Source organism: Juglans microcarpa x Juglans regia, chromosome 3D, assembly GCF_004785595.1.
Source record: "Juglans microcarpa x Juglans regia isolate MS1-56 chromosome 3D, Jm3101_v1.0, whole genome shotgun sequence".
Lineage (NCBI taxonomy): Eukaryota > Viridiplantae > Streptophyta > Magnoliopsida > Fagales > Juglandaceae > Juglans > Juglans microcarpa x Juglans regia.
In genome coordinates, this window is record NC_054598.1 from 11,388,142 (window position 1) to 11,460,230 (window position 72,089).

Consider the following 72,089-nt stretch of genomic DNA (forward strand, 5'->3'; position numbering starts at 1 on the left):
GATAATCACTTTACGAGTGTCAATATTGCATCTAAATGATACGAAGATGATCTATTCGTACTGGCTTGTCAATCTACCCAAGTCTATTACTTGATTGATCCAATGAAAAATGCTGATGAAGATAGTGGAGAGATAATTTGGCGAGTTGTACAAAACTTTATCCCTCGAAATATATATGAAGCAGGAACGAGTGCAGATTATGAGAATAGTGGAGATGAAAATAACACTCCGATTATAGAGGCATACCAGCAAGATGGAGAGGGTATTAACTTGTTTGTTGACCTCGGTGCACTCGAGTTGCTCCCCTTGTGCAGAGATGATGTCCCACCCATCCATCTCGACCCGTCCGTATTAAATGATCATTCAATTCAAGTAAGTGAGGAGGAAGAAGATGAAGAGTCAGAAGATGAAGACGAACCAGAATCTGGCTAGGAGGTGGATAAGGAGGATGAAGAAGAGGTGCATGATGATGATGAGGATGTTATTGAGGGAGATTCTGAAACAAGCATGGAAAATACCTCCGAAGATAAAGAATAAAAGTACTAAATATTTTATTCATATAAGTGACTATAAAATATCTTGAATTTTCATAATTTCTTCTAATTAATTTTCTTTGATACAATTAATTATTTTCAAGAATGCAACCAAAACGACAACGAAGAAATGTGCCTCTGCCAAGTACAAGTCCCGAACCCATTGAGGACTCCCCACTCGAGGAATCCGCTCCTGAAAATCAAGTTAACACGCAAGAGAACAACAGCCAGTCAACACCTACTAGTAAGGAAATATTGTTGTTGATAATTAATTATATAGTTAATACTTTTGTCTCAATAACTATATAACTATAATTATACTATCTATTATCATGTAATTGATGCATCTGCACGTCGCGGTCATGGCTATACACGTGGCATCTCTCTTGAGAAAAACAGAAGGTACGAAAAACTCAAGATCACCATTCCTGATAATTTCACTAGAGGAGTGGATGATAGTGCAGTAGCGCTTTCCTCCTATATTGGCACAGTAGTTCGAGCTTATGCTCTATTTTATGTGCGCTCATGGCGAGATGTTTCAAATGAGATTAAGGGGCACATTTGAAGTCGTGTGCTGGTGAGTTTATTTTGATAGTATATTTTTTTCTCCTAGATTAATATATCATATTTTTACCTAATTCGCTTGTTAGGATAAATTCGACCTCGACTTTGGTCGTAGCGAGGATTTGAGAACCGTGAATGAGTTGATGGCTACACTATTCCGATGTCACAAGGGATGATGTCATGACCACTTCAAGAAATTTGAGACGTTGGAAGAGACTGCGCAGTCTCCTTTCCAGCAGATAAAGTTAGATGATTGGAGAAACTGTTGTGATCTTTTCGCATCTCCAGATTATCAAGTATTTTACATTTATATTTTTTAATTATTTACATTCATATTCGTTCTATATATTATATATATACATATTACAATTAACATTCTTAATATATTTTGTAGCACTTGAGTTCTACAAATGCACAGAATAGATCCGCTCTGACTGTCCACTATCGTGATGGTTCAAGGTCATTCCACCATCTTGCTAAAAAAATGGCAATTAAAAAATTATAGAATTCATTTATTTTTCTCATATTATTTTATTTAAGTACTAACATTATCTTTTTAAAATTGCTAATGTCGATTTGTTAGAAACGTGATGATCCTGAAAATTTTTCCCTCATTCATGTCTATGCTACTGCTCACACTAATGAGCATAGTGAGTGGATGGATCCTGTCGCTGCAGATAATTCTGTAAGCAATGTTAATTTTGTTAAATAAATTATGTAACATGTGAATAATTTATTTTTTATTTCTATTTCTTTTAATACGTTACTTATTAACAATCATTACATTTCAAATTGCAGGAAAAAATAATGGAGATGCAGTCGGCTTCTAGGGAATCCTCTCCTAGTGACATAGACATATTCACGCAAGTGCTCGAGCCGCAGTCTAGTATAGCAAGAGGTTTGGGACGATCTATCAAGCATAGATGTTCATCATCCTCAACCTAGTCGACTTTACAAATTAATAATCTTACCAAAAATTTAGAAGATGCACGACGTGAGAATGAGTATATGAGGTCGAGACAGCAAGAGTTAGAGTCTCTTAGAACGACAGTCTCATTTAGAGATACGTTTGCAGGACCAATAAAGAGTCCAGGAGGAAAGAATACTCAGTGAAGTCCAAGAGCAAGTGCAACAGGAGATGATGGTGCAAATGGAGCGTGTTATGTCGTTGCAACAGAATTGCGATAGGCCAGGAAAAAAGAAGAAATAAATTTTATCAATAGTGGTGGCTAGTTTTAATATCTAATTTTAAAATTTTATAAGACATTGTTATTTGTTAATTGATGTTATGTAATATGATACAATTGGTATACTTTTAAATTTTATGAAATTAGTATTTCTGATCTGTACGTTCGAATGTAAAGTAAAAACGTTCGAACGTTGGTTCCCATTCGAACCAACATTCGAACGTGAATACATAAAATTGTATAGTAACATTCGAACGTAGGCATCTGCGTTTGAACGTACTGACCCTCAAATAAACAAAACGTTCGAATGATTAAATGATTAACTTTCCAACAGACCTCTGAACGTACCACTTGCATTTAAACGCTACTTCGTTTACATTCGAAATAACGTCCGAACGTTAAACCCGTTACGTTTGAACATTGGTTCGTTAACGTTCGAACATTTATTATAATTAACGTTCGGACGCATAAACATTTGAACGTAAATATGATACGTTCGAACTATAATCAACGAACGTCAACTTCTCTCATTCGACCGCCAATCGGTTGGGTTTCTGTTCGAACGTTCAATTGGACGTTCGAACGTTACTTTCTGTGACAGTTCTCAGCCGTCACAAAAAAGTGAACGTTCGAACATTCAACCAAACAGAACACCTTCAACCGTCACTAAAAATATTTTTAGTGACGGTTCAATAGTAAACCGTCACTAATTGTTTTCTGTGATGCACATTAGGTGACGGTCGTGGTGACGGTTTCAAATCGTCACCAAATATCTTTAGTGACGTTTTGGCAATTTTTGGTGATGGTTTCCTCTATCACAAAAGATAAATTGTGTTATAGTGTGTGTGGGTCCACTTCCTTGTCCGAAGTTCATGGGATGTATTTAGTGAGATTCTGGAGAAAACTCATGTTGTTACCACCCTCGACAATGGTTTCGGAATTGTTAGTGAAGGATTTGTCAGGGTTAGTGCATTTGGTCACAGGAGCAATATTTTGGAAACTTGTAAAAGATTCAAGCAAAGGGGGGGGGGTCGAGAATCAAACCGGAGAAGAGAGAGACTGGGTTGGGCGAGAACAAGACCTTTGGATTCAGAGGAGAGAGAGAGAGAGAGAGAGAGAGAGAGAGAGAGAGAGAGAGAGAGAGAGAGAGAGAGGGTGGGAGAGGGGTGAAAGAGAGATTCATGCGTGAGAAGAGATGGGAGAAACACAGATTTCAGCAGGGGGAATGAGGTCGATTTGTCCCCTACAACCAATTCTGTTTTACATTTGCTAAAGTCCATGCATGTCACACATTAATGGGCGGTGTAAATATTCTATAGTCACTGCATCCGGCTCCTAGGCGCTCCCTATATCCAAACCAAATACGTAGCCCAGTCATCTCCAAAATGACCGTGTTACCCCTTTTGTTCCATATACTGCATGATCCCAAAAATGTAAAGTACGATTCATATACGTTTGTTTGGTGCTTTGTATACTGGATCACTAGGCAAAGAGAAGTGTTACATGCTATAACCACAAAGATATTTCATAATAGTAAACTCTAAAACTATGTGAATTCATGTGATACTCTATATCTACTTAATTTACAATAAAAATAACTTTACAATCTGACATACTATATTAATCTATGTAAGTTTGTGAGTTTATTTTTATAAAGTTCTTTTGGAGTTAAAGTATTTCTCCATGTCAAAACCAATTTGACTTCCATTCTATTCGATTTGTTTATTAAATATATAAGTAGTTTGTCTCTATATAAAATCATATAAAGATAAAAGAAAATCCTTGTTCATAGTATATATGATAACTATTATGAATTTAATAATTTACATAATGATATTCACGGAAACTTAAAGTTGGTTTTTTTGTTCAAAATTTGTAGATAATATGAACAATTTATTTTGTCAATTTTAAATAGCACATAAACAGTTTTGGATTCATTTAAAAAATAAACAAATTATTTATGAATTTAAAATAAAACTCGATAATAAGTTTGAACTCGACTCTTTTCGATCGAATTAAAATTAAACCAATAGAAATTGAACTTGTTCAAACTCTGACTTGTTTACACCTCATGTTTGCTCAGTGCATATTTAGAATTGTAGTAGAAAATATAACTTATAGCTTATATCTTAAGTCATAAGTTCTATTATTAAAAAATTTTGATAACCATGTGTGCTTTCAAACATGTTATATTTATTTAGAAACAAATTAAAAAAATAATTTATGATGTAGAAAAGATGATGATTTGATTTTTTAAAGATTATGACAATATTCTTGAAAATTTAAACGTTTTAATTATCTTAAAATTGTATGAGTATTTTTGCTCATTAACAGTCCTTTTAAAATTTAAATTATGTTCCTCATATATATTTTTTAACTTATTTAAAATTAAAAAATACTTTAATATGTAACACCCAAACAAATACCTTATGTTTCTATTAAAGAGCTTTTATGATTATTTAATCACTTTTTAAGACTCATAACGTAACCACAAACAGGCTGTTAAGAGTGATATTAATGCCAGCGTTGCATGTGGCTTTTGGTTAACTTGCATGCTTTATTTGTTTTCCCTAGCTTGTACATTATTATATGTTCATGAGATAATTACACAAAAAATAAAAGGTTGCTTATTCTATTATATATATATATATATATATATATGGCTAAATTTGATATTATATAAGAGAATTGTTATATATATACGTAAAGAGATTATATAAAAATTATAATTTTATAATCCGACGTATTTGATGTAATTAAAATATTTCTCAATTAAGTAATGTTCCTTAGGCCATGGCCCGTGTCTTGCGCTCCGTGCTCCAGACAATTACTTAACGCGCACCTACTCATGATTTCATCACACCAAAGCACCATCAAACTGCAAAAAGCAGAGAAAATTTATTACCTGATTAAAGACCTTTATATAAAGTCTCAACCTTTTGTTCTGCCTTTTGTTTTTCTTTTTCCTGGCAAGAAGCTGTCAAATCCTATATATATACATATATGTATAGCTTTGAATTTTAAAACAAAAATATCCCACCATCCAAACTATGCAGTACCCCCGCGTTCCCTGCATGTATCCCTGATCCCAATTTCTGTCTTCTGTTGTTCATAAAGCTGCTTCGTTTGTAACTATAACTTATTTTAATTTATTATTATAATTTTTTTAAATTTTAATATAAAATATAATAAATAATTTATTTTTTAATTTTAAAATAATAATAATATTAAAAAATAATATTTTAATAATATTTTATCATCTTAACTCAAATCATTTCAACATTTAAAAACAACATAAATCTTAGTTGCCCCACCTCATCATCGATCGTACGTTAAGTATTAATAATCGATCTGCTCTACCCAAATTACTCCAAAATAAAAACTGCTGCATGGAGACTATTGATATGTTGCAATCGGTCCAGCATGCATTGAAAGGGACGTTCCAGGAACCTGAAACAAATCATGACTTCCCTGTATGGAAAGTTGGAAAAGAATTTGCATGACTAATATAAATTAGACTACTATACAAGTCCATGCAATCATTTTCACCCGTAACAAAGAAAATGTTTTCCCTGTATCAATCACCGGAAAATTTATAAATAATTACCAGGCCGAAGGCAAATCTGGAAGGCTCATCAACTGCAGGTAGATCTTCTCGATCGAGTGTTTTGCCGGCTGCCGGCCTTGCATGTTGACATATATATATATATATATATATATATATATATATATATATATATATATATATATATATATTAGCATGGGAGTTATGTATAAATTTATTTTTGTAAAATCTTTTTGTGTATAGCTGAAACATTTTTCTGTTTATACATAGCTACTATTTTTCTTAAAATCCTATGTACATAGAAATTATTTATCCTCAAAGGAATTAAACTTAAGATTTATCTCTTTTTATTTTAGTAAACATAATTACACGTAGGAAATTACATTTTTAATTAGTAATCTTGCAAGATTACTAAAAAATGGGAGTATGAACGCGGTACGCCATCGGTAAAAGTTCTATCCCAAATGCAAGTCGGATCATAATTAATTTAATGGACAATTAATTGATTAATTCTTCCAGTTTGGTGGGTTTAAACCTGTGAATGCATGTACGTACGTAGTGAATACTCAAACTCAAGATGTTCGAGTTTCTATATACTAGGGCTAGTTACCACGATTATGGGGCTCACCATTAGGGTTAAAGCGTGTTTATTTTTTGTTAATCTTGCATAAGGAGACGTTGATAACGTAACGTCTGCTTGGCATGACTTGATGATGAGGTTGATCACAAAATCCTTTCTTCTCAGATTTTCATTAATTGGTCGTACGTCCTGATTGAAAAGAAAAGCTATCGTTGATCTGACATGTTTTACATTATGTCATTCTTATCACTACTTGTCGAATCAGGTCAGATCCAATGGATCAGAAGCAAAACGAATTCTACTAATTTGTCATATTTTAAGACCAATTATAACACAAAAATTTGATATTCATCAACGATCCGGGGTTTCTAGAGATTACTTTTGGAGAAAAATAAGTATAAAATGTGATTTCTATAATATTTATTGAGTTTTAGTACTATCAATCTAGAACATGCAAATGGACGGACAATAACAAAATTTAAGCTGACTAATACATTATGCCAACACACCATGTATTAGATGTTTAGAATACAGTGGATCTCTCAATCATCTATAAGTGTTAGGAACTTTTCATGGTATACTCTCTACCCTCAAGGTTGAACATTGCGCCGAGGGCCGATGAGGAGTAGTACTACGTAGGAGGACATTGGCCGTGGAGATCTCTTAATAACAAAATTAGTTTCGAGTGTTAAGATATGAAATAAATAATAAACTTTATGTCTTCCTTTAAGTTTTTTGGACAAGATGTGATTTCACATAGTATTAGAGCAGAGGTCCTGAGTTCAAATTCAGACTCTACACTCTACTCCATTTTAATTAAACATTCCATATGTTGGGTCACCCATTGAGAAAGAGTCTAGCCCACACATAAGGATGAATGTTAAGATATAAAATAAATAATAAAAATCTATCTCTTTCTATCAGCTTAAACTTTTGGAATAAGTGGTGATTTCACATCGAGCTCATCTCCTGATCATGAATACTACTACTACATCAAAACCTTTATTTTTCCCCTAGTTAGCAAACACTACAATATTGTTAACAAAAATGTTCAAACAATTGATCTAGATCTACAAGAAAATTACTTATTTTCCACCAGTTATTTCCTGCCAAAATGATTATTTCTTGTCAAAATGAGTCTATTCTCGTCAAGAATAGTCATTTTTGTTACAAATAATTAGTCAGAAATACTCATTTTTCTTGTAGTGGATCGATCTAGCATGATTAATTATCTAGCTCAATCATATTCTGATAAAGATATATAAAATCTCAAAGTCCAAGAGTCCACTTCATCTTAATTTATCTGATTAAGATTTATATTTTTTAGTCTTAATTAGCTTGTGCACACTAAACAATAGGCCGAAACCCTAAAGAAGCATTTATAAGCTGGTAGATCATCTACAAACTGAATTAGATTATAATGAACTGTCCTTCTGATCACTAAAGAGAAATTTGCAATTAATATCGAATTAAGCTGCAATCATTTTGGGTATGATAATTAGGATTACAGCCTCCTAATTAAACTAAAAAGTGAAATATAATTTCTTCAGATCGTGCTAAAGGATAAAGCATTTGATTATTATTGTTAGGGTTCCTCTATCCAGATGGGAACGGTACATGACGCTACAATATTATATATCCTAATTAATTAATTAGAGAAACTCATATCTTACTTATAAAATAAATATACAAAAGACTAGGAATACACACAATTATTATCAGCCAGTTGTTCCCTAATTAAGTTCTCAAGGTCAGAAAATCTGTCTCATTTATTTTCAGATATGAGATGAGATGAGATGAGATTAATAAAGTTAAAAAGTTGAATAAAATATTGTTAGAATATATTTTTTAATATGATTTTTGTTTTGATATTTGAAAAAATTAAATTATTTATTTTATTTTGTGTGAAAATTTAAAAAAATTATAATAAAAAAATAAGAAATTTTCAAAATTTTTAAAATTTTAAATTTCTGTCTTAAAAGCAGTCCATTAATTGTTTCTCTTTCACCCCTAAAGCATTAACATCAAATACCATCTACGTACATGCATGTTGGAAATGGTAAGCGATGTATCCGTGCGTGTGCCTCGCATTGATTGGCGTCTGATCATAACGGTACCACATATATGTACTGTCCCATAAATCAATAAATTTTACACTTTCGCGGTACCTACTCTCAGTAAATTTTCTCAATGAATATAGCATGGTCGAGAGTAAAATGATACAATTATTAATATTTTAATAATTATATTCGAAACATCTACATCACATACGTAGTATTTATACGATTAGAATGATCAATAAATGCATGCATGCATGCGAGGTTTACTGCAAACAAACTATTAGGTGGGGGAAATTAATTTACATGATCCGGAAAGAGGGGGAGTAACAGTAAGAGTGGCCATCTTCCATCATTAAATATGTGGACATGATGAGGGAGAGTTATATGCTAACATTAATACAGTACTGCAACTAAGGGATCAGCCTAACTACGTAATGAACTTGATTATTATATATAGTCGGTCTTAAATATATATATATATATATATATATATATATATATATAGTACATGCAAAAATTATATGACTCAAAATTAATGGAAGAGTTTTTTACTAACAAAACATGCATGGTAAAAGATCAATAAAAGATCATGTCTATTGAAAAATTTTAGTAAAAAAAATACTCAGAATGACATATATAACTGTTAGATTCTAAAAAAATAAGCCCCCTGTAAGAAAAACTACGAAAGATATAGTAGTTAAATAAACAAAAAATATATGATTGTTAGATAAAATAATAAAATATTCACCATTAGATCTGAAAAATATATATGTATTGAAAAAGTAGATAAAAAAAATAATATTTTATTATCATATATATATATATATATATATATAGTTAAATGTATAGCTAATTAATCCAATATATGGTTAAATTTTGAGTAGGATAGTCAAAATACAAAAAGTGTCATATTAATTAACTAAAAATTACTTAAAAGTTTTGCCTATACCAATGTGAATTAAAGATCTCTTCCAATTAAGGAAATGATAGAATTAAGTACTCTTGCCCTGCCATTCCTAATTAATTCTTGATACTTCTAGCCTTTTACAATTAATCTTTAGATTTCTTTATTGTACTGAGTTTATTTTTTTTATTTTTATGAATTAATAGATTCACTTGAATATGAGTTTGCAAAGATTTATCTGCTAACAATTAATTAATGGTTTCATTGAAGAAAAGAGGAACACACACATATATAATAATCAGTCTATCATATGATGAGAGGATGGTTAAACAAACAAGAAGAGGGTTTACTTAGACGAGCTACGTACGTACCAATTAATTAAATACAGTTGGCTTTTGGCCCAAACAAGTTTTAATTTGCACTCCATTTTCAGTTTGAAGTTCCTTTAAATTTTCTCCAGTACTACTCCTTCATGCACTCCATTTTCTGTTCACATTTTCACTTTTACTACCTCCATCTCAACTTGTACCTTTTTTTAAGAAAAAATTAATTATACAAAGGAAAAGAAAGCAATACTACCAAAGAAAGTCACGGCTAAACAAAAGATATTTGAAACTTAATCGCCGATCGCATAAAACCCAGCTTCTTGTTCAAGTAATAAGTCAATATCCAACTAGATATATGCACATCAAAGGTTAATGAACGATAAATGTTACGACACGTGGATGGTATGTGGCATGTGGTCAACGATAAATGTTATAAAATGTTTACATCAAATACCATTTACATGATATAATCTAATTTAAAAGATAAATTTTAAATTTTAAATTTTACAAAACTAAATTATATCACGTAGATGATATATATGCAGTGTAAAAATCTTAAAATAACATTTCTCAAGATCGAGCATATATGCATCAACATTTTTCATGTAAACTAATTGGTTGGCCTAGGGATTAACTGAGTTTTGATTTCTGAATATAAATGAATTAGTGGTCATGTTGAAATTCAGACGCTATAGAATTAGAAAATGTCGGCCAAAATTACTTTTGATCCTATTTGGATTGACATATCAAAAGTGGGGAAATCGACTTGAGAAGAAAAAGACAATGTACGGGTTTGTAACGTTCGAAATTGAAACTGATGTATCATGTGCCTCGCATTGGTTGGTGTCTCAAAACGGTAGTACATATATATATGTACAGTCCAGATCAAATCAAGTTTAACAGTACTCTGAATTAAAAGTACTTGAAGGAAAATACGGCCTAGTCCTGTCGAGAAAATTCTTTTACAAAGGTTACTTATTGTAGATTTTTTTACTTAATAGTTAAAAAAGTATTTTTTTTATTAGTTTATAATTTTTTTAAATGTTTAAAGAGATTTAAAAAATATTTCAAAAAATTTCATGTTCGGTATCCACTCTCAGTGGATTTTTTGTGTAGCATGGTCCATATAATTTAATATTTTAATAATATATTTGAAGACATTTACATCATATACTATAAATTAATAAAAAAACATTATATGCATAAAAATATTTTATAGAAGTAAAATCACAAATTGATATAACTTAATATGATAGATTAAATCTATTTTATAATAAAATTCATTTTAAAATTTAACATATTACATCAAATCATGTTATTTTATAAATTTATTTTTATAAAATTACTTCTTAACTAAAACATTTCTCAATTAATAATCACTACTATCGGATACTCTCTCCTCATCCTTTGAATAATTGGGAGGTATAACAATTACCAAGACACAATCTATATAAATATATATATATAATATTTTATTATCATAGATATATAGTTAAATATATAGCTAATGCAATATATGGTTAAATTTTGAGTGGGATAGTCAAAATACAAAAAGTGTCTTATTACTTAACTAAAAATTACTTGAAAATTTTGCCTACACCAATGTGAATGATCTCTCTCAAGGAAATGATAAGTTAAAGGAAAACATTATAGACACAAATGAATCTCACATACTGATGTGCCAGTGTGCCACATCTCTCCTTTTTTTTTTTTTCTTTATCCCCCTCTCCTGTGCCTCTTTAGGGCTGAACAAAAACCGACGGGATAGGCCGCCACCGACAAGAACCAACCGGCCGCGTCATGAAACGGCCGGAACCTGTGGAGAACCGACTGGCATGCGGTGGCAAACTGAAGGAACCAACGTTCAGCAGTTCCGCCCTAATTTGAAACTGGACCGGACCGCTAAACCTACCAAAGGGGTAAAACTATTTTTTTTTTTAATATACCCTAATCAAAACGATGTTAAGTGGAACAACGTCATTTTACACCTTAAGTATACAACACATAATGAAAATGACACCGTTTGGTATTTTTTATTACAAACGTATGAAAATAAAATGTATCAAACGACGCCATTCCACTTAAACTTCTTGAGTTTAAGTATGAAAATTAAGTGGAACGACGTCTTTTTGAGATGTGTCTTCTTCTTCCCCAACCTTCTTGCCGATTCAAATCTCAGCCTCTACAACTCTCTCTCTCTCTCTCTCTCTCTCTCTCTCTCTCTATTCTCTTAGAAGTAGATCACTGCCAGGGGAATCGAATGTTGACCAAGAACCGCCGGAGTCGATACGGCCAATTTTCCTCCTCCCAATCGACCGGTTGGTCCGTTGTTCCCCACACTTTTTAGTTGTCGGTTGACGTCAATTTTGCCCAAAAACCATGCTGAAGGGGTCGGTTTTCAGCCCTATGCTTCTCCCCTCCCCTCCTCCCCATTTCCCCCTCTTTCTCTCCCCTCCCCGTGCCAGCCATGGTGGTTGGGGACCACCTCAGTGTGGGCAGAAGCCACTGGCGGGGACATGGGAACTCACAACAGTGCCATGAGCTTGTTGTGCACGTTTTGTGCACTATGTCGTGGTCGGGGTGATCCCGGCTTGCTTGGCTGACAATAGGGGGCATACATCGCTAGCGAGGGAAAGGGGAGGAGGGGAGAGGCACGGAGAGAGGGGGAGGAAAAAAAAAAGAGACGTGGCACATTGGTAGTGCGCCACATCAATGTGTGTAATTTCTTTGTAGGATTCCTTTGTGTTTCTAGCATTACTTATGAAACAACTATTGACGAAATCCAATTTCTTGATGGAAATGTTGCAACTATATATATTGAATCATTGGCCGATACTCAACTATATATATATATATATCAGACAAGATCGTGCTACCACTATCTGTTTTCTTACCTCCTTCTGTACAGACTACATGACTCAAATAACATTCCTAAGTCTCCATTATCCTTCAAGAATATCATGTGATCTAAAACTATGGGAACATCAATGCATGCATGGCTCCAATACTTAACAGATCGACCCGGTCAAGTACATGCTACCTTTGAAATAATAATCCAAGTTTCTCTTGTAATGTGGAGATGATGATATTCTAATTACTATGACTGACTAGCAGGGATGGCCGTTTGAGTCACAGCAAGTACGGTGCATAATAAGATCATTCACGTGTTCAAGACATAAGAGACCGGAAAGTTTCTCTGAAGATTCCAAGCAAAAATTAATTACCGAACACGGTCTAGCAGATCATCGACCTGCCTATGAGAAGGTGTTCTACAGTTGAATAAATTTGATTTCAACACATGAAATTAAGTCGATCAGCTTGCAATATCTAATGTCACGAGCTTATAATATATTAGTTATTATTACAGGCTAAGAGAGCATCAAAACTCTGATCAACGGCTAAACAATGTTTTCATAGCAGTACTTAAAAAATCTTAATTTTCCAATGATCTTATATATCTTTGGTGATCCAATGTAACGGATACAATTTCAACCAGGTGATCTTCCCTGCATGCAATTCAATAATACGAACCATTGAATCCATGGGAAAGCTGGTTTTCAGTAATTTAGGGGATCTTAAAAGTTGCAACGTGAGTCCAGGTCAAAAATTTATCAGAAGGAAGATAGCCCCGAAATTTGTCGAAGTTTCTCATAAGAGACCCAAAACACAAATTGCCATGGACCAAGCCTTGCCCATGTTGGAAAGAACCCCTTCCATAGTGCTCTTAGTCCTTCAATTCTAACAGTCTTCACCAAACAATCGTAAGAGCTTGTATACATAATCTTCCCTTCCAAGCCTGCCGCCTGGTTCATCATTCTTGTCTTTACCACATCAGCTGGACAACTCAAAGCAGTTGCCGAAAGACCTGACATAATAGAGGCAAGAGTGTGGGCAAAGATATTGTCACGAGCTATCTGATTTTGAATAACAAAGCGTTTAGCATGATCATAGCATGCTAGTTCTCCCGTGTTCACCAAAAATGCTCTTTGTACGTTAGGGAAAACTCCTTTCCAAAGTCCTTTAAAGCCCTCGGTGCGCATAATCTTGTTTAAAGCATCAAAAGGCCCTGAGTATCTAGGTTGGAAACCTTGGCTCACCATACGACCATCTGCTTGCATCCTCACCTTAACAAGATCGGCAGGGCTTGCCACCACCTGCACTACTAATGGAAATAGAAAAGTGTCATCATGTATCAAACAAGATAAATAATATTTACAGTCATGAAATATACAAGCGCCGAACAATCTCTTTTAAAAAAATGAGTAAATACGGAACTACATGAAAAAAAAAAACTAATTTTTTAATAGTGGACCCCACTTTTTTTCAAAACGATTGCACAGCGCTTACGCATTCCCAACTGTATGTAACATATATGTAATGTATTAAACAAAAAGATCCACGAGACTTTTTTGTTAAGTTGTAATGACCCGATTCAATATTATTATGATATAATATGGATAATTTTATTGGTTCTAAATTAGGTTTAATCGGCCCTTTTGGATAATCTCACGAGCAATAATTATTAAGGTCAATCAGAGATTTTTTTTTTTATAAGGAAATCTCTGATTTTAGTTGAACCCACGTGGAAGGCCCAAGCCCAAGCCCAAGCCCAAACGAGATACCCAACCCACGTAGAAACCCGTGCACACAAGACTCTTCCTTCCTAATATAGCTAGGCTGCTATATACAATGGGCCTTGTCTTTTCTAGCCTTTGCACTTCTATCCGTTATGTGCGTTCATCCCCTTGCAAAACTGGGGCTGCCGTGTATGAACATAAATTCTCAAACTTTCTCTCTCTTCCAGCCACTATAGCCCTTTGGTTCCTCCACCAAAGCCCACAACCAGCCCCTCTGATGCACGTTGCCATCTTTCCCATGAACCTGGGTTGCCGCAAAACATATACTCTTCCCACGCAACACCTCTCATGGCAACAAGTGAACCGCACCACAACAAGCCACACGCAGCACCTCGCCTAGTTCACCACACGCCAACCTCGGTTTGGAGGAGAACTAGTCTAAGACCCACCGCGCCAGCAACCAAGCGAAAGATCATCGTAAGCCCAAAGCCCCTCCGTGCGCCACAACCATGCACGAACGCCCCCCGTTTTAGCCACCTGAAAACAGAGCAAGCCATCGAGTCCACGCACGAACCAACGACATGATCTTCTACCTTAAGTTGCAGCATACGCAACATGCTGCAACAAGCCCACGGTTACCGTGAGCCAACCAACCTCCACACCGCAACAATCATGAACAGCCACCTCTCTTCCACCCCATGCCAACTTGCATGCTAGAACGCCAACTGCGTGAAGACCAACTAGCCGCCCTTCCACACCACTACAACCACGCCAGCATCGCCAAAAGGAGGATCAACGCGACACCACCATAGGAGGTGAGATACCACTGTTTTACATCACTGAAATAGAGGAACCATGTTCAGATCAACACCGTATTCAGCTCCTCTGCCTAGGTTGCCCCCATGAACAACCTTCACCCAACTTAGGCCTCCCTCATATGACCAAAGGAGTGCACTGAAGAAACTAGTCGAAACCGACACATACTTTCTCTCTCTCTCTCTCTCTCCCTCCCTCGATTAATCTCCCTCTCCTATTTCTCTCTCTAGCCAGCGCCTAGCCTTTCCAGCCTTGAGCCACCATGAACCACCATCATGCCCTCACCTTCGGTCACCGCCCATCCTCGTTGGATGCACACGGCCAAAGCTCCACTACTCACTAGCTATATAGCACGTGATGTGTTTCAAGCGAGATGACAAAAATACTCTTGTCCAATTAGTGTTGACCTTAGGCTGAAAATATACATTTAGATATGGAAATATTGTTAGGGTTTATTCACACGACCATTTGAAGAAATTACTTGGATATCAACTACTTGGGGAGTGAAGATACTTTTAGAGTTAAAATGAGAATTTTAGGTTTTTAGGAAATATAGGTTATTTTAGGATTTTAGATTTTAATTACATAGTACGTGCTTAATTAGAGATTTACGTGCAATTGGAAATTGACGCAAGTGCCTATTTTTATAGGTGATTGTTTACGTGCTAAAAATATTGAATTAGCGCTCGAGATAAGTAGCTTCACCATAAAATTAGAATTAACATTCATTAACTAGTTAGATAGATTATTATTACAGACAGTTCTTTGGAAGCCAATTTTATGTACCACACATGTTATGATATCTATAAGCATGACATTCATCATAATATATGATCATGTTTAATTCCGCATTTTATAGTTATGTACGTATTATATATGTCATGCATCTCACATTGCATAAGACATATAAACTTTCATAAGATTAAGTGTAAGATAAAGATTAGATTAACAAGAAAGTCATCTAGATGCATGGTACCAATGCAGTCGGGGTGGATATGTAAGCTACGAACTCAAGCGTGGTCCACCACAGTATATTACTATCAGATCAGTGATTTGCTTTGTGATCACAAGATGTGGGACCAGTGCACAACGTTGCACACAATGTTAAGTGTGGTGGCTAGCTGAATCAGTTAGATAATTCAAATATATCAAGACAAATAATGCATGTCATAAACGTATGATAAGTCATGGTTTTAATTTTCTCAATCATGAAAAACCATATTTATTATGTTTACGTTATGATATGTTTTTTACTGAGTTTTCGATTCATTTTAGTTTTGTTTTATTTTTTAAATCACCCCAGGTGAGCATCTTTATGAATATGGAGCTGCAAGACGGACAGGACTTGGCTCAGGGAGGTATGACAGAGGCTTAGATTATATACACAATTTTTTAGTTATGATTTTTACAATACAAAGTTTGAAAAATTTAAAATCCGGCATAGTCTCTTTTATAATTTCAGCATTTTGAACGATTTTATTTATTATAAAGAATATTTTTACCTGACACTTCGTTAAGAAGAAAATTTTGAAGTCAAGGTCAATAGTAACACTCTGATCCCATAAATTTTTAAAAATGACCTTATTGAGGAAGAGGGTGTTACATGAGCCAAGATCTGTTGCTGGGATACTACCATTTGACAATTAGCACAATCATGTAACTAGACACATACATTGATCAACACAGGAATTAGCAGTAACGCTACAGTGGACTCTTACAACTTTTCTAGGCCTCGTTTGGTTTGAGAGACGAGACTCACATCTTATCTCATATAATCATTACAACTTTTTCAAACTCCCACATAAAATATAATAAACAATTTAACTTTTTCAAATCTCAAAACAAAAATCATATTAAACAATTATATTCTAATAATATTTTATTCAATTTTCTCATCTCATTTGTGTAACCAAACGAGGCTAAATGAATGTACTTTTTTAAACAATTAAAGAAGCCTAAAACCTTCTAGTCAACGTTAATTCAAGTTGCCTCAATAATGAGGATGACAATAATTTTTTAAAAGAAAAATTCAGAGCCAGTTTGTAACAGAAATACATTCATTTGGAGGGTCAAAGAAGTTTTATATCCTATAAAGAGGGAAAAAAACAGATGGCCGATGGCCGAGCTTGCTCCCCCTTAATCAGGCTAACTTTTTTTTAATATATAACTAAATTTAATCAGGCGAACTTTTTAGTTGGTTGACATCCTCCTTGGAACCAATGAAGGGAATCAGCTTTTCCTTTCACCCTCAAAAGGAATGCTGAGTAATACCTTATCATCTTAAAAAAAATGAACCCCAAATATATCAACTATACTCAAATGATGCCAGATTTTCCTTTTTCTTTTTTCTTTTTTCTTTTTTAATTTCTTGTAAGATGTAATATTTAATTGAAGCACCACAAAGATCACCATGCAACGTACAGAGAAACATATATAACAAGTAACAACCAACTTAGTCAATTGTATACAACCACAGGCAATGGTCAATAATCATGGTACATGCACTTAAAGTCACGTATTTCTTAGTAGTAAGTTGTGATTTATGTTGTTTTTCAACAATTATTGTGTGGATTAGCAATGGGTTAACTGTATTAAGTGGGTAGAAATCATCTGCTTCTGGGAAGTTATTATTAGTCAACTTACCTCGACCATGACATTAATTTGTTAATAAAAATGTTGAAAAGAGGATAAATTGTCAAAAGAAAGGGAGAATCCAGTAGGCCTGGATCCCACTTGACATGCATTTGAAACTAGTTGGGCTAATTATATGACCCTCAGAGTGATGACGTGAAACCTCACAAAGGCAAGGGCCGTCAAACTCACACCTTGGGAGTAAACCTACATACATGACCCCTCGCACCAAAACCGGGTACCGGCTAAATCCTAATAAACTTTTTGTGCGAAATCAAATTCATTTGATTTCCTGGACGGGTTAATGTTAACCTGAGTTTTCTGATTTCCCTCGAAGTAAACCAAAATTTCTTGAAATATTTCTAATAAGAAACAGATTCTTGTTGTCACAGTCCAGGAACGGTATACATGGGCCATGGGCCAGTTTGGGCCTATTACTTTACTTGTTGTTTTCCTTCATGTTATGTAAGGAAGTGGGCCATGGAGTAACTGGGCCGTTAGCTTGTTACTTCTTTTTACCCAATCCGTTAGTTATTAGTTTTGGGTCATGTTTTATCAAGACTGAGGCCTTTTCCAGAAAAGTTAATGCAAATGTTACTTCTCATTCTCTTATCATCTTATTTTCTTCAATGGAGGTGCTCCCCTCGAAGTGAGTAATTTTCTTATATTTTCTCGTATATTTTCTAGTCGCCCAAACACCTACTATCATGTGTGTTACAAGTGGTATCCAAAACTAGTATTTCCTTGGCATCAAGTTCATCAATCCGTGAAAATGGAAAATATTATCTCATCCTTACTCAATATCAAAGAGCTACTGGAACAAAATCTTCAACTCGTAAGACATTATACATCAACATTTGAATGATTTTCGGGAGTGCCACGACAAAATACACCAAGTATTTCAACAGTCTCTTGACGAATTTGCTAGCAAGTTTCAGGAAAGCTTCAACCAATTACGAGAGGAAGATGCAGTGACTGTGGAAGGTGACTTCGACATCTCCAGACCCGATTTCAAAACTGGCATTTCCAAAATCAGGGATAGAGTCAGAGAAGGGCGAGAGAGGAAGATGAGATGTGCGGTTTTGGGGATTTCTCCAAGCTGGAATACAGCATTACTGCAGCTACAACCTCAAATTTCATGCTCAGATTTTCAGATTAGGGAGTTTGATCCTGGTGGTAGCGATTTTCAGTGTCTCCATTCCGAAATTTTTCTGTCCTCACCCTCCTTTTTTCTTTCCCATGAGCACCATTTTTTTTTTCTGCCCCCATCTCTGGATTACACCTTCTCTCCAACATCCCCGAATATCTCAAACCCCCTCCTCAATCAGTCTCGTAGCTTAGAAAAAGAAAACCTGCCCCTACCATCTATCGCACCCAGTGAGCCCGGATTTCCCACTGTGTTCAAAAGAGGTGGTCAACTCTCCACGACAATCGGTTTGTTCGCTCACCCCCGGAAAAACATCCCTCTCCACCATTAGAAACCGAGATCTCTCTATGCCGGCCGAGCATCTTCAAAGGCCACGCTGAGCATGCCTGCGGGAACATCGATTTCCGAAGTTGCCCAAGGGTTGCGCCGTTTATAGCCTGCAGAGTTTATGTAGTGAAATACATAGCTGATCCTGAGCGCGATGAGGTTCCCGCGAAGATAAGGTTGGTTCCAGTGAAGGCTAATGAGTCGGACTTTGAAGATGATGGAACTGAAGGGATTAACGGTTCCAAAGCACAAGAGGCGTCTTTCGTGAAGAAACTGACTCAATCGGATGGAGAATCGAACAGGAAGCGGACCATATCACAGCTATTTACACGTCCAGAGACGAGTCATCAGCGGCACCAGTCCGAGTTGGCCGTTAACATGGAGGGTGAGAGCAAAGAAACCGAGAACATACGCATGATGCTCCAAGACTTTACAATTCTTCAATATGAGATTTCAATCGGATTTACAGAGGAGGAATTACTCTTGCATGACCTCCATGTATCGGTTGCTACAGTTAACTGAACTCGTTGGGGCTTCATCATCTGGTAAAATACAGCTAGAAGTCAATCTGAGATCTCAAATGCAAATAGGAGATTGTCAGGTGCGGCTGCTTATAGTTGATTCGATATCATCACTGGTTATGCCAATCCTTGGAGGAGGTGGTAATTACAGCCAACCAAAATGTGCAGAGCCTTGGGTGGAGGTGAAATTTGAAGATGAGAAACAGGGAAAAATCCAAGTAGTGGCTTCACCTTTGATACGCCTGACCAACAAACCCAAGGCATCAATTGAAGAAATTGGGAGCCCTGAGAAGTTGATTGCTATTCTTGGCCCCTTTGTTACTGGAAATACATATGACCCAGATGAACTCCTCAAAACATCAGTTGAAAAAGGTACTTCTCAGGGACATGCATTAATGACTTCTGTTGGATTTCTGCTGAAGAAATTAGCACATGAGCATAATCTTGTCTTCGTGCTCCACATGGAAGAGGCAATTCACCCTGCACCTCAATTGTTTGAGGTAATGCCGCTAAGAGATTTGCTCTCTTGAAGTGTCCTGATAACGGAATTGGCATATACTGTAGGCACTATGTGGTGGCTTTTGATTTCAATAAACATTCCTATGTTGGTGGAAACTGATTGTGTAATTAGTGTTGCCATATTTTCTGTCTTGGCCTCATGGGCTACACACCCTCCAACTAAGGAATTTAAGGTCATTGAATTGCTATTTGTTGCAATTACAAGAGTTAACGTGTCACCTTCTCTCATCTTGGAGCTTTTGCAAAGGATTGCCTGTGTTATTAAAGACTACCATGGAATTATTTAGGCAGAAAAATTTTGTGCTTTACACTGGAACAATTGTAACTGAAGATGGAAAGGAGAAGAAGGTCACAATTGATTTTGAGCCACTCAGGCCCATTAATGTGTCTCTTTATCTTTGTGACCAGATCAGGTTGTCTCTCCTTGGTCAATCGAATGCCAGTTTTCCCCAACATGCAGGTGGAGCACACATGTTTGGGTCCACTTCAGTGAGTGGTGTGGAAATACAGATGAGTGGCAATCATGAAAGAGCTAGAGTAGATGTTGCCCGAGAGATGTTCAATAAAATGCTTGGGATGGGTCTGGGGTATGTAGCAACACCCATTGATGGGGTTATTATTGTGAAATGGGATGTGGCTATTGGTATAAAGAAAATTTTTGTTTTTGAACCAGGTGGTGGGACAATCGCGACTGCACCTTGTAGACAAGGTGCTTCTATGGGAGATGGTTTGTCACAGTCCAGGAACAGCATACATGGGCCATGGGCCAGTTTGGGCCTATTACTTTACTTGTTGTTTTCCTTTATGTTATGTAAGGAAGTGGGCCACAGAGTAGCTGAGCCATTAGTTATTAGTTTTGGGTCATGTTTTATCAAGGCTGAGGCCTTTTCCCAATGTTTGACAAGATTCTAGCATATATGTTCATGTAGCTACCAAAATGACCTATTCAGAAAAGTTAATAAAATATTACTTCTCCTTCTCTTATCATCTTCTTCTTTTCTTCAATGGAGGTGCTCCCCTTGAAGTGAGTAATTTTCTTATATTTTCTCGTATATTTTCTAGTCACCCAAACACCTACTATCAGGTGTGTTACACTTGTCACTTCTTCAGTCATTTGGACAGCTCTCTTAGCACCATCAGAGGGCATCGTCATGCATTCTTTCTAGAAACCACTACCCACCCGCAGCTTTCGAAACTCTTTGGTTTGGAGTTAATTTTCGTGGGCAATTTTAATGATGACAAAAACTACTTATTTCTTCGTTTCTAATGTAGTGGGCGACTTCCTTTCCAATTTTTATTTTTGTGATGGAATTAGGTGCGTATCATAAATCAATTGGTTGCACTTCCCAATTACCCATTAATTCTACACACGAAAAAATTATTTTAAAGAAGAACAACAATGCCTCACAAATTCGAACGAAATCTGTGAATCAAAACTAAGAGGGCCTCTTACCTGAGCCATGACGCCGGAGATGCCGCCGACAAGAGCCTTTGCGGATAGAGAAAGTGATCCAGTATCAGCACTGACGACATTCCTGAAGTGCTCGTAGCCTAAGATCCGGGTGGGCGTGTAAAAGAGGTGCCTGAGAATAGCCGGGGAGAGGCCCTTGTAGAGCCCCAGAGGACCTTGCTCGCGGACAATCTCCGAGGCGACCCGGAACGCGTTGGTTGGGCGAGTCGAGGAGGAGAGCGACTCGCCGTGGAGCTGAAGCCTGGTCTTAGTCAGATCTATAGGGAAGGTAGTGGTCTCGGCCACCATGGCCGAGAGTGAAGTCAGCAAGATCTTGATGAGGGCCGGCTCATGTTCCTGCCCTTGGCTCGCTTTCATTGTTCCCCCGCCCCGCAGATGTACACAAAAGAGATGCAGTGCACCGAGGTTATCGACTATCCTCTGTTTTTGGAAGAAAAACGACATTACTTCATTGTCGTTTTGGAGTCTAGCGTCTTTTACACGCGCCTAGGAGAAATAGACACAAGCTTTCACTTGTTTCTGTTAAAAAAAAAAAAAAAAATCTCTTGTTGAAATAGACACGCGCCGTCCTCACGCTATTTCCCTTCTAGTTTCAATCTCGAAGACTGGCGGCAAACCCAAAAACCACCGATAAAGAAAATCTCTGGTTTCTCCCACTCGCTAACTCACCCACTCACTCAGCAGTCTCACTCTCTCTAGCAGAGACTGCGATGGCAGCGACGGAGAAGGAACCCACGTCCGTAGTCTGTAATCTAGGGATTCTGGACACTCTCAGAGACGATTCGATCCAAGAGATCGTTGAGAGCTATAGCGGCTTCTGTGCCACCACCGAAGCCCTTCTCAAAGGCGCCGGAGACCTCTCCGTGGGCCCCGACTTCGTCGCTCACGTCCACGGCCTCTGTAAGCATGGCCTCCACTCTCTGGTCCGAGACCACTTTCTTCGGGCACTTGAGGTATATCATTTCTCAATTTGGGGCACTGTTTGGACTTTCCTTGTGAAAATTGAATTACTTCGATTCTGGGATGACTCTCTATGCATCCTAACAATCGTGCAGGAAACTTTCGAGAAGAATGGAGCATCCAAGTTTTGGCGGCATTTTGATGCTTATAGCAATGTTGCTATTCTGTCAAAAAATAAACACCCCGTATATAAACTAAGCTTCTACCTCTCAAGCATTTATATTTGTTGATTAGTTATTTTATGAATTGGAGTTCAAGATAAGCACGACGTAATTGCATCGGAAGAAGTTCTTATTTCACGCAATCTTTAAACGCAGATATGCGAGGGTGAAGTCCAGCAAGTATTGTGCATAGCTCTGGAAGAGATATCTTTGGAAAAGCAATACCAGGAGAAGTGCTTGCTGATGCTGGTTCACGCTTTGCAGTCCTACAACGATCAGATATCAGAGGGAAGGCACCCCTCCAATTCGGAGAGAGATCATCTCTTCTCTACATATCAATTACTTGTGTCTTCGGTGCTTATGGCTAGCATTCCTCGGCATTTTAATGGTACATAATTTATTAAACATATTGATTAATTGCTGTGAACAATTATTAACGTCCTCGAACGTTGAGCATTTGCTGAATTTGTGTTGGCTAAACATGGGATCTGGATGATTTTTTATTGATCATAAGCAGTCTTCATCTAAGTCTGTTTTGGTTTTTAGCTCCTCTACCTAATGATAAAGATTGAGATTTTGGGTAATGGATGCTATAAATTCCCTCTTGATGCATTAAATAAAATGTTGGGGGTCCTATCTGTTAGTTTTGGGTATTGCATTGATCTTGGTACGGCAGTAACCATATAAATGAAGACATTTCATCTGATTGCTTGTTATAGAAGAATAGAAGTTGATAGTATGATTGATAACATCAAATCTTCATTATTTTGTTATATTCTGGAGCTTCCCCCAAACCTAGCTCCCACCCCTCGTATTTTTTTCTTTCCAACACATTGTGTACCTGTGAGCTATATGATTGGAGCTATTTAGGAGATGAATCCTACCAGATTGCAACGTTTAGTTCTTGTAATTTTCCTCTGTTTTGCTTCTGTGGAAAAATCAGAATGGCACTGACATTTTATGGAGATACATTAGCAAAGTGTAGCTGAACTCAACAAGAAGCTACATACAGATTGGGTAGCCTGCCTTCTCTCGATTCAGCATGTTATGGATTGTTCTTTTAGGTGTATGGTTTGTATATCCGCCACCTCTCAGATCTCCACCATTCCGAACGGGCCACATGAAAACCTGCAGAGTAGTTGTGATGTAGGAGTAAAATAAAAAAATGCACTTTATTTTATTTAATTGATTATCTAATTATCTCTGCTGTCTTTCCTAAAAGCTTTGAGTTGTGTGGCAGTTTGACCATTCCATGCGTAGCTGCAGTATTATCCCTTTCTTTTTGTATACCAATGCTCCAATAGTAACTTCCATTTTTTAAACTCTTGAATGTTCTTAGAGATACTCCACTGCTATTTTAAGGGAAGGTTGGAGGAGTTAAGTACAATCATGGCAGGAGAAATTGATGATGAAAATGAATCTCAAGAAAAAGATGACATGGATTTAGATGAAAAAAGCAAAATATCCTACCGGACTGGTAGGATGGAGATTGATGAAAGCTGTCACCAAGTCAGGTTCTCAGAGAACAATAAATTGGTGAAGAACATTGGGAAGGTTGTTCGTGATCTTAGAAGTCTTGGATTTACATCCATGACTGAGGATGCCTATGCTTCTGCTATCTTTCTACTTCTAAAGGTGAGTACGTGCTCCATTTCTGCCATAGGTGGCCCAGCTTATTTCTTTTGACCTCCATGTTGGTTGTTTTTTCCTTTTCTTTTCCAATATCTTGTTGGACAGACTCTTTTCCAATATCATTATATGCAAGAACCACGCCGTATTTTCTTTATATGTAGTTTTGTCTTTGGGTCTTATCTAAATATCTTGTGTGCATGGCAGGCTAAAGTACATAATTTAGCTGGTGATGATTACAGAAGTTCGGTCTTGGAGTCCATTAAAGGGTGGATACAGGTTATTTTCTTGTTTGTGTAACCTTCTCTCTTTCTATCTTTCTTCCAACAATTATTTGTATAGTCCCTGGTGTCTTAACTTGTCAATATTTTATCTATCCGAGATGTTTTTATTTGCATAGTACATTGGCTTTCATAAGTCTGGTTTTTTTTTAATTATGGCTTTAGCTTTACAGGTGCATTCCATATGGTGGCTGTTTTCTTGTCTATTGTTGAGAAGGTCTTTGACCAATTCTCTAAGGTCATATAGTGGTATCAGCTGAGCATAGCATGTTGTTTGGTGTATATTTTATATTTATATTCCAGTCTTTGATATAAATTACCTATTTGGTTATCACAAGTATGTGTGCAGAATCGTATTGCTGCATTCATCCTACAATAGATGAAATGCTTTCTTTTTAGGTTATCACAAAATGGATGGAACTTTCCATAACTGATATTGACACCCTATATTGCATATGAATTTGAACCTATCTTTTCTTTCCTTTTTTCCAAATTTGAAATCACTTTTTTTTTCAAATTTTGAATTCACTTCTCCTAACCCATCTGAGGGCATTGTAAGAGGAGTTCATGTTTCATTAAAATCTGAGATATATATTTCTTTTTGTTTTGATATGTTGTTGAGAAATTATCAAATAACTCGGAAGGAATAGCCCAAGTATACAAGATGCATACAAAAGAAGGAAAGTGCTAGTATGACTCCCAAATGTGCCCACCAAATGTGGCTACTCATATATTTTAATTTTTTTTTAATTTTTTCTTAATGGTTAAGGATGTTTAAAAAATACTTAAAAGAAAAAGAAAAAACCATTTGCACTAGTGTGCATATTTGGGGTGCACATTTGGTGTGCACCCTAGCATTGTCCACAAAAGAAACACCTAGAACTCAGAAGGAATAGCCCAAGTACACAAGATGTATACAAAAGAAACACCTAGCTGGAAATAGAAAAAGATGCAAGAAAATCATAAAATCTATCGTGGCTGTCCAAAAAAACATAGTATTGAGGAAATAATTTTAAATAACATATAGAGTTATATGTGATTTAAAATCTGCTTTCTCTTTGCATTAGCTGCTGTTTAATTAGACCAGAGGAATTGCTGTAATTACCCAAAATTTCTTTCTGCACAGAATCAATGCTATGAACAAACTGTTATAAACTTAATATGGTTTTTCTTTCCTGATTGTTAACTTGGACATGGTTTTTCATGCCATGTTTTGCACTTATTCTGCTTAGGTATATATTATTATGCTACTAATAAATGACTCCTTTTACTTGGAGGCATATCACCCAGGCTGTGCCTCTCCAGTTCTTGCGTGCACTTCTTGCTTATCTTGGTGATTCTGTTAGTTATGAAAGTCCTTCATCTGGCCTAAAATCACCTTTGGCTTCACGTCCTTCCTCTTGCTATCCTGGAATTGATACTCCTTCTGAAGGACTTGTTAGATGGCAGTTGCGGCTTGAATATTTTGCTTATGAGACATTGCAAGATTTAAGAATAGCCAAGCTTTTTGAGATAATTGTGGATTATCCGGACAGGTAATTCATTGTATAGTCTTGATCTGGTCTTTTCCTTTGTTCCTATTGTAGAAGTAAGTGCGATAGTTTTAGTGGGTGAGTAGTTGCTCTAAACTCAAATCTTAAAATGGAAAAGAGAATTGAGGTTTGTATGGAAGCTATTGAGAACTGCAGCACATTTGGTGTTGTGCTATCTCTCGATCAAACGGATAATGAAATGTGTGGGTGTTTGATACAATCACTTAAGTGCTAGAAAGATTATAACTGTGGCTGTCTTAATGCTGTTTTCCAACTTAAAATCTTTGTTGTAAAATTGTTGGACTGGTAAAGGGGGGATATTTGTGAGTCATGCTGATGTGATGGAGTTTCTTTCAAATTACTGAAGGGGGATACTTTACCATGAAAGGGGGGATATTTGTGACACATGCTGATGTGATAAGAGTTTCTTTTAATTTACCGAAGGGGGATACTTTACTATGAAAGGGGGGATATTTGTGACACATGCTCTGATGTGATAGAGTTTCTTTTAAATTACCGAAGGGGGATACTTTACTATGTGACTCATTGTTTATGTGATAGAGTTTCTTAATAATTGCCAATCTATCTTCGAATCAAATATGTGTCAAAATGATTGCATATAGCAGGTTCAATTCTGTCAATACTTTACTCCTTTGGTTGATTGTAATTGATTTTCATGGCATGACCATCCATGAATGCCTTGTATCACTAAACTAGCACGCTTAGGCGTTGCTCTTGTATATGTCCAGTATACTGGGGCTCTTGCCTACTCTTTTGATCAATAAAATTTTGTTTACCGATAAAAAAAAATCTATCCATTGGCATATGTAGTTTTGTATTTGTGGAGGAGATAAATATTAGCTATTTAAAATTTAAATTAATTAAGCATGTAAGTAACAGATACTGAGACATGCAATCTTAGAAAAAAAAAAAATGTTGTAATCTGATACCATAATGTTTGTTAGGAAACTTACAGTGGTTGAGAAAAAAAGAAATTGGAAGATCTATGCTATGCTAACAGAAGATTACATTACAATTGATTAGGGCCTCATCAATTACACAACACGTTATACTATTCTCATTGGCTGAAGCGGCTTTTCTTTTTTCTATATCTCTCCTATTGTTTGAAGTCTCTAGAGTTGAACTTAGGTGCCAAAGTTCATGGATATGAAGCTTCCCCCCATCGCGACAGAAAAAAGAAGAGGCAACTGGAAATGGCATTCATTTCCAATGAAAACTAATGAAATATATAATCTTTTTTTTGGAAAGAAAAAACCAGAATCCCAATATGGCCCATCTAAAGGGTTGCTGTGGTAGTCTGGGATTCAAAAGTTCAGCCCATGTGCTCCTTTAAATTGCATTCTCATTTTTTTCTGGAAATTGCAATTGCTTCACCACAAATATTTTTTCTGTCATGGAATTGAAACTAATGATTTTGGTATCACAACTAATAAATGTTTTGTGATAAATTTTGCAGCTCTCCCGCTATTGAAGATTTAAAACAATGTCTTGAATATACTGGACAACATTCTAAGCTTGTTGAATCGTTTATCTCAGCACTAAGATATCGCTTGCTAACTGCTGGTGCCTCAACCAATGATATATTGCATCAATATGTTTCATCCATTAAAGCACTACGGACAATAGACCCAGCAGGTGTTTTTCTTGAAGCAGTTGGTGAACCTATAAGAGATTATTTAAGGGGAAGGAAAGATACCATAAAATGTATTGTGACAATGCTTACCGATGGGAGTGGTGGAAATCCAAATGTATCTGTAAACACTGGGGATAGCCTTCTTGAAGAATTAAATAGAGATGAAGAAAGTCAAGAGAATAGTGGTGTTGATGATGATTTCATCACCGATGACAAGCAAGCATGGATTGATGCTGCACGGTATGTTCATCTGCTCATGGCTGTGGATGATATTTATTTTAGTTGTAACCTTCAGCTCGCCATGTTAATCGGCTGATATATGTCCCCATGAGTTCTGCTCTTTCAGCTGGGAGCCTGATCCTGTAGAAGCTGACCCGTCGAAAGGTAGTAGGAATCGGAGGAAGGTTGACATACTTGGGATGATTGTTGGCATAATTGGTTCAAAGGACCAACTAGTCAATGAATATCGTGTTATGCTGGCAGAAAAGCTTCTCAACAAATCTGATTATGACATTGACTCAGAGATACGTACTTTAGAACTCCTCAAGGCAGGTGGTTTATTTATTGAAGCTTGGGTTCTGTTCCACTAGTTCCCTGGTTGAAGCTGATATCTGTTATTTTTTTTTTGTGTGGGATAAAATTTCTCTCCATAATTTTTTTTGGGCTGTCACCTTGTAGATTCATTTTGGAGAGAGCAGCATGCAGAAATGTGAAATAATGCTCAATGACCTGATAGATTCAAAGAGGACAAACACAAATATAAAAGCAACCATTACTCAGCCATATCAAACAGGTAGCTTTTGGATGAAAAAATGGGATCAACTATGATAGGGAGACACTACACCAAGTTTTATTAACATTCCAAGATATTTTCTCTATCCAAATCATTTAAAGAAATTTACAAACTATGAAAATGGATTTTTTTTCCTTTCTATTGAGTAGTCTCAAAAGTTGTTGCTAATTGCCCCGACTATGTATAAAATGGGTGAGTCCCAATCAAACTTGGTGTGCACCACATTATCATAGTTTTTTTTTTTTTAAAGTGGGAGGCCATGGTGGTGTGTTGTTGTGCTAGTCTCCCCGGGTGTTTAGGTTCCATGGGTGAGTCCTAAGGGCTCTGCTGTGGGGTGGTTCTCCCATCATTAAATATATATATATATATATATATATATATATATATTTGGGGCTACTTGGATATTATTTGCCAAAAGGCATCCTAGCATTTTACATCTATTTACTCATGCATTGAAAATTTTTGAAGTTACCTTGGGTGAATTTATTCTTAGGGGCTGAGCTGGGGGATAATGCAGTGTCCATGGATCTTCTTGATGCTACAATCATATCCTCAAATTTCTGGCCCCCAATCCAGGTATTAGAAAGCATTGCTATAGTAATATCGGCCATTTGAATTGTGATCGTTGGAAAATGTATGGTAGTTTACATGGTGATATGCCAATAGGTGGGTTTAGTGCTTAGTTTGGTGGTTTTTTCTCTTTTCCTTTGTATAGTATGTTCTCTTGTATGTTTCTTGTGTACTTGGAAACTCACCTTTTGTTTTTAATGAATTTTTGTTGCTTGTAAAAAAATATTCCTTGGCAAGCTTTCTCAAGATGAGAGGAGATTTTACATCTCTGCAGTCACGGTGGTTTTTTCTCTTTTCCTTTGTATAGTTTGTTCTCTTGTATATTTCGTGTACTTGGATACTCACCTTTGGTTTTTAATGAATTTTTGTTACTTGTAAAAAAAATTCCTTGGCAAGCTATCTCAAGATGAGAGGAGATTTTACGTCTCTGCAATCACACATATTCTTTCTACTGTCTGCATGATGTACGTGTTTACTCCTTTCTGGTGAGAGAAGTGAAAGGAAAGCACCATGTGATACATACCTTATATCTATGGCCCTTGTTATCAACGTATATACTTTGATCAAATATCTTTTGTTTAACAATTTGATTGTTTTATAGTAAGAAATCTTGTTTCTCTATTAATATTGAAGACAAATTTCAGGATGAAACCCTTAATGTCCCCGAGCCTGTTGACAAGCTGCTCTCTGATTATGCGAAGAGGTTTAATGAAATCAAAACCCCTCGTAAGCTTCTTTGGAAGAAAAATCTGGGGACTGTCAAGGTTAGGCACTTAAAAACATAGAAAATGCCACTTAATGCTCTATTTTGATGTCTATGTATATGTCTTTTAACTTATTTGCTTTCCTCCAGTGCTAAAACAAGCAAAACTGGTCCAGATTTCCTTTTCTTCTACTTAAACACTCAAATAGTATTTACATGTTTTTATTGTGGACGTGCAGCTGGAGTTGCAATTTGAAGATAGGGCAGTGCAGTTCACTGTGGCTCCTATACATGCAGCGATTATTATGCAATTTCAAGAGCAAACAAGGTAACCATGGGAATTATCTGAATGCGTTATATGTCATTCATCTGTAGTGTAACCACATTTATATTTCCCACTTTCAGTTGGACCTCTCAAAATCTAGCAGCTGCTATTGGGATACCTGTAGATGTACTCAATCGAAGAATAAATTTTTGGATAAACAAGGTATCTGATAATTGTTATTTATTAGCATTTATTATTTGATACATGATAAATTTAAAATGGAAACTCCTGGCTCAGTGCTGAGCAAACATGACCAATTTCAGCGATTTGTTTTGTTGAACGATCAGTTAGTATTGGACACTGAATATGGGTAGCCGAACACTGCCATATATGATATTTACTGTTGGGAAATTTTCCTTTGGCTCATAATTTTCCATGCTATACGAACAATGGCACCAATCTTATTTTAATTGGCTTTGTGGTCAATTTGAATTGTATGGTTTGTGAAATTATAGTGAAGTCAACATTGTCTTTTATTTCCAATCATTGGCTAAAACTATTCGATCAGGTAGAGTTTTAGTAATTGAGGTTTTAATATATGAAGATCTTCAAGAGCTGGAGTCGAGGAAAACTAATTGTATTTACCTCCCTTCTTGTGATCAGGGAATCCTTGCAGAATCACTTGGGGCAGAGTCTAGTGACCATGTATTTACCCTGATGGAAGGGATGGTTGAAACTAGTAAAAATGGTGGAGATAGTGGGAGTTGTGAGGAGCTTCTAGTGGGTGATGAGGAGGGAGAGAGATCTGTGGCCTCTGCTGAGGATCAAATACGCAAGGAAATGACTGTGTATGAGGTATGTGATGCGAACTGAAGCTTTTTTGTTGTACTTCAAAATACTCATCAATGGATTGATGGGTTATTTAGAACTGGTCCATTGTCTGTCGGATTCCAAGTGTTACCTTATGTAAATTCCAAACTATTGGGACTCTAGAACTTGCTTTCAAGGACATTTGTTCTTATGTATTGTGAATTGGGTCTAGCATTTCATCTTGGGCTAAAGACTAATTAAAAGCTACTCTAGCTAATAAGGTCAAGCATAAATATTAATCCCACGAGGAAAAAGATGAAGCGAGAGGACTCTCTCTCACTCTACTCAGCCAATAGCTATCCTTAAACACCCCTTTAGCTAGCTTCCAGATTTTGCTGACACATCCATAGCTGTTCATGACTATAACTTTGTTTAATAGTAGTCCTTGAACTAGCTTTCCCAATAAGGGGAAAGAAAGCACTAAAAATGTGAATGTTTGAGGGACAAATGTTTGCTTCTGGGAAATGTTTATAACTATGTCAGTATTGGCAAGCCCTAGTCAAGTAAGAGGTATTAGAATGAAACTGAATATGTAATGAATTAATGCTCCTAAATGAAATTTATCATGTGTCATCTTGTTCCATTTATAACTCTGATTGGCTTTTGGTTCCAGAAATTTATCATGGGGATGCTCACAAATTTTGGAAGCATGGGACTAGATCGCATTCATAATACTCTCAAGGTAATTTTACTTGTCCCACAATTTTGATTTAGGTACTGATAACGTGATTGATAAAAAAAAAATAATAATTATTATTATCTTAACGCATTGCTGCAGATGTTTTGTGTAGCTGATCCCCCATATGATAAAACATTACAACAGCTTCAGAGCTTCTTATCTGGTCTAGTTTCTGAAGAGAAGTTGGAACTAAGAGATGGAATGTATGTTCTGAAGAAACAATGAATTGACTGAGTGGAAATACGTTCTCCACTGAAACATTAAGCACATGGCATTGGTGAGATTTCTTTCAGTTTTCAATGAAAGAATACAAATAATGTCTGTTTTAATATCTTTGAGAGTTGTTACTTATCATTCTCTTTTTCTCAAATGAACTGGAAACTGGAAAAAGTGGACAGGTCAGAGAATGATATTTCAAAACCTTATAATTGTTATATTCTCCTCAGTGAATTGATGCTCAGAAATTTTTTCCTCATTCTGATAATGTATCAGGAAGCACTGCGTCAATGTCAGATGAGTTGTAGTCAGTCTGAAAGAGACTCGTGACGATGGCAATCATTGTGGGATGAGTGTCGCAATTAATCTCAAGTCCTGTTGGAACACTCTCTGAGCATCAATCATCCCGTGTGGTGATTCAAGGTTGAGTGTCTTTTGGGAATGGCTTTCCAATTGACTTCTAGTTCTGGAGAGCCATTTTTGGGTTAGAAAATCACCTACAACTTCGCGTGGTCAAAAGAGTACTCTGGTGTATGCATATGCTCATGGAAACGGAGTTCTGTGAGTGCAGGAAGTTAAAGATCCTAATGAGTTCTATTCATGACATGTTCCTGCGAGACATTAATAATGTTAAAATCTTATTATGATATTTGTTGATACATTATGAGTGCTGCATCCACGCTTGTATAATAGTGATAGTGACGTTTAAGATGTACCCTAGCTCTGTTCTTTTCATAGTCCTTTTTTACATGGCTTCTAAGAGCAGTTCCTCGTCTTGCACTATTTTTTATGAATCAAATCTTGTCATGTCAGCAATGTTTAAGGTGTCGTCATACATGCTGACTCTGCCGGTGATTCTAATAATTTCTTAAGCAAAAGGCAACTTATGAGTTTTATTAACCTTATAATTCTATGTTTTATTTCCTTTTTTCCAGCATAACGTTGTATGATTGGAACATGTAAAAGTAGGAGACTAGAGTCCACATCCTGTTGACTCAATTGTAATTTGTATCCTTGTGGGTGATTTGAAAAGTATATACATAAATAAGTCAAGTATAAACACACGGGATTTGTTGCTATTTTAAAAGAAGTCAAGACACGAAATGATAGTTGATGCGGAAAGTTTTCACATCGGTAGCGTGATAATTGTCAGGTGTATTGGTAAAAGGATTTGCAAATATATATTTTCTTCTAGGGACTCGGCTAAAAAATGAGACTTGGAAATACAAGTTAATGGAAAAGTGAAGAACCTCTAGTTAGTCTCAAAGCATTCCCTTGTATTAATCGCAACTGTAAAATGATAACGTTAATAATATAATATAAAGAGTCCTGCCATATAGAAGATCTACACTCTATATCACTTAAAAATATATGATTTTATTTTTTTATTTTCGTATTTCATAATTTTTCTAATATAAAAGAAGAAAAATTCTATTCATAAACTTCACACACCATACACTACTTTTTTTGTTATTTTTTTAATTTTGTTCTCTTATCAATTATGTGGTATATAGATGATGAGTAGAAGAATTCAATTGTTTTAAGAAGAATAAAACTAAAAAAATTTAAAAAATAAAAAGATAAAAAAAAAATTGTATTGTGTGGTATGTGAGACTTATGAATAGCAATACTCATAAAAGAATCCCGACATAGCCGTTGGCGTTACAAAACAAAATGCGAGACCAAAGGTGAAATAGAAGAGAATAGAAATAAAGGAATGTGACCGTTACATTCCTGATTCCCCTCGTATTCAAAATCCACCCATAAACTTCACCTTTCAAAGACGGAGAGCAGGGCCTGTTTGCCTCTATACGCTAGTGTCAAAATGGTAGGAGAAGAACAGCAACAACCTGAAATGGCCGAAGAGCTAATGCAACAGCTCAGATCCAAAGCAACGGAGCTGCTACTCAGAGAAGAATGGAAAGAGGCCGTACTTGCCTATTCTCAGTTCATCAATCTCTGCCAAGACCAAATCTCAATGACCCGACAGCACCCAGACCCAGATAAACTCCCCAAGCTCCACAAATCCCTCTGCTTAGCCCTTTCCAACCGAGCCGAAGCGCGGTCCAGGCTGCGAGAATTTGCCGAAGCTTTGAAAGATTGTGATCAAGCATTAGAAATTGAGAGTGCCCATTTCAAGACCCTGCTCTGCAAAGGTAAGATTCTGCTAAATCTGAATAGGTATTCAATGGCTTTGGACTGCTTCAAGACTGCTCTGCTCGATCCTCACGCATGTGGAAACGCTGAAAGCCTTAATGGGTATTTGGAGAAGTGCAAAAGGCTCGAGTTTCTCTCTAGGACTGGAGCTTTTGATCTATCGGATTGGGTTGTCAATGGGTACCGAGGAAAGTCTCCGGAACTCGCTGAGTACATTGGTCCGGCGCAGATAAGGAAATCTGCTATTAGTGGGCGTGGACTATTTGCAACAAAGAATGTCGATGCCGGGACTTTGGTGTTGGTCACCAAAGCAATTGCCACGGAGAGGGGTATTTTGCCTAGCGAAGATTCGGGCGAGAATGCCCAGTTGGTCATGTGGAAGAATTTTATTGATAGAGTTACCGGCTCCATCACAAAGTGTCCTAGAACCCATAATTTGGTTAGTACATTGTCGATCAGCGAAGTTGAGGACGGGCTACAGGTTCCGGATATAAGTCTCTTTAGACCAGAGGCGGAGGAGACTAGTCATTCTAATGAGAAGCTTGATATGGGTAGGATTTTAAACATCTTGGACGTGAATTCTCTGGTTGAAGATGCGGTTTCAGCCAAAGTGTTGGGGAAGAATAGTGATTATTATGGTGTTGGACTATGGGTACTGGCTTCATTCATTAACCATTCATGTAATCCTAATGCAAGGCGTTTGCATGTGGGGGATTATGTGATGGTTCATGCTTCAAGAGATGTCAAGGCAGGTGAAGAGTTTACGTTTGGGTATTATGATGCGCTTACGCCATTGGGCAAGCGCAAGGAAATGTCAAAGACATGGGGTTTTCAGTGCAATTGCAAGCGGTGCAAGTTTGAGGAGGAAATGTGGGGAAAACAAGAGATCAGAGAGATTGAGATGGGTCTTGAAAGGGGGATGATGGATGTGGGTGGTGCAGTCTACAGGTTAGAGGAAGGTATGAGGAGATGGGTGGTGAGGGGGATGGAGAAGGGCTACCTGCGGGCGTCCTTCTGGTCTGCATATTCTGAGACCTATGGTTCAGAAAAGTCCATGAAGCGGTGGGGAAGGCGGATTCCGACCATGGATGTGGTGGTGGATAGTGTCCTGGAAGTAGTCGGAAGTGATGAGAGGTTAGTGAAGGTGCTGGTTGAAGGATCGAAGAAAACTAATGGGTCGGCGGACATGGAGAGGGGTTTGAAGTTGGGAAGAGGAGTTTACGGAAAGGCGATTAAGAAACAAGCATTAAGGGCTCTACTCGAGCTTGGCTTTCATTAGCATTTCTCTCATCTTTTTTAATTTTATTAACTAAAAGAAGTTTCTTTTGTTTTTCTTTTCTGCCAACTATTACCATTTAGTTGCTTTAGTCAGAAAACACTTCCAAGTTGTTTTTTTTTTTTTTTTTGGGTATCGAGTCTTCGACCAATGATCATCACTTGGCATATATTATGTTTCCAAGTAAAGTTCCTCCAGAGACGCCTCAAACTTTACATGAATCGCTTGACTCTAGTTTGCTTGGTCAAGAAAACCATCGTGCCAATCAAAGAAGAAAAACCATAAAATCGTCTGCCAAGATATGATTTTTTTACCCGAAGTCGACAAAAACTGATCCATGATACTTGGATGTGTTCTAGTACATCTTGCTTAAACAGACGAGACCAAACCCCGCTCTCATTGCTAGGAACATGAAGAGACAAATGGGGCAGTATGATGTTGTGATAGTTGAATAAAACACAGTGGTTGGGAGAATAGAAATAATTGCAAGTTAAATAAGCACCCACAATTGCATTGCCCTTCAAAGCCATTTTAAATCTAATCGGTAATTGACATGAATAATGCAAGGTAAGCATAGGTAGATTAATGTACCAGCAGCGAGCAAGATTGGTAACAGTGATTTATATATTTGCTACACCATTCGAAAACTTGCAAATCAGTCATCTTCCTCATTTTTATCGAAAAGCAATACAAAACAATGCGTTTACTTGAATAGTTTTAGTAGAAATTAGAAACAAAACGAGAACCCAATTGTAGAAACCAAAAGCCCGGTAGGCTAGAAGTAAGCAATTAATAAGGCAAGTTCGAATTGAAGAATGAAGAAAATCAAAAGACCTTTCCAATCTCAAGTGTCGAACATTCGCACCAGCTTATTGTAGAGGATGCGGTCATCCCTACCAGTGTTGCTCTCTAGCAATGCACTATGAACAAGTTCCTGATGCGGGAGAAAATTAAACATTAGATACATAAGAACAAAAGAAAAGGACAGGGCACGCTCAAAAAGAATAGAAGAGTGGCAATGAAACATTAATTGAATTGCACATTCATTCCGACCTTCAGATCCCTGTGCGAGAGGAACTTCCCCAAGTTGTGGATGATCAACCTCATATCCTCAACCTGAACAAAACAGAATCTCCTTATCATACAGATCATGATATGCTGTTAAAAGGAAATGAATAAAAAAAAAATTACCCTAATGTAGCCAACTCGATTCCGGTCAAAAAACCTAAAAGCCTGTTTCAGATTTGAGAAACATTAATAAAATGATTATGAGAGAATCTAACCAACGCGCTAAATAATTTCAGAAAAATAAATAAAGCAAGCAAAAGGTTCCTGAAAAGACCTGCAATAGTTCTTTGTCAACAGCAACCTCCTTCACAGAAGTCTCTCTGTCTCCATCTTTCCTTTTAAGCATTTCCTCGCCAGACTTGGGCTTTGTCTCTGCAGCTTTCGGTTTCTCCTTAAGAGTTTCCTCTGCTTTATCAGTTTCCATTCCAGACACCTTTTCAGGCTCAGCACTCAGGTCGGTCTTCCCTTCTTCATTATTCACATAAGATGCCTCGTGTTGCATACTTGACTCCTCCATTGCTTCATATTCTTCAGGATCTTCCTCTGGATCTTCATCACCATCTGTTTCATCTTCCATTTTCAACTCATCAACATGATCAACAAATTTATCCTCCTCAGCCTTGGTTTTATTAGCATCTGGATGAGCTACACCATCTATTTCAGTACTGTCTTTCACATGGAGCTCATTAGTCCTCAGTCGCTTTGCTGGTGATTTTTTGTCCCTTTTCTTCTCATGGGCTTCATCCCGCTGCCTCTTACGTTGATTTTTTTTTGCCACAAATTTTATGCGTAGTTTCTGTACAAATAGAAAATGCAAGTAAATGAAGATGTCTCAGTAAAGGAATCGAGTATATGTTGATTGTCTAAACCAACCTGGAGAAATGTTAAAAGACGACAACCCATCTGATACTGAAGCATTTCATACAACGATTCAGCAAATAATGACAACTGCAAGAAAGAAAAAATACAGTAAGGGAGCAATAAGCTATAATCTTGATCTAAGGAACCACATCAAAAGAACCAAACACTAGGCAAACCTCAAATGATGATTCGTCAATGTCCTTGTCGGTATAATCCAAGACTGAATCCAGAGAAAGTGACACTGAACGAAGCTGTAATGGAAGATCCATAATCAGGCACAGGACACATAAAATATATATTAGATAAGGTGAAAAATTAGAATGAAAATTCATTTACAGAATACGGTATAGGCTATCATCAACCTACTTTTGAATCCTTGCTACATTTTGTCTGTAATATCAATCCAGGGTGTCGAGGAGGTTCTTCAGGCTTCCTCTTTTCTTTCAATTCGTTTTTTGATTTGCTTCTAGACTCATCTTTTCCATCGTTGTCTTTTTTTTCTCTCTCATCTTTGGATTTCTCCCCATCTTTTGATTTTCCATCCTTGCTACCATGGTCGTCCTTCAGTGAAATTTTCTGCTTGTCAACCTCAATCTCCACTTTGATCCCCTGGCCACTTTTCTCACCCGTTCTTTTTTCATCCTTGTCGGTCTTTATTTCTGTTTTGCTTGGATCAACAGTATCATCTTGCATCTTTGTGATAAGAGTTTTAGTATTGGTCCTGGGAACCATTTTCTTTTCTAACCTTTTGATCTCACTGACCTGATTGTCTGCATCTGCCGCTTGCCCCACCATATTTTCTGTTTCATCAATTGCCCCAACTACCTTAATCTCATCTCTGTCTACATCTTTACTAGTGTCAGCAATCCTGTCACCCGATTCCAAACCTTCAACCTTTCTTTTAGCCACCCTCTTAATTATTTTTTTCTTCACAGTTGTTTTTACAGCAGTACGTTGCACAACTGCAGCAGTGCATGGATCCGAATTATCCTTTGGTTTGTCTTCAATATCTTCATTCCGAGCAGTTTTTACTACTGGAACCTTTCTTATCACCTTTTTTCTAACAAATGTTTTAACCCCGGCAGGAGCACCTGAAGATTCATCCGGTAGATTAGGAATCACTGAGTTGGCATTCTTATCTCCATTATTCTTCTCATCCGGGCTGTCATTTTGTTTGCTGGCACTATCATGAGCCGTCTTATCAACAACCTTCTGTTTGACAATCTTCTTTATAATCTTCTTCTTCGCAGGCTTCAAAACGCCACTTGTCTGAGCACTAACAGATTCTCCTTGTTCCTTCTTCTCCACTGTCATGTTTTCCTTACCTGTTTCAGTCCCACCTTTTTTCTCAAGTCTTTTGTCATTTCCATCAACCTTTTCTTCAACTGTAATCCCTTTCACATCGTTGACATCTTTATCCTTTTTGTCAACATCTTCTGATTGTCCAGAGGATGTAGACATCTTCAGATTTGTGGAATCCTTTTTGAGATCTTTTGCGGAATCCTTTTCCTTATCTAAATTAAGACCATAAAGAAAAAAATAATCATGATGACATTCATGAGAGAGAGAGAGAGAGAGAGAGAGAGAGAGCCATGCACAACAACTACAAGTTACCTTTGATCCCATTTTTCTTCTCGCTAGACCTCTGAAACAACATACCATTATGTTAGTGAGGAAGTAAACAAATTCAAAGATTTCCCGTGGTTGGAGTACAAAATAAGCAAATGCGAATAAATTTCCAAGACAAGACATGGTTGCCAAAACTTGAACACCAATGCTCCATAAGAAGGATGAATAAAAGGCAACCCGTGGATGAGGTCAGTTCAATAATGTTAAGTCCAGACATATTTCAACAAAACCACTTTAGCATTAATGTCATACCATGCATGCCACATCAAGTTCTTCAAGTTTGATTGCTGCACATCCAGGTAGAGCTACAGACTTGAAAGTTGAAAATGGTTTTTTTATTCAAAAATGTCTTCTAGAATTGAAAAATATCAAGCATCATACTCGAAGCACATGAATAACAATGCTTTCTGCAAGCACGTATCGAGATCTTGTTTCTGCTTGAATATGAACTATACATATAATGAAAAAAACTATCAAAATATGTGTATATATATTGAAAAACACTGGCATTAGGAAAACTGACAAAACCATAGGGCTTTGTTAGGTTCATTTTCCTAGATGGGTTTATCCTTTTTTTTCTTTTTTTTGCACCCCAACTAAGTGTTTTCTCTTGTATACATCCAGTATACTTGGCTACGCCTATTGGCATTAATAAATTTTTACTTATAAAAAAAAAAAAAAAAAAAAAGGGCAAAACCACAGTTCCAAATAATATAACTACAGACCTCTTTTTTCAATGTAAGTTGCTGCTCTCTCTCAGCAACAGCCTTTTTGTGGGCAAACCATTGGTCTTTCCATGCTTCCAATGAGGGGAGACATTCGGACAAATCTGGAACAAACAATACAGTCACCTCCTTATGGCTAAACAGTCCATCACTTCCGAATCTGTCATAGTGTATCTGCATGTGCCAAGAAGAATTGAAAACTAGATCCCAATCCAAGAAGCATGTGCAAGCAATTAAAGACAGAAAATATCCCAGTACAACCCAGGAAATCAAGAGTCCAAGAACAGAATTTATTTCCATCCATCTCATATTCGCTATAAAAAAAAGACCAGTAAATTGCAAAAATCAACCACAAACTACCATGTCAATTCTCAAATGCACATCCAAAACTTTGATTCATAACAAATCACCTGTAAATCAAGTTTTTGTTATGAGTTGACACTGGGTCAAATTGGAGAGTTAAATTAGATGGCGAAAGGATAGTGTTACTCATATTTATGATAGATATATCATAACTGTTCTCTGCTATAAAAATTTTAAATAGATAGACATTAAATGGCAGCCAGGAAAAATTTAGATCTCTTCTTTTGTTGCTAATCTTTCCTGGGTAAATAACACAAAAACCCCCCTCAAACTACAACTTTATTCTTGAGCACACGTCCAACCAACGACTCATGACAACTAATCTTTCTTGGGTCAGAATAGGATGTTAAATTGGATGATATTACTCACATTTAATAAATCGCTGTGCATGGACTTAGCCAATAATTTGTATGGCCCCATTCGTGGAAACAATTATGTAGTTTGTATGTAGGGCATATAATGAGTGAGATGCAACCAAACAAAACAAAACAAAATAAAATACCTGCGAAGAAGTTAGCTTCCAACGATTAAAAAGATTACACTGAACACCACCTATTTAATGAAACCAAGAAGCCTCAAAGGGGCTATATAAAAGGCTAAATTAAATCACTAATATTTATGGTCCTAATAACACAGCCAAAACAGAGGAATAGAGTAAGAATATTTATTCAAACTATCATGTTTGAAATGAAAATACAGTTTTTGGCACATCACAGTTACAGATAGGCTTCATGCTGTTGAAACATAACAAGGCAGCTTAAATAACAACCAAACCATCTCCTGATTCACAAGCCTAATATTTCAAAAAGGAAAATGGCTCATATACAAAGCAGAAGTCTTGCAGGAATTTCATTCAATGTCATCCATAAACAACCCAAAAGGCATGATACATTCGCTATAAAAGCCACAAGGACTAGGATCACCATTATCAAAAAACTCGAATGTAACTGAAGAGGTTCTTTAAATGTAACAATCATTAAAAGCAAATCCTACCTCAAGAAAACGATTCCAATGGCAGCAGTTCTGCAAATCAAGTTGAGTAATATTTTTTGCATGTCTGCAAAACAAAAACAATTACATTAAGTAAAAAAAAAAGTAATTATTGATATCCCGATGCAAAAAACTAACAGAGAATGCAAACCTAAGGGCTGTTCGAACTAACGAGGTGTCATCAACTGATGGATCACCACCATCAGCAGAATTCCATGGACCACCAATTGCCATCAAAGACTTTTCCTTTCTAAGCACAGCAAGCCTAATGATATTGCAAATATGGGGTATACGATTATCATAAATTTTTTCAGATGACAGCTCCTCCATGGCATTCTTGCTAAGTCCACTCATCAAAATCATCTGAACCAACGAGACAAAGAAACCTTACTCAAGCACAACAAACTTGATAAAATTCACTATCCCCCAAGCTTGGTTTTTTTTTTTTATTATTGGTAAATAAAATTTTATTGATCATAAGAATAGGCAAAAGCCCAAGTACACGGGTCATATACAAAAGCAATACCTAGGAGTGAAATAAATATCTAATATATTAACACATTAATAATGGTTCCATCATGGTAAAACAAATCAACTGAAAAACTCTGCAACGTGTAAAGAGAGCCCACTCCATACTTGGATATATCAATTGCAACAAAACACCTAGAAGTCCTAACAGATCAAAACAATAGTATTATCTGCGGAACACCTAGAAGTCCAAACAGATCAAAGTGGTAATATTATCCTCCACAGACTGGCAACTAGTATGCAATGCACAGCTTAAGTTAGATCATAGTACAATGGGGTAAGTTTATGTTTCATTTTTTCTTTTTCTTTTTGACAAGTAAGAAGTAAGTTTCATTGATATGAATGAAAAATAGGCATAGCCCATGTACACAGATGTTTCATTTTTTCTAAGTAGTTATGTATTATTTTTTACAAGGATTTATACATGTAAATAGCTTAATTGGATTTCTTTTGTCCCTTTAAAGGAGACTGCTTGGTCAAAATTTAGAATACTTTTTTTTGGTACATATAAATGTAAGGTAGCCTCTCCTATATCACAAGGGTACTAGGTTTTGAGATACTCTGCATTGAGGGAAGGTTGTTTTTACCAGTTAATCCAGTGAGTACAATTGATAGTATATACCTACATACAAAAGACACGGTCCTATTTGATCTATAGAGGAAAAAAGACCAAAAAAAAGAAAAATACAAATTGAACTTCAAAGAACCAGCATCTCTCTCACAAAGATTCTATGGTTGATCCAAACCCCAGCAACTTGTCCTATGACGAGGGTACCCTCATAGCCTCATCCCTCTTCCTATGATATCTCCTACCCATGTGGTTTGAACATGAAAAACCTAACATGTGCGCCATGTCAACATACTCCATTTTTCCTGTCAGTTCCACCATATAATTTCATCCAAACATTTGTTGATAAGAGAATTTCATCCAAACAAGTCCTCAAAACAAACCAAAAAATCCATACCCGCTGATCAAAGCAAGATTTACTGTTGTTAAGTGGCTCAAGTCTTCCCCAGCCAATCAGGCCTAGTTGCTGCTCTTGTATATGTCCCATGTACTTGGGCTATGCCTAGTTCTCATTAATAAAATTTTTACTTGCTGAAAAAAAAAAAATTACTTCGACACCATGGAAAAATTTGTTAACACCATCACTACGCTGCTTATATAACTTAATTATTTTAAATTTAAAAAAAAAAAAAAAAAAAAAAAAAAAGAATTACCTTTGCACTCCACACAGTATTTCTAGATTTTGTGGCTTCTTCAGCCAAAAGCTCAGCAGACGAACCTTTCAGCTCGGTTAGCCTTTCTTCAACAAAATCATGCTCAAAACTGCTCCACTCAACAAGTTATTAAAGAATTACTTCTACTTATATCTCCCTTCTTTAAATAAATGAGTAAAATAATGACCATCCTTTTAATTTTGAGTAGTAGAAATAGAAAAACAGAGGATGTCGGAAATCACAAGACTAGTTCAAGTACAGGTTAGTTCTGAGATTTGGATTTCATCTTTTTTATCTTCTTTTTTTCCAGCAACTGAACCAAGTTCTAAGAAGAACGTATCATAGATTGTTTCACTAAAACTATTTTTTTATAGGTAATTTCACTAAAACTGTTAAAAACTACAAAATTGTCATTTGCCACAAAAGGTTAATGGCATGAATGCATATCATAGCATAAGTAAAACTTTGAAAACCACTGAAGCAACAGAATCAAAGACTGGCACCTGACGGGTGAATGGATTGGAAGTTTAAGATTCTCCTTTGGCCAGTTCACAACAGCCTAAACAATTAAAATGCCACATTAAGCCAGATAATCAACTAAGTAAGATATCTCCTTGAAAATAAATAACAAAAACACACCTTGGAAAATTCTGGGGACACAAAGAGTCTAGGATATCTTCTATCTATTGACAAATAATCCCTCTCCACATCTACCAAACTGGAAGAGTAAACCTGCAAGTATGCATCATCGATTACTAAAGGGAATAAAATCCATACACATTTCAGGGTGCAGACTAACAAAGCAGCAAATAACAAATACATAGTCCAAAATTTTCATGAAATTATCTCATGACTCTAAAGTTCATTCACTTCGCTGAAGAAGATCAGTGAACTTACTTGCAACGGTGATCGATAAAAATACACGAACAACTAAGATCAATATAAATCCTATTCATAAACCTACTAGATCCAAAACAAGGTCAAGGCCAGGCCATGAATCCTAGAGAAGCTAAAGTTCAGCAACTGTTTCTCCATAAAGAGGACATGAAACCAATCTGATGTACCAAACGGAGCGCGAAATAATGAGAAGGGAGATGTATTGTAAGAATGAGGAGTAGCTATGGAAATTGATGAAATAGAGCAAACAAGAAATCTGAGGCATAGATATTCCCAGTTAGTGCCAAAATACCAACAGGGGGGGAATATTGAAGAAAGAAGAGGGCCCCAAATTGACGGCGATACGGGAGGAAGGATCAAGACAGAATAACCCTAGGGAGTAAAAGCTTCAACCCAGAGCAAAAGATGAGAGATCCATTCGCAAAGATAAAGCCCCAACTAACAGCTATAGCAATAAGCAAAAATTGAATCCTATGAAGCCCTCAACTCCACATCCCCACAGGAAAAACAGCAGATCCTTGAGAAATACAATTTCTTTCTCTTTACTGGTTTCTTTACCTTGCAGACATATTCTCTCCTTTTTTCTTTAACAGGTGAATGATGCCTTCAGCATAAGAGAACACCAAGTTAGTTAAAAGGGCTGCAAGATGGACAAGCAGCTATACATTCAGAACTAGAGGACGCAAATAAAACATGAAGATCGACCTATGCAAAGCATCACGATGAGGAGAATTCCGTCGCAACGATTTCCCCTCCTTCGCCAAAGAGGAACCACGCCGGTCCTTAGATACTCTTGGTGGAGTTCGATTATGCTTGGTTTCAAGTCCACGTTTGCGCTCTCGATCTCTCTCCTTCTCCCGTCGTTCCAAGATACGCCTTTCACGGTCTCTTTCCCGTTCCCGTTCCTTCTCCCTTTCTCTGTCCCTCTCTCTCTCACGCAAATGTTCCCTACGCCGCTCCTCCTCCCTTAGCTCAAACTCCCGAAGATAACCAGCCTTATCATCCTTGTGATCGTCAATCCTTGTAGGACCACCACGTGACAACGTGCCACTTGGATAATCCAATTCGAGAGATGTGCCATGAAGCCCCTTTCCGGTGGCATAGTCCCTACCAGGAGGTAGGCTCACTCCATAACCAGGATTTGAAGAACTTTGTGTATACATGAGATCATCCATATTTCTACGCGGAGCTGCTCCCAATATTGATGGAGCTTGTTGTCCACTATATGAAGAAGCACTAAGCATTGATAAACTGCGAGGATCAGCATCCATTCTTCCTCCATAAGAAAGAAGATCTTGGGTGGGATGACGACTAGTGGTACCCCTTGCTGCAAGATAATCTGCTTGTCTGCCAGAAATGTTGGGCTACTTAGAGTTGTAAGGAATATATTACCATCCAACATAAGTATGCATAGACGACACCATTGAGAGGAAAACTACTTCATTAAACTAAGTCAAAGTTGACCTTTGCCCTTAGTTATATAGACAAGCATATGGTCCATAAGTAATTATAGTTGCTATGAGAAAATGAAGGTTCATTTTAAAACATCATACAGTCACTATCTATCGATGAAAAGCTAAAGTACCTTGCAGTCCCATCCAAAGAAGCAGATTGCAGCGATTGAGCTTTTAACAATTGTTCTTGTCGAAGCAATGCCTGATCGATGCGATCATACATATCATTCTGGAAAATTAGATAATAAGACCAATATTAATTTTTATTAGAAAAAAAGACAAATATTATCATCAATACAAAAAAAAAAATACAAGCAATTCAATAACAAAGTATATTTTATTAATAGAACATAACAAACTTGTCAAGAAATAATGAAACAGCCATACCTGATTTTGATGATTAAGACCAAGAGAATCAGCATATCGTCCAGTTGGTTCACTCTGCAAGTCCCTCCCTAGATAAGTACTTTGTCGATCACCATATTGCCGTCTGTCTATTCCAACATAATCAGGAACCTTCTCTGCATAAAATTGATCACCTTTGTGACTATATCCATGGCCTGAGGATGAGACATAGTCACTCGATGCAAATTTAGGCGAATCTGGTCTAACTGAAGAATAGCTCCCACGACTTTCCAAAATGGACGGTCCAGCACCTTTCACATTCGTGGCAGGAACCTATACAGAGAAAAGATCTGCTTATATTTATATGGCGCAGATGATTCACTCAAACTTAACAGCTAATAAAGGCCAAGAATTGGATGAGGGAACAGCCACAAACAAATATGGCTAAGTTGAAACAACACATGCAATCAACACTTGAGGTTGGGTCCAAGCAACGAAACTTTCCAAGAGTGCTACCATGCATATAGTCTGTGGCTTGGGAGCATACTTGACAGGAAATAAATACAAGTTGTAAACAGGTCCCCATTAATGTAATACCAGATCCTAAGATAAATAGTAAATAAGAACTATATGGGGGTATCAAGGTCACAAGACATTGGCATCTTTATCACATTGAATGTTAATCTGACCATCATTAAATTGGCTATGAAAGTTATGAGACAGGTAATATAACACATATTGCACACCCCTTGAAAGAATAATGATTAGATTTACACAGTGCAACTGCAAGAAAAATGGTCAGGATGAGGTTTGGTTGAGCAGGAATAAGATAGTTCATAAATAACAAGACAAGGAAAGAACTTTGAAAAATGTAATCCACTGACCTGCTGAGCACTACTTAAAGCAGCCGCCCCATACACAGAGCTATACTGGCCCCCATAGTGAGTTGCAGCTGGAGGATGAGCTCTGTACCCGCCAACATCAGTTTCCTGAGAACCAGCTAACATTGATGAATGCCGAGAAGCCAATGACTGTTGCGAGGCCCCATCAGGGTTTCCAACAGAACTGGCAGAATAAGCAGCTCCCAGCTACCAAATAAAATGAATACGGACAGATGAGAACCCCAATATATCAACAAGCCTCAAGCCCACACTCAACACGAATAAGGCATGTGATGCACACATGACCTGACAACTCCTTGAGTTATAGACACAAAAGAATCGATATAGCATGTGTCTTAATGACGGTAAAAGAACATCCTCATGGTTTCTCGAACGAGGTGCAATATATGCCCTTATTTCGGTTTATATTAATTCCAACAAGTAAAGATACATTCTTTTTTAGAAGTACACGCTGGCACTGGTAGAGTAAAACACCGTGCATATAATAAAATGAGATGCTACGCATTCTTCGCAATCTAAACCAAATCCAGAGTCAAAGTTTATATCTTTATTCAGATAAACAAATAAAAAAACTTACATTTGCGCCGTATGTGGATTGTCCGGCGTACGATTGCTGCCCGTACGCATTGCTACCTCTAGAGGAATACATGTTCTTTCACATACAGCGATATGTAGATTACAAATAAATTAATCTGCACATAAAACATATCACCGAAACGATATTAGATAAAAGAATATCAAATATTTTTAATTATCTTAACCTCAAAGAAACAAAATTGAAGCAGTGGAGAAGGTATTTTTATGTGGTATTTTTACTTTTTTCGTTGACATTCCAAAATTTGGGAGACAAATTGGAGGAAATACCGTACCCACAGAGAGAGAGGGAGAGAGACCTAACGGAGAGTGATGGGGGTGGAAGGACTTACAAGCGATTGAGAAACTTTTGTGCACTCGCGCAGTCGAAAACCCTAACACAGAGAGCGATGGCTCCGAAAGACTCAGAGAGACGAGAAAACCCCAAACCCTAATGCTCGTTTGCGTAATATCACGCAGGTTTCGCGGGCTTGACCCTGACTGGTTGGGCTCCCAACCAGCGTCAAGTTTTGCTTCGAATATGACTTTGTTTAAACATGGTCCAGCCCAATTTGACGAGCACATCTTAGGCCCGGTTTGCTTTTAAGACTAAGGCTGTGTTTGGATATTAAAATAAATTAAATTCAGTTGAGATGATAAAATATTGTTAGAATATTATTTTTTAATATTATTATTATTTTAAAATTTAAAAAAATTATAATGATGAGTTGAGATGAATTGAGATGGGCTTAGGGTCCAAACTAGCCTTAAACACAAAATTTTGAAACATCTCATCTCATCATTGCAATTTTTTCAAATTTCTATACAAAATAAGATAAATAATTCAACTTTTTTAAATTTTAAAATAAAAATAATATTAAAAAATATATTCTAACAATATTTTATTCAACTTTTTAACTTTAATCTGAATTCATCTCATCTCTAAAAACAAACAAAACCTTAAGTAATGAATACACAATCCATCCCTTGGGTTGTATATAAATTACCCCTTAAATGGATAAGAAAATTTTATTTTTAGACCTAATAAAACATACACCTGGTATAATTTGATTTAAAATTTAAATTTTATATTCAAATGTTACGATTTAAATAATGTAAATTAGGCCTGTGCAAATTAAGCCCATAACCCGATCTGTCCACCCGAATAAAGTCAGGTTGAACTTAACTGCAGGCTGGACAAATACCCAAGTGGGTTTTGCGACGAAGGGTGGAGTTTATCATAAACCCAGAAAGGTGGATTTCATTGACTATAGGAGACATGAGTCTCAAACATCAAGAACCATAAATTTTGCATTAAACCAAAAAAAAAAGAAAAAAATAAGTGATATTCTGTAGAGGTTTTGCAGGATATTATTGGCCCATTTTATAGACCAAACAACGCCCACTAGGAAGTAGATTATTTGAGAAAATAAATTATAGAACATAAAGTAATGAGGAAAAAAATAGACAAGACAGCATGTTAAATTCTGTACTGAACTACAGAACTAGTAACGAGAATGCTACAAAAATTCTGCAAGGTGTTCTTCAATTGCATGATTTGTGATGATCTTTTATTATTTTATTTTTTTTCCATTGATAACATAACACATGTTCTTTGTAAACTGTTTGGTATTTATTTTGCCGGGTTCTAGACATATAATCGTACATTTTTGCAGAGCTTGCTAGCTGTGCCTTAATTCTGAAGTGCCAGAGATGTTATTACTGTATACATAAAAGTGGTTGCTGTCAAATGTCAATTTTATATATTTTCTTATACTTAAAAGCGGTAATAAACGGATGAACAGTCATAAATAGTAAATTTATTTTACTTTTTTTTTTCTTTATGTCCCTCTCTGCATCCACGTCCCTCTCTACATCTTTACAGTAAAATTACCACAAAATCATTATACAAATCACTACAAAATCACCACATAAAATCATCACACAAATCACAAATTAGGAGTTGTCGACCAGAGAAAAAGAGGAAGTGGAGGAGTAGTTGGCGAAAAACGAGACTGCTGGTGGTGGTGCTGTACTATAGGGATGGCTAACAGCAACGCTATGAGGAGAAACCCGTGCGTGAAGAGGAAGAGAGAGGGCTACAGAATTCGGCCTGTTGCGGGCGAAGAGAGAGAGGTCTATGGGGACGAGATCGGCATAGGAAAGGTCGCCGGTGACTGGACTTGTGGTGGCGAGGTAGCGGCGTCTGGTGGCGTTGGGAGGAGCCAAGGAGAAGAGAGATCCAGAGGGAGAGGGGCGTGCGGCTGGAGGGAGGGAGGGAGGGAGGAGAGAGAGGGAATAGGAAAAAATGAGGGGAAAAGTTAGGGTTTGGGACTTTAAATCTCAACCATTCATCTTGAATTTCCAGAATTAATCCAACAGTGGAAGTTAAAACATTAAAAATAAACTAACTTAAAATAGATAATTAAAATATAAATTCAATTTTAATTTATAAAATACTAATATTTTATCATTAAATAAATGATAGAGTTTTGTTAAATATTTTTAAGAGAGTAAAACTATATAAATAATTAGAGTTTTTAATATAATTTAAATCTCATAATATTTTTAATTAACTAAAATCATTTAGATAAAATAATTTTCTACCATTATAATATTTTTGGAGTTTCCAAAATAGAAGAGACTTACTTTAATGATAAAAAATATGAGAGCAATATAGAAATAAAAGACTGCATTTTTTCAGTGCTCCCTAGGTCATTAAGTAGTATGGTTGAATTCTGTAATTCATATATTTTGCTAAGAAAACTACAGCTAGAATATCCAAAATCTTTTAATTTTCATATTACTCATATTATTGTAACGTTTTGTTATCATTATGATACTTGTTAAAATTTAATTTTCTGCTCGTGTGCATTAAATTATTGACTAATTAATTTTATTTAAAAAATCTTATTATTTTTACATTTTGTGGATATTAGTCATTAGGAAAACGTGCATTACAAGTTAATCCACAACTAGTATATATATATATATATATATATATATATATATATATATATATCTCCTTATACTTAAAAGAATCTATCAATAGATGAACAGGAATGAATGGGACCAAGTGTTATTAAGTTTCTGCCTCATCTTTGGTCCCCGATCGTTTTTACCCAGCATAGAGATTTCTCTGGCGCTCTGTATTTCTCGATTCTTCATTTTTGTTCTTCGTCCTGGTGCTTTGTGAGTATGGTGTTTCTTGATCCCCTTTCTCTTCTCTCAGTGGGTTGTGAATTTGAGGACCATTCTTGATTTTTTTGTTCTTTACCATGCTTCTCGATCTTCATTCTCTTGATATCTTTCTTTGTCTCTATCTCTCTCTCTTGTTTTTGTCTAATCTGCTTGTGGCCAAATTTTGAATGACCACTAGCCAAATTAACAAATAGTAAATAGCAATGAAAAAACTTTCGAAAGCTTCAACATAGGGGTTTGAAGAGTTCAAGAACCTTTTATCCCATTTCAATTTTTTCTTCTATGAATCATTTTTTACCTTTATTTGGGCGATTGGCGGGGGAATTTATGGGGAGCCAATTTATCCATTTCTAACTGAAGCATTCATTTTTTTTTTTCTATTTGACAAGTAAGGAATCGTAAAATCTAAGGAATAATGTAGTTTCTCAACACCATATTTTTTATCTGTTTAGTTTTTTGACACCATAGTAGGCTATAAAACATTTCTTCTTCTTTTTTTTTCTTTTTTGGATGTTTTGCATAAATAGGTTGGACTAGACTATGCAAGATTTTGTGGAATTAAGGCATTGAAGCCACTTGGACTACACTTGCCAGGTGATATCAACTATCCAGGAGGAGCACTTTTTGGTCCCCCTCAATCTCTCCAGAGATCTAGAAACTTTATATATATATGTATATATATATATATATATATATATATATATGTCAGAGATCTAGAAACTTTTAAGGAGTTGAAAGTGAAAAAAAAAATGGACTCTTAGCAATGGTTGCTTGGTTAGGCTTTTACACGCAAGCATCTTTGACTGGTAAAGGTCCTGTACAGAACCTTCTTAAGCACATCACAGATCCATTTCATAATAACTTGCTTACCATCCTCAAGTCCATGTAAAAATATCGTCGTGATTGTAATTGTATTATCATTGGAAAAGCTCTGCCCCGTGCAAGGTCATGTATATAGAACTGTCACTTGTTCATAGTTCACACAATTTTATATTCTAGACCTGGAACCCTACGGGGGTAGCTCAACTAGTCCGACTTTGGGTTTGCTCCCCAATAGTCACCAGTTCGAGACCTCTTGAGGCCACTGGAGGTTTACCCGGTCGTTAACTTTAGGACCCGAAGGATTGGTCGAGGTGCGCGCATGCTATCCCGGACACCCACGATTATCAAAAGAAAAAATATTCTAGACCTGGAATTTGATGCAGATGAAGGTCAAAGCACTATGCTACTTGTGCTTCCAAGGATCCTCTCAATTTCAAGTGAAATAGATGGTGTTGGTTTAGCATAAAACATAGTCTTTTGATCATTTTACTTATAAAACATAAGTAAAATGATACATAAGATACATGTCGAAAGCTTGGACTTTAGTAGCATCTTAGAATATTGGGCATATGCTCGAATAAATCACAAATGTCATTGTCATTAATCCAAAATCATGTCCTCTGTTAAATTCATGGACTATAAAATTTGTGTGCTTACAACTTGTTTATCTTTTTGACTCATTTATTTAATTTCCATCTGTTTATCAGAAAAAGAAATTACTTTTCATTTGTTAACACCTAAGCTAAATAAGATATTCTGTTAAGGGGAAGCAACTGGCTAAACTTTTGTGAAACATGGTAGAAAGAGAGTTTGGGGTTTAAGATTGTGATTTTTTTATCAAATCATGTGAACTTTTCTTGATGTCAATTTTTTTCCTGCAGGAAAATGGACATAGTAAAAGAATGGCCCCATTTCAAACTCACCCAATGGGTCGGCCTGGGTTGCAAGGAGTTTTAGCCATTCCATCGTGAAGAGAGTTGTTACACTGGATTGGATCTTTCAGGTCTCGTTTTCCTTATCTAATCACAGAAGCTTGTGAACATGCCTTTAAATTTAAAGAAGTTACTTTAGTAACAAATATAAAGGTCATTATGACTTTAGTAGCCACTCCATCAGTATGTTTCAGAGCTCGAAAATAGACTAGAAAATGTTATCCAATTCATCTTTCATGGCTGTGAATGGTATTTTGGAAGTGTAGCTGATCTGGCTTGTTGGGTTTGCAAGCTTATAATAGATGGGTTGTGCTAGGGTTTCTATCCAACAAAGATTGGAATTCTAATACATGGGCTATGCCTATTGCTATCAATAAAAGTTTTTGCTTGCCTAAAAAAAAAAAAAAAAAGATTTCTTAAGTATATGAAAATGAAATCACTCTAAAGATCCACATGATAGTATGGAGTTTTCTTGCCTTGACAAAATCAATGTGCTTGTATAGGATCGGAGCAGTTTTACGAATCTTAGGGGGCCACAAATTTATTGATGAAAAAGCTTTATGTGGATTTGAGGTAATGATGCATCTTCTTTTAACCTAGTGGTTTTAGGTTCAGTGCATACATTTGGTTAAGATTTGAATAGGGATTTTGTACAAGTAATTGGTTCAGTAATTAGAATAGCACAATTTGACCTTCCGTTCTTGCTAGGCAGATACTTTGTTAAGTTCTTGGGTTTTGGCTATATGGGGTTGTGAATACAACTTCCAAATGTATAATTGGTACCAGACAAAATATAGATCCAAGTTTGGGGAAATGGTAAATCTGGCTTGAGAGTTGGAATGATGCAATTAAACTTTGCTAGATAGCAATGACCCTCTTTAAAAATTCAGCGATGTTAAGACTTTTATTAGTCTCATCTGAACGGATGTGGCACATCGGGTTTCTAACTTATTTCTTTTCTTATTGGTTTTGTGCTCGAACCTTGTAAAACCAAATCACTTCGCATTGTGGTGCAGAGGTTATCTAAATACTTTAATGGCACGAGAATTAATGATATTTATGGAATCTAATGTTTGGTTGGATAATTTGAGGTTAACGTTTGAAATTTACAAAATTTCATGGAATGATTAAATGTATAGCATATTTTAATCTTTGACTCATTCTCTATTCAAAACTGTAATTTCAATTCCCATGGATTACTTTCTTTGCTAAACTTGTATGAGACTATGGTCTGTTTTAATTTATTTGTGCTTGACTTAGTACTTTACAAATAGCATGTAATTATTGTATATCTTTACCCTGTCATTCCTATCTCATTCCTATCTATTTATACATTTGAACCATCCATGCATTGGTCTTCATTTTAGGGAATTTGGATAGTTGCCTACTGATATTGGATTTTGTGTTCTTGTATGTTAGGCAATTTACTGATCAGTCTTGCACACTCTGAATTTTCTTATTAATTGTGAACTAACAGGTAATCCAATGAGATGCAATTTTGTGTCACATGAAAAGAGTTATACTGAGTTTATTGTATGGTGAACGAACCTGGGCTCAAACACAATTACATTTAATTCTTTACTAATAAAAAAAATTGTATGGTAAACACATCATTATTTCATATTGGATGTATACTGATAGACTCGAAATAATTATGCACAAAATCATTTGCTATGTTCTAAGCTATTATAGCTTTAATACAAAGATCTTTGTGTTGTATGTAATAAACACATTTTTTAATCAGTTTGTATTGTTATCTGCTTCTACCTTTTATATCCTGGTAAAATTTATTTTTCCTTCCAACTGGGAAAATGTGCCTTGCACGTTGATCCACTACTAGTGTGTATATATATATATATATATATATATATATATATATATATATCTCCCAGTTGACCAAGAGTTTGATTGAGGTAATTGTCTGTGTGAAAACTGATCAAAAGTTAGCATTCTCTCTAATGCTTAATTGCATTGCATTGCTTTGCTTTCCTTATTTTTCCTTGAACTGCTTCTAAACAATCTGCAAGAGCTTAGGAGTTGTTAACTTGTTATGGAGGTTACCTAGTTTATATCTCTCTTTTCATTTGAACTTCTTGCTGGATTTGCAAGCCATTGGAGTGTGTTAAGGATATCTCTCATCAATCAACGGCTTCCCATATATGCCATAGTTGACCCATAATTATAGAATATTGTTCTCATTTGAATATTGCATATTCTTTCCATTTTTATTGTAATTACCATTGATATGTGTTCAATCTATACATATCAATGGTAGCTTTATCTTACCTCTTTGTTGTCTTCTCCTGCATTGTATTGTATATGTCAAATTGTGAAAAGTCATCGTTTGCCATATTCTCGTAATGGACATAGGTAGTCTAATGTGTTAGATCTTATTCATTGCGATATATGGGGCTCTTCTCCTATCAAATCAAATTTGAGTTTTGCCTACTATTTTCTATTTATTGATGACTATTTACACGTCACGTGGCTCTACCCTTCGAAATTGAAATATGATTTTTATGATATTTTTCTTCATTTTCAAAATTTTGTGGAAAATCAATATTCTGCTCGTATCAAAGTTTTCCAAAGTGACGGAGGTGCTAAATTTACTAATAATTGCTTTAAAACTCATCTTCGTAATTCTGGCATTCACCACAAGCTCTCCTATCCATACACACCCACCCCAAATGGTCGCGCAGAAAGAAAACACCGCCATATGATTGAGACAGGATTGGCCTTTCTTTTCCATTCCCACATTTCTCCTCGTTTTTGAGTTGACGTCTTCAACATTGCAGCTTACAACATCAACCGCTTGCCCACATCACTTCTTGGAGATAAATCACCTTTTGAGATTTTGTATAGTAACTATCCGAATTATGAAAACTTTCATCCTTCTGGTTGTTGTGTTTATCCTTATTTACATGATTATATGCCTAACAAACTTTTCCCTCGTAGTATTCCTTGCATTGTTTTGGGTTACAATCCCTTTTACAAAAGGTTTCATTGCGTTGATCCCACCACCTCTAAGCTCTACATCACTAGACACACTCAATTTGATGAAACTCATTTTTCTACCCTTGATACCTCACAAGCTCAGCCAATATCCTCACTTCAATTTTCCAATTTCCTAGAACCCAGTCTTCCCCATACCTACCTGCCTCCCTCTTCCTCTAAAACCCGTTCCCCACACATTACTCAATCTAGGTCTAGTTCGTGTGTTATTTGTACTGATCTAGTGAATGAGTCATTGCAAGCCCCTGATTCCCTTGCAAGTCCCTCTTTGCAGCACACGGCTCCTAGTCCGCCTCCTTCTGAGACCAGTGTAGATTCCCCTTCTACTGATTCCACTCCTGCTGCAATATTTTCGTTGGGCTCTCACCCTATGCTCACAAGAACCAAAGTTGGTATTTTCAAGACTCATCATCCGGCGAATCTTAGTTTCTTGGGCTCCTCTAGTCTTCTTCCTGCTCTTCTTGCATCAACTAAGCCTAAAGGCTTAAAATTTGCTGCTAAGAATCCTACTTGGCTAGCAGCCATCGATGAAGAAGTTCATGCACTGAAAAGTAATTGTACCTGGACTTTGGTCCCTCAACCCGCCAACACCAACATTGTGGGCTCCAAATGGGTTTTTCGGACCAAATACTTGCCAGATGGATCCATTGAGCGTCTCAAAACCCACCTTGTTGCCAAGGGCTATACAAAGGTACCTGGTCTTGACCACACTGATACTTTCAGTCTTGTAATCAAGACTACCATCGTCCATGTTGTGCTGTCTCTTGCCATGACACATAAATGGCCTCTTTGCCAACTTGACATCAACAATGTGTTTCTCAAAGGTTATCTCACTAAACATGTTTATATGAAACAACCTCCTGGGTACATTGATCCTCGTTATCCCGATCATGTCTGTCAGTTGAAGAAAACACTCTATGGTCTCAAGCAAGCCCCACGTGCCTAGTTTCAGCACTTCAGCTCTTTTCTAATCCATCTTGATTTTTCTTGCAGCCATGTTAACACATCTCTTTTTGTCTTTCATAAGAAGTTTGATATTATTTACTTGCTTCCTTATGTTAACGACATCATTATTACAGGCAACAACTCATCTCTTCTTGACAACTTCACTTATAAACTCAATTTTGAGTTTGCTACTAAGGACTTGGGTCATCTCAATTACTTCCTTGGTCTTGAAGCTTCACCCACTACTAATGGTCTCTTCATCAGCCAGCTGAAATATGCACGGGATATTCTTACTCGAGCTTAGTTACTTGACAGTAAGCCTGTTCACACTCCCATGGTTGTTTCTCAACATCTATTCGCCGATGGTCCTCTATTTTCATATCCCACTCTCTACAGATCTCTCATTGGTGCACTTCAATACTTGACCATCACACGTCCAGATATTGCTCATGTTATCTACTCTATTAGTCAATTTTTGCATGCTCCCACTAAAGATCACTTTCTTGCTGTTAAACATATCCTCTGCTATGTTAAGGGGACACTTCATTTTGGCTTAACATTTCATCCGTTCGCCTTTCCTGGTGCTCTCATTGCCTACTCTGATGCCGATTGGGCCAGATGCCTTGATACTCGTCATTCTACTTCTTGTTATTATATTTATGATAAGGTATGAGAAACTACATAATTAAGTTGATAAATTGACTAAGTTGTTAGCTAAAAAAATGAATTAAACCCTTAATTATGCAGTGAATTATAAACTGAGGTCCATTGTTAAATCATGATATTTTGCTCTTAAAATGATTTATGCAGCTGTTAAGCCCCATCAGAATTAATATTTCAATTTTACTCTTTCTATTGTGAACACTTAACCCCAATTTTATGTAGGATATTTTTGGAAAAGGCCCACCAATTTAACGTGCAACACCCAAATGCTAAGGGCTAGGATCTGAAACACAAGACAAAAAAGAAAGGGAAAAGGGAGAGGAAGGTGCAGCTCGCCTCAAGCCGTGCAGCAGTAGACTTAACGCACGCGGAAATGCATTGTAGAGGAGGCTGGATCGTGGCCTCACAGCAGGGCAGCTCATGCAGGCAAGAATCAAAATGGTGGCAACTGCAGGACCTTCAGAACGCAAAACGCAGGGGAGAGACGCGCAACAGGGAGATAAAATGCGCAACGGGAGACGCAAAACGCAGCTGGAACGAGTGATGTACAGTACAAAAAGGAAAGCTTTTGCCGTGCACCCCTCTTCTTCTTGATTTCTTCGGTTTTTCGATTTTCATTTTTTCTCTGAGGGATTTTTGGGGAACATTTTATTCGGCCATTTTCGTTAGAGCAGTAGCTAGAGATGTTGGGATTTAATCCTTTTAGACATTTTGCTAATCTAGAGATGATAGGCTAGATTTTTAGCTTGGGATTCAAGGAGTAACCCATGACTGTTTGGGTTTAGATTTTCTTTGATATTTTGTGATTTTAATGATTAACTTGTTGGATTACTTTTCAATTTGCATTTAGAAATGATTGAAGTTCTTTGTTCTTGGTTTAGCTCAGTTGTAGACGTCAAGACACAATTGATACTTGACCAAGTAACAAGACTTTGATGGTTTTCTTTCACTGTTTTACAGTTGTGAGATAATCCGTCAAGTGGTTTTATTATACTAAAAAAGTTGTGGTTTATTGATATATCATCTGACCATGATTTCTAGGAATGAGAGAATGGTTGAGAGAAGATAAAAAGAGAAGTAAATCCATCACCAAATCAGTGGGCGAAAATTGCATCCCAAGTGTTTGTTTTATTGCTTCTTACAAGTTTAAGTCAACTTCTATACATTTTCTCTAAATCACTTGATTCTTAGTAATTTTAGAAAAATAGATTCACATTTATTTTTAGCTTTACTCGTGTTTGAACTTCCAAAAGAGCCAACAATTTCACTCTTTATTCAATCCACACTCCCTTAGTAAATAGCCCCCATTTTGGTGTCGATATAGTTTGTGGTCAATCTTTAAAATTTATTTTTCATTTCTTATTTTTTTTGTTCATTACTAGATCATTTAGTTTAATGTTTTATTACCCTTTCAAAATTTCTTGTCACCATAAACGGTAATATGTTGTTTTGCGAATATGAAATGTTTGCTTAATTCCCATTGTCCTTGTGAATTCGATCTTGAGATTTACCCTTGTATTACTTTAACAGCTTCTACGCTTGGAAGTCGAAATTAAAAGCTGATCAATTTATCTTGGTGATATTTTAGTTTTTTGGAGTGCCAAGAAGCAGCCAACTATCTCCCTTTCCAGTTGTGAATCTAAGTATCATGCTCTTGTTTTCACTATCGTCGAAATCATTTGGCTCACCCATCTTCTTTATGACCTCCAGGTTCCCATTCCACAGCAGCCTGTTCTTTTATGCGACAACAAAAGTGCAATCGTTTGAGCTCCAATCCAGTTTCGTACAAGCGGACTAAGCATGTTGAATTGGACTACCATTTCCTCAATGAACTTGTTGTTCCCCGCACACAACATGTCCCTTTACAGGTTGTCGACATATTTACCAAAAGTGTCCCTAGACCTTTCTTTGAGTTTTTTCAATCCAAGGTCAACGTCCAATCTAATCCGACACTCAACTTGCATGCGGGGGGCGCCGGGGGGGAGGGGGGGGTTGAGGATATCTCTCCTCAGGCAACATCTTCTCATATGTGTCATAGTTGACCCATAATTATAGGAGATTGTTCTCATTTGAATATTACATATTTTTTTCCATTTCTATTGTAATTACCATGATATGTATTCAATCTATGCAATCTATAAACTAAATGAAACATATTCACCACTCTAAAGATCTGGTGGTTTTTATCAAACATTCTTAGAGTGCCCCCTCCTACCTACAAGGAAATAGGAATTTTTTCTTTCTTAGTATTAACCCTGCAAAATTAATACTTCTAGGTAGTCTTGAAAATATGAAAATAGCGACTTAGTAGTAGTTTTACTCGTTAATTTGCATTGGCGACAAATGATTCTTACCCTACAGACATGTGAAACTTAGAAGGAAACTATGGATGCTTGTTGCCTCCCTTTTATGATACTAATATCTTTTAATTTCCTTTTTACTTCCAAACATATGCAATGGTGGAGCCTAAGAGGCAGAGAACAATGAGATGCACATTTCTTTTGATTTGCTCTAGCTTTTATTTGTGCAACTTTATTCATAAGAAGTGCATTTGTAGTCACTGATTATAAAGAGGTAGCACACTAGTTCATTTAGTTTGATCTCTTGGCTCAGAGATATCTTATAGCTGAAATTAGGTCTTTGAGCTACAGTTTTGTCAACTTGTGGCCTAAGAATGGATGACAATTTTAAAGAGATTTTTGGGGTTGTGACATTTTTATGAGAAATGAGTTAATTTGTAGTGGTGATTGATTATTATCACTATTATTTTAATGGAGTTGTGGCCAAGCTATTTAATGTGGTTGTTTTTAGCCTTGTATTTTGTTGTTCCTCGTAAGATCTTTCTAAACCAAGTGGGGTTGTATATGTAGAATTTTCTTAAAAATTCTAAAATGGCAACAAGCTTGAAGTTCAGGTTATCAAAATTTATTTGATATGCACTTTTAATATACAGAGACATTAGGTATATAAGTGACCAAATACCATATTAAAGATCAAATATGCCAAACACCCTAAAGTCCCCTTACAATTTATGCCTTTACAAGTTTTGTTTTACTATTCACGAGCGTTTTACTTAAAAGACTTTTGATTATTAAAAAAAAAAAAACTGCCCAATTTTGACCCAACCCTAATATTGTGGGTCAGGTTGGGTTATTTTTGTCATGTCTGGTTGACGAGTCAGCTCCAAATATGTCTTGGGCAGATCGGTTTGTAGGCCTAATGTGGATAGTGAGCTTTACGCACCGACTTGAGAATATGATAACTCTAATTATGTTGTAAATGCATACATGAACTTGGTGGATAACTATTTGGTTTCCACCTCTTAGAATTTAGCTTATTCCTACATCAACTCTTAGAACTCTTAAATTCATCAAAGTATATCATTAATTCATGTATCACTCTTCATAAAGTTATGGTACAGGAAGGCCTTACATCGTACACTGTATGAATAATTGCCAGCATGTCAATGGTTGACTCAATTTAATGCTTGAACTATCTGTGAAGACCATTCTACAATCATATACACCCTTTCACTTCTCTTTGAACCTGACCCATAAACATTTAAATTTTGTTTTTATTTTTATTTTCGGTCCATATCTTTTAAAATCTTGTGCAACATCTTAATTGCCTCATCTCAAAGACCTTTTCACCCATTCCACCTTAGAGATCGGCCTTCCGTAGATGGGTTTGTTTTGAAAATAAACGTTCAACTCTCTACAAGATTGATATTGACAAAATTTCTAGTACTCTTTCTGGGGCTATGCGTGTAGTCAACCGAAATGAATCCAGCACTTTAGGATCAATCAATCATACGCTAAAGAAACCAACTCTCGTCAAACTCTGTATTAAAAGTGTCAAACTTCATCTTTGCCGCAAAATCTTCAGTAACTTTCGCGGCGACTTATGTAAATCTGCTTGGAGGTAGATAAAGATTGAAACTAGGACTGGGTGGTAAGGGTAATATTGAACTCGCCTGCATTTTTCTTTTGAACCAAATTTTCAAATTTCTTGATCAATGTTGTAGAGGAAGCGAAGGACATGCATATATATATATATATATATATATATAGAGAGAGAGAGAGAGAGAGAGATGAGAAGAGAGAGTGTAAGCGTTTTGGAATTGGTTAAAGGCCCGGTTTGGATATAGTGGTGAGATGCAACCGTCTCAACTCTGATTGTAAGGACAATTGCTTTTGTATTCAAACGACCATTTGTAGATTATTGAGATGATTTTAAATTTTGTTTCACCAAAGTATTGTCAACGTATTTATACTTTGTTCGAAACTTGGAGAAAATGGGGTGACCTTTTTCAAGCACGGTAGAAAATCATCTCATCGTCTTTGACTTTTTTCGGTTTTTATTTCCAACACCTTCCGCTCACTCCACCTCGTTCTCAAACCTCACGGCATCCCTGCATCCCTTACAACATATAAGATTTTAATTAAATAAATTTTAAATAAAAAAACATTTTTATAAGATATTTCTTAAAAAAAAATTAAATTTATAAAAAAATTGTCATCTTATAATATTATTACAAAATATACTATAAAAATAAATTTAGGATAGGTTATTTATTAATTACTATTACTTTATTTATAAATATATTTATAAATAAAACAAAATCATTACAAATACTATGCAATGATTGGTAGGACTCACATCTATCAAATCTCTAAAAAGTTAAAACCATATCATCTCACTTCCAAATCCAAACACACAAAATTTTCAAAAACCATATTGATCCACATTCCATTTGGGTCGATCTTTCTTCTCACTTTTACCATGGTAACAATGCCCGCATATACCACCTAAAACATGCCCTCTCTTCCCTACAACAAACCACAAATATTGTCCATGACTAATACAAAAAATCAAACAACTTTGGGATGAACTTGGACACTTACAAAGCACCAATGATTTGAAAGACCTTCAACAACAGATTGAAGACGAATAGGTCTTCCAATTTCTTGGCCTCAATGATTCATTCGGCTCCCTTGGAACCCAAATTTTGGCCATGGACCCTCTTCCCTCCATCAGCAAAGTTTTTTCCATTCTCTTCCAAGAAGAAGAACAACTTCTTCTTCATCTAACAACCCCTTCCTTAGACACCCTTGCCCTTGCCGCAAAATCCTCTAGCCGCGAAAGACCCACCTTCAAGTGCATTGCTTGTGGCAGAAACGGCCACCTTCGAGAGAGATGTTGAACCCTCATCGGGTACCCACCTAGTCATGAGCCCCGGAACAAGTCCCGACCCTCCATCCTTGGCCAACCTCCACTAGCGACGAACTAGGTCCACCTCAACCCCTCAACGATGAGTCCCATTCCTGGCTTGTTGCCGGAACTGTACCAAAAGCTGCTCACCTTGCTTGCGTCATCATCCACTTCCTCGCCTCCTTTCTCTCACTTTGTTGGTAACACCCTAGCCCCTTCTTCATCTGATTTTTCCTTTGATTCGCACCATCACTGGGTGGTGGATAGTGGCGTAGACCACCATATGTGTCACCGGCATGATGCTTTCATCGAGCTACAATCTCCCTCCTCCACTCGCATTGTGCAACTCTTGAATGGCCAAGGAGTTCCCATCGAAGGCCTCGGTACCTGCATTCTCTCTCTGTTCCTCATTTTATCTGATGTTTATGTTGTTCCCCAATTTTCATTTAACCTTTTATCAGTTTCCCAAATTACCCTTCATACTGTCTGTGTCATTTTATTCTTTTCTCACACTTGTTTATTTCAGAACCCACGATCAATGATGCTAATTGAAACTGGTGATCTTTGCATTGGGCTCTACGTGTACCGGTCTGAATCTTCTCTCGCTTTAGCTACCCAATCTACTGTCAATAAGACCTTATGACATCAACATCTAGGTCATCCTTCCTGTTTAATTCTTCCCAGTCTTTTTAATTCTCCATGCATTCTCTCTAATTGTGATGTTTGTGCTTGATCTAAGCACACCAGATTACATTTTTCTATTAATGCAAATAAAAGTATTTCTCATTTTAATCACATTTTTTGTGATATTTGAGGTGGCTATCATACTTATTCTCTAAGTGGGACTCACTATGTCCTCACCATTGTTGATGATTTTTCACGCAATACTTAGATCTACCTAATGCGTTTTAAATATGAAGTTTTTACTCATTTAACACATTTTTTTGCTCTTGTTCAAAATCAATTTAATACTACTGTTAAAATTATTTGCACTGATAATGGACAAGAATTTCTTTCTCACCAATTTCAAACTTATCTTCAAAATCATGGCGTCATTCACGAATGTACCTATGTTAAAATTCCACAACAAAATGGCATTGCACATATCTCATTAATCCTACCCCCAATTGCATTATCTAGAATAAGTCACCTTTTGATATTCTTTTCAATAAAACACCCAGCTATGATTATCTTCGCATATTCGGGTGTATTTGATATGTACAAACCCTTAGTGCTCACACGACAAATTTTCACCCCGTGCCACTAAATATGTTTTCCTTGGCTATCCCAATACTCATAAAGCTTACAAACTCAACAATATCGACACTCATTCCATTTTTTATTCTCGTGATGTCACTTTCTATGAACACCACTTTCATTTCCAACATATCCTTGTTTCATCTCCTTCTCATCATGTTCTTCCATTACCTGTTCTTGAAACTCCTATACCATCTTCTCTCAAGACTCCATTTCCAAACTCACCTGAGCCTTCTCCCTCCTCACCTCCGTCCCCTCCTATCTCTCATCCCCGTCGCACCATCATTTGGCCCCTGTCTATCTTCATGACTACTTTTGTCCTACACCCCACACAGAGCCCATGACATCTTCACCTGATACACAGGCCTCAGGTACTGTTCACCCTTTGTCTGCTTTTCTTTCATATTCTCATTTTTCTCCGTCTCATCTCACTTTTTTAACTGCTTTAACCGCGTGTATTGATCCCTCCTATTATTCTGATGATATCCACCACTCTCATTGGCGTGAAGTAATGTCTACTGAGATTCGTGCTTTGAAAGATAACTCCACTTGGACTTTTGAGACACTTCCCCCCGGTAAAAAATCCATTGGTTGTAAATGAGTTTTCAAAACTAAGCTCAAGGCCGATGGCTCCATTGAAAGGTAGAAAGCTCGACTGGTTGCAAGGGTTACACTCAGGTTGAATGACTTGACTATCATGAGACATTTGCACTAGTTACCAAAATGACCATTGTTCATTACTTATTGGCAGTCGCTGCCGCCAAACATTGGATTATTCATCAACTCAACGTTAACAATACCTTCTTACACATCAACTTTGATGAATAAGTCTACATGGCACCACCTCCCGGATATTGCATAAAAGGGGAGACCCGTGTTTGTCAACTTCGCAAATCCCTCTATGGCCTCAAACAAGCCTCTCACAACTGGTTTTTTTAAACTAACATATGTGCTTCTTGATGCAGGTTTCCATCAGTCTCAGGTCGATCATTCTTTATTTACTCTTGTCACCTCCACCAACATTACTCTTATTCTTATTTATGTTAATGATATCTTGGTTGGTGGTAACAATATCTCTTAGATCAAGGTTTTCAAAAGACTCAAATCCACCCTTTTCAAAACCAAAAATCTTAGTTCTTTGAAATATTTTCTCAAACTTGAAGTTGCTCGCTCTCACAAAGGTATCTTTCTCAATCAGCGCAAATATGATCTTGATATTCTTTCCGACATTGGACAACTCGGTGCTCGAACTGCCCATTTTCCAATGGAACAACACTTGAAACTCAGCACTGAAAATGGAGATCTCCTTCCAGATCCTTGCACTTACAGATGCCTAGTTGGTCAGCTCATCTATTTGACTATCACCCGACCTGACATTGTCTATGTAGTCAATATTCTCAGCCAGTTCATGCATGCTCCTCAGGTTCTTCACATGACTGTCGTTACTCGTGTTCTTTGTTACATCAAAGGTAGTCCAAGCCAAATCATTTTCTTCTCTTCCTTTAACAGTATGCATGTCACAGCATAAACTGATTCGATTTGGCCAGTTGTCCCACTGTTCCACCATCGGATACTTCATTCAATTAGGGATCAGTCCAATCTTATGGCGTACAAAGAAACAGACTATAGTAGTAAGCTCTTCTGCTGAAGCTGAATATTGAGCTATGACCGTCACCACCTGTGAACTAACCTGGTTGAAACAACTTCTCACTGATCTTGGAATTTCTCATCCCGAGTCATTCACCTTACATTGTGACAATCAATCCACTCTTTACATTGTGCACAATCTTGTATTCTATGAACGTATCAAACACATTGAGATTAATTGTCACATTGTTCATGATAAAATTCGCTCGGGCCTCCTTACCACAATTCACACTTCTTCCACTAAACAAGTTGTCGATATCTTCACCAAAGCCCAAGGAAGGGGAGTATGGACAATTGCCATATTTTTCCAGATTCTCCATTTCCAGAAAATCAATCACTCACCTTAATTCTAGGAATCTGTCTAATTTGTATAATTAGTCTACTTACCTTTTATACATGTTTACATACTTAGTTAGATGTATATCTATATATTTGTAAAGTGATACACAAATAATAATTGAGTTTTGCATAAAATAATTCTTTTAACAGTGGATTTACAAGTGTTGCACAAGGATTAGAAAAATGAACTTGTAAAGAAATGCAATCACATAGTTATTTAGTTAGGCTGAATCGAGGAGCTACATCTCTTTTTTTTGTAGACAGTGACAAACATTACATGTTATGCTACAAGATTTTTGCTTAAGCGTGAAAATTTCATGAAGCTCATTTATAAAAAAATAAATTATTTATGTTAAGAGTCGATCAATCTTACTTCTATGATACTCGCTCAATTTACATTTCAAATGAAAATATTCGGTTTGGAAAAATCTATACCATGTATTTTCATCCTATTATATAAGATGTGGCATATTTATTATCATTGGATAATTATTTATTAGATAATTTTTTATTATTTAATAATGATAAATATTACACATCTTATATAATAAGATGAAAATAAGATAGAAGTATAGAGTATAGCATTACTCATTGAGTTTATGTTAATAAAGATTTGTCCAATAATTATTAGACATTATTACATCATTAATAAGATAGTACATTTATAAGATAATAGTCACGTGGTTTCTAATATTATGCCACGTTTTAAAAGGTGTCCAACGATCCACCACCTCCCTTTAGTACGTCAACATATTTTTCTTTTGTCAATTAGAGGTTAGGATTAAAAAATAAATTAAATGGTTTTTATGGAAAATAATTGACTTTAAAAGTAATGAGAGTGGACTTTATATGTAAGGATCATCCTATTTGAAAATTATCAATAAAAATCATTTTTTTCAAATGTCTTGTATCTTCTTAAATGTAAATTAACAAAACCATATGGGCTATCAAATAAGCAGCATTCTTATCAAATATTAGCCCCAATGTAAATTATTGTCGTTTATACTGGTGAATTACACTTCCGATTCGTATTATTCATAGAGAAATCTCTAATCAACGATAAAATAAGATCCATTGATTCCTTGGTTCAAGCCGAAGAAATAATGTCACTTGATCATTATCAAACTAACCAACAACTTACTAAAGAGGGCAAGTAATGCAATTTTTATTTAAAAATTCAAGAATTTAGGAAAAAAGACAAATAACAAAAAGTTTCCTAAGTAACTCAACACCTTAGGATTGAGAACCTTCCCTCCGCCTAAATAAATTCTCAATCCCTCTTTTCCCTTGCCCTTTTCTCCACAAAAGAAGAGGGGGAACTTCAACTTCGTCCTTTTACTCTCTTTACCTTGTTCATTATTTTTTCTAATTTTTCAGTTATTGTTGTTGTTCATTTTCATCGAAGGCTAAAAACGAAATTGATACAAAGGTCTTAAAATTGCATGAAGAAACCCAATACATAATGAAAACCTGTACTGTCTTAAAATTGAACATCAACTGCATTTATATATAATATAGAGAAAGTTCAAAATACATGTATATAGAGACAGTTCATCTGCTGCCAACACTAATTTCATCAACTTAAAATTGGACATCAGAAAGCTTTCTCAAAATCAATGTCATTCCATTAAATGAATATATACACAATACAAATTCCATATATCAAATCCATTACAAAATCCATTATCATGCAACCAGCAACTCCATCATCATCTAGCAACCAGTAGCCAACAAGCAACCAACTTCCAAGCAGCAACCAACCAGTAACCACCAACTCCACCATCAACTCCACAACAATTCCAACAAATTTAGTACAACAAAAAATCAAGAAGTCCAATACAATTAAAAAAAAAAAACACTCGACCCACAAGCAAGTCAAAAAATATGTCATCATACAGTCAAAAACTATTACAAAATCACCCACCAACAAGTTAACCAGCAAGTCCACCACTAGTCAAAATAAACCAAAACCAAACATACAATTATGTTCTAGATATGACTTTATTCCTTTACTCCTCAATGATTTCCATTTGAAAATTATGGAAATACTCTTGTTATATAGAATTTATGGGATCAATATCCAATTTCATAATTTTTATATCAATTTTCTTCTTCTTAAGAACTATTAAGTCAGACCTATCATTGTCAGCCTTAATTTCCATATCAAGTTTTCTTTTCCTAAAAAGTATTAACTCAGATTTATCATTGTCAGCCTTGATTATTGCTTCTCTTCTCTCCATCATACAAGTCTTCTTATAATCACTCATGTGCCTTAAAGTCTCATTAAACTCATTACAGTATGATTCCTTACCTTTTCTTTATTTCTTTCTTTCTTTTTGCAACATTCCTTCCCGGAAGTCTCTCACCATCCATATGCACATTTTTCATATCTTCCCCTAATCATATTGAGTTTGGAGTAATACCTGAAAGTGACACATTGTTTTTTCTTCTTATGAGTTCCATGTGCGCTTGCTATTTTGGTTTGTGTCTCAAAAGATTTCAACAATGTTCCATGTTAAAGTTGATTTTTTAGGTCTCTCGGTACAAAGTTTTCGCCTTATCAATCTACAAAATAGCCACAATCAGTATGCTCTATCATTGCAAGGACTTAATAATTACAACAATAATATTTGAAAAAAGCATTATACCTTGTCTAGCTCGATTGCACTGCTTGGATACATTCTTTCAACTTGGGCTATGGAACTACAAAATTTGTTGGTGCATTTTTTAATGCTTTACCACCAATTGGTCAAAGAGAGTATAGACCGTTCTGGATTGTTAGATTTTTTATAGGTGTTATAGTAATCATAAATTCTACTCCACAATGTGTGAAGGTTTGATCAGCCCCCGATATGGAGTCTATGCTAATGTTAAGCCAAGCTGAAATGAGGAGACTATCTTCCTTTGCTGTGAATGGCACACTCCGCTGTGATTTTTTCATAAGTGCCCTTATTTCCCGTTAGGGTTGTGTCACTTGAACATCAACATTTGCACTTTCTATGGGGGGTTGTTAATATCACCCTCACCACTTTGTAGCTGTGTGGTAAAGAATGGATCCTCATCAATTAAAGTATTCATCATTCAACAAAATATTAAAAGATAAAATGTTACTAAACAGTTCATAAATATATGTTGTCTCATTATCAAGATAAAGCAACAAACTATTCATAGTCACATCGCCAATTAAAGCAACAAATTATAATAGAAGATTAGCAAAAAAAAATAGTAAGTTACAACCAAATAGCTTCCAAACAGCAAATTAAAAACACTAGCAGCTCCCCCAGGAACCAACCAACAACCTCCAATTCCACCAGCAATTCAAACAACAAATTGAAAACAGTCCACCAACAATTAACAAACAAGAGAAAATAGTCCACTAGCAAGTCAAAAAAGGGATCACCAGCAGGTCCACCAGCCACTCAAAACTAGCAAGTCCATTAGAAATAAAAACCTAGAACCCATATTCTTGTTTAAAGCAGTAATTAAAACATCAAGAAAGACGTCAATTAAAATCAGAGGACCAAGCAAAATAGCAAACAAGGCACCAATTAAAACAACAAAGTCCAAGCAAAACACCAATTAAAATCAGAGGGGCAAGCAAAACATCAAGAGAATATAACCCTATTTGCCGGCATATGTTGTTTTTAATTGGTCCTCTGATTTTTACAAACATGTAGGAGCAAGACTCCAAGCAAAACACCAATTTAAAACAACAAATTAAAATAGCAACCAAAATATAGGTAAAACCGAGAGAGCAAAAGTTCAAAAAAAAGTATTTAAATGGACAAAATCATCCCTCAAACATCAACCCTAGATTAAGCAAAAAAGCCAATTATAACGGAGGACCAATTAGCTCACAAAGTTATAGCAAATGATGGAAAAATCAAATCCTCCAATCATAACAAATTATAATTATAGAAAATTATAACAAAGTTGAAGCAAAACTAGTAATAAAAATGATAGCAAAACAGTGAGAGAGAGAGAGAGAGAGTTTCATTTACCCTAGATTCATTGATGGAGGACCCACAAGCAAGTGCAACGGTAATGGTGATGAATAGCTACGCCGATGAGAGAGAATGAAGAAATCTAGAGAGGAGAGTCGTCTGTCGCAAGATCCAGAATGAAGAAATCTGACCAATTTCATCGCAAGATCAAGCCTACACCGATGGGGTTTCGTCGAGAGAGATAGTCGTTGGGGTTTTTGTCCAGAGAGAAGAGCCATATGTCAAGAGAGAGAAGGGGAAGTGGGAGAGAGAGAGGGTGAGTGCGATGAGAGAGAAAGAAGTGATAAAATAATGTATAGATGGTGAATAGTATTTGTCAAAACATGCAGATTTACTGTAGCTTGGAAGAAAAAAAAATGAGTTAATCTTAACACCGGTCGAACTATTTTTCCCCTATCAACAGCCCTCCAATGTGTGGCTTCCATGTAGACAACTCACCAACACTACCATGTGCCCCAACCCAACAGTATTACGCACGATTTCCCTCTATCCATTCTCTCCCCACAGACTCAACCCAAAATCAGTTCCATTCTCTCCCACGGAACCGTCTTCGCCATTAACTCCGTCAATATGAAATTCATCCCCTCACCCCCTCTTGCACAAAAAATGATACTTTCCGAGATGGCAATATCTCATTTTGCTTCATCCCTCGAGCCCTCTCACACGACCCTCTCCTAGAGATCTTTGCCTCCCCCCCCTTGATGACGGTGCAAGAAAACCTATAGACCTTTTTGCCCACCCTCTCCCAAGACCAGACCAGAAACCTTGAAGCCCCCCTCAATCGTGGCCCTCCCCTGTCTCTCTTGACCATATCCAGAAACCAAGCAGCGATGTTTGAATTTGTAGATTCGCAACTAGTCGTCACTGCCGACAACGTAACCCTCGAAGCCACGACACTCCGAGGACGGATTTGGTGTCGTTAGCCCTCTAGCAGCTACGAATTCTCCAAATATTGTACTGACCTACGAATTCTTCTGCAATTTTTGCTTTTATTTCCGAATTAATTTGATTATGTTTCTCTAGTGGTAATATGGCTATCAATTTTGACTATGGCGTGAGATTGTGGTGTGAGGATTATAAGAGGAGGGCCACTTGGAAATGGTTGTTCTGTTTGCTTCTATGTTAACATGAGATTGTTGTATGAGGAACAAAAAATACAGTGTGAAAATGTGGGTTTTGTTTGCTTCTGTATGAAGATAATTTTCATTTTCTTTTTCTGGAGTGTTTTTCTTATATCTATTCAAAATTATTGGTGGGCAACGGATATGGTGTTTGAAATTACTTGTGGGCGTAGGACTAGTGGTGACGAAACTGGTTGGTAATGGAATATGTGTCGTGCGGCGATGAGAGACAAAGATGGTGTTCTTCAGTGGTCTGAAATTCTGAGTGAGGCTCAAACTATCGGTTATCCTGTGTTGTGACCCTATTGTGATTTTTGTGGAATTACTGACGTGGCAGACTACTATTGGGGGTTGTTAAAGCCTTACTAATAGATGGATCGGTGCAAAGCGACTCTAAAAAAAAATACCTTTGCCCTAATCCAATGTAGGAGATTTAATCGACTTATTAGTGAAATCTGGATTTGCATTGGTGTTTGCCTACACCAATGCTAGTGCTCTTATGTGCCAACCCAAAAGATTTTCTACCGCAAATCTTATATATTTGCTGCCAGTGTGATTGCGTCTAATCTAAGGCCTCTTTTGATTATACAGATAAGATGAGATGAAATATCTGTCAATAATAATTAGATAGTTTATGAGAGCACTAGTAGTTTGCTCAACAAACTTTGGCCAAAATTTGACTAAGAAATTCACTTTTACAAATTTAACTAGCCATTTTATAACAACATCAAACAATAGACTCAACAAATCTTTTACTATTCTATCAAAATATTGATTTTGAATTGTTTATTTATTTTAATTCCAATTGTCATTTATTCTTGCAAATTTTTTATTTTAATTTTAGTGGATATTCTTTATTTATTTTACTTATAAATTTTTGTTAGTTGGAAAACTAATGGGAATTATACCTCCTGCGTATATTCTATTGTATTCGTTGAGCTAGTAAGTGTTGCAAAACTGGGAATCATAGTTAAGATTTTAATATTATATATATATATAAATTATCTTGAAAGTTCATATTCAACAAGTCATCATGATGGCCTAGGGGGAGAAGCAAGCAGCAGAAAATAATGCATTTCTACTTGCACAAGAGAGAAGCAAGCAGCAAAAACATAATATTTTAGTCCAAAAATAATATTTAGCTAGCCCCTTTAGCTCAACAAATTTGGCTAGTAATATAATCTGAAGTTAAAATTATTGTTCATTTGTTGAGTCCATTATTGCATTTTAGTTTGCATTTTAACTATTCTTTGGCTAAAATTTAACTGTGTTAAGACAACTCCTATTGCTCTGAATAATAGTGAAATGGTTTGAGTTAAAATCTTTTATGAGATTTTGGAAAAAGAGAAAAAAAAAGTTGAATTTAAATATTATAAAATAAAAAAATTATTTTTTAAGATTATATTTATTTTAGAATTTGAAAATTTTAAATTTTTTTTGTGTTTTGTTTAGAAGTTTGGAAAAGTTGTAATGATTAAGTAATAATAGAAGAAAAAGTTAAAAATTGAAAAATTAAAAAGTGTTTATATTTAAATGGTATTTAAATATTGAGATCAGATAAGATTGGTTAAGACAATCTATGAAACAAAACGGGATCTAAGCGCCATTACAGATTTAGGAGTGGTTTGGATTCAGAGATAAGTTGAGATAGTTTAAGATAATTTGTGAATTGTAGAATAAAAGTTAAATTATTTGTTATATTTTATGTGAAAATTTGAAAAAATTATAATAATAAGATGAGATGAATTGAGATAGATTATAAATCCAAACAGCGCCTTAGTGCGCCTTTGTGCTTCTAGTGGTTCGTCCGAACAATGACCAGTCTATTTTTATCTCCATATTACTGCTTTCTTTAAAGACAGGAGTTAGCACACTCTTATATCTAACAAGAAAAAATAAGAAATT

At 36.2% G+C, this 72,089-nt stretch overlaps 4 protein-coding genes across 7 annotated transcripts; 2 read left to right on the forward strand and 2 right to left on the reverse strand.

Moving 5' to 3' along the window:
* Positions 1-13,023: 13,023 nt before the first annotated feature.
* Positions 13,024-22,126, reverse strand: LOC121254680 (mitochondrial uncoupling protein 3). Its single transcript, XM_041154803.1, has 2 exons — positions 21,711-22,126; positions 13,024-13,873 (listed from the first exon to the last, which is right to left on the reverse strand). Exons 1-2 carry the CDS (start codon positions 22,083-22,085, stop codon positions 13,331-13,333), a joined length of 918 nt encoding a protein of 305 aa, XP_041010737.1. The 5' UTR covers positions 22,086-22,126; the 3' UTR covers positions 13,024-13,330.
* A 2-nt stretch (positions 22,127-22,128) lies between these two features.
* On the forward strand, positions 22,129-32,752 carry LOC121254679 (anaphase-promoting complex subunit 2). 3 transcript variants are annotated; one of them, XM_041154801.1, is made up of 18 exons: positions 22,129-22,681; positions 22,784-22,873; positions 23,006-23,237; positions 24,189-24,484; positions 24,686-24,757; positions 26,050-26,294; positions 27,769-28,185; positions 28,292-28,493; positions 28,624-28,738; positions 29,232-29,314; positions 29,953-30,072; positions 30,251-30,339; positions 30,417-30,498; positions 30,940-31,131; positions 31,760-31,828; positions 31,925-32,102; positions 32,217-32,223; positions 32,318-32,752. In XM_041154801.1, the coding sequence occupies exons 1-16, from the start codon at positions 22,439-22,441 to the stop codon at positions 32,048-32,050; spliced, it is 2,673 nt and encodes an 890-aa protein (XP_041010735.1). In that variant the 5' UTR covers positions 22,129-22,438; the 3' UTR covers positions 32,051-32,102; positions 32,217-32,223; positions 32,318-32,752. The 3 variants fall into 3 exon arrangements, with proteins under 3 accessions (XP_041010735.1, XP_041010734.1, XP_041010736.1); XM_041154800.1 differs by lacking the exon at positions 32,217-32,223; XM_041154802.1 differs by lacking the exons at positions 30,417-30,498; positions 31,760-31,828; positions 31,925-32,102; positions 32,217-32,223; positions 32,318-32,752 and having other exon boundaries at positions 30,940-31,125.
* A 946-nt stretch (positions 32,753-33,698) lies between these two features.
* On the forward strand, positions 33,699-35,526 carry LOC121254682 (methyltransferase FGSG_00040). The gene has a single exon (XM_041154807.1). The coding sequence runs from the start codon at positions 33,867-33,869 to the stop codon at positions 35,475-35,477; it is 1,611 nt and encodes a 536-aa protein (XP_041010741.1). The 5' UTR covers positions 33,699-33,866; the 3' UTR covers positions 35,478-35,526.
* Positions 35,527-36,122: 596 nt separating this feature from the next.
* On the reverse strand, positions 36,123-47,544 carry LOC121254681 (protein SHORT ROOT IN SALT MEDIUM 1-like). Of its 2 annotated transcripts, none has more exons than XM_041154805.1 (21): positions 47,384-47,544; positions 47,035-47,149; positions 46,440-46,643; positions 45,598-45,888; positions 45,342-45,439; positions 44,462-45,103; positions 44,315-44,360; positions 43,499-43,591; positions 43,363-43,418; positions 42,860-42,968; positions 41,262-41,473; positions 41,114-41,177; positions 39,758-39,931; positions 39,018-39,048; positions 37,770-38,917; positions 37,580-37,654; positions 37,416-37,490; positions 36,817-37,338; positions 36,666-36,707; positions 36,528-36,590; positions 36,123-36,408 (listed from the first exon to the last, which is right to left on the reverse strand). In XM_041154805.1, the coding sequence occupies exons 2-21, from the start codon at positions 47,104-47,106 to the stop codon at positions 36,319-36,321; spliced, it is 4,107 nt and encodes a 1,368-aa protein (XP_041010739.1). In that variant the 5' UTR covers positions 47,107-47,149; positions 47,384-47,544; the 3' UTR covers positions 36,123-36,318. The 2 variants fall into 2 exon arrangements, with proteins under 2 accessions (XP_041010739.1, XP_041010740.1); XM_041154806.1 differs by having other exon boundaries at positions 47,351-47,466.
* Between the last annotated feature and the right edge of the window lie 24,545 nt (positions 47,545-72,089).

Bases quoted from the DNA above. Each gene is read 5' to 3' on its own strand.
- LOC121254680 (XM_041154803.1), bottom strand. From the start codon at position 22,085: ATGAAAGCGAGCCAAGGGCAGGAACATGAGCCGGCCCTCATCAAGATC. The intron at 13,874-21,710 runs GTAAGAGGCCCT...TTAGTAGTGCAG, and splicing joins TCTCCGGCGTCATGGCTCAG to GTGGTGGCAAGCCCTGCCGA.
- LOC121254679 (XM_041154801.1), top strand. From the start codon at position 22,439: ATGGCAGCGACGGAGAAGGAACCCACGTCCGTAGTCTGTAATCTAGGG. The intron at 23,238-24,188 runs GTACATAATTTA...GAATGTTCTTAG, and splicing joins CATTCCTCGGCATTTTAATG to AGATACTCCACTGCTATTTT. The intron at 30,073-30,250 runs GTTAGGCACTTA...GTGGACGTGCAG, and splicing joins AAAATCTGGGGACTGTCAAG to CTGGAGTTGCAATTTGAAGA.
- LOC121254682 (XM_041154807.1), top strand. From the start codon at position 33,867: ATGGTAGGAGAAGAACAGCAACAACCTGAAATGGCCGAAGAGCTAATG.
- LOC121254681 (XM_041154805.1), bottom strand. From the start codon at position 47,106: ATGTATTCCTCTAGAGGTAGCAATGCGTACGGGCAGCAATCGTACGCC. The intron at 42,969-43,362 runs GTGCCAGTCTTT...TGAGTGGAGCAG, and splicing joins CCAATCCATTCACCCGTCAG to TTTTGAGCATGATTTTGTTG. The intron at 39,932-41,113 runs GTAGGATTTGCT...TGGCACATGCAG, and splicing joins ATTGGAATCGTTTTCTTGAG to ATACACTATGACAGATTCGG.